Source organism: Diadema antillarum, unplaced genomic scaffold (assembly GCF_040938485.1).
Source record: "Diadema antillarum isolate AM-2024a unplaced genomic scaffold, OU_Dant_1.0 scf00000066, whole genome shotgun sequence".
NCBI lineage: Eukaryota > Metazoa > Echinodermata > Echinoidea > Diadematoida > Diadematidae > Diadema > Diadema antillarum.
Window position 1 is genome coordinate 2047594 of NW_027270955.1, and position 72089 is coordinate 2119682.

General features: G+C 38.2%; 1 protein-coding gene across 1 annotated transcript; it reads left to right on the plus strand.

The window, feature by feature from the left end:
- Nucleotides 1-13478: 13478 nt before the first annotated feature.
- LOC139716507 (alpha-N-acetylneuraminide alpha-2,8-sialyltransferase-like) lies at nucleotides 13479-45972 on the plus strand. Its single transcript, XM_071628048.1, has 8 exons — nucleotides 13479-13545; nucleotides 13590-13965; nucleotides 16882-17001; nucleotides 24909-25086; nucleotides 35031-35143; nucleotides 36754-36843; nucleotides 43483-43727; nucleotides 45588-45972. The coding sequence occupies exons 1-8, from the start codon at nucleotides 13479-13481 to the stop codon at nucleotides 45815-45817; spliced, it is 1419 nt and encodes a 472-aa protein (XP_071484149.1). The 3' UTR covers nucleotides 45818-45972.
- Nucleotides 45973-72089: the final 26117 nt, after the last annotated feature.

The window sequence follows — 72089 nt, forward strand, 5'->3', positions numbered from 1 at the left end:
AGGAAGATAAACGGTTTCATAAACTCCAAGAAGGGGAAAAGACTGAGCATATATTGACCTCACAGGGTGTCTAGGAAAACGACAGCAGTGTTCTGTTTTCTTTTACTCTCTATCCTATTCTATTCTATTCTATTCCATTCTATATTACAAACATGTGCTAGCAGCCATCTGGGCTAAAATTGTGTTTGTTTTGTACATCCTCTAAAGGTCACCAGAGGTCAAAGGTAGAGCCCTATCTGTGCTCTTTGGAATATGAAGACAATTTCTTGTTTAACAGGTAGGGCCTATGCTTGTTTTGTACATCTTAACCATGTTTATCATTAACTAATGACACCACAGATCAATATTATATTTTGAGGTCATTGACCTCTAAAAGGTCACCAGAGGTCAGAGTTAGAAACCTGTCTTTGCTCTTTGGAATATGAAGACAGTTTCATTGCAAAACAGATATGCTTGTTTTGCACATCTTAACCATGTTTATCATTAACTAATAACATCACAGATCAATATTATGGTATTTTGAGGTCATTGACCTCTAAAGGTCATCAGAGGTCAAATGTAGAAAACTGTCAATGCCCTTTGGAATCAGAAGATTTGTAGTACAAATGCATATTTAGTGAAGCGTAACCAAGATCTAAGCCCATCATTCACAAATGCCGCCAAACATCAATATTCTGATATTTAAAGTTCATTGACCTCTAGAGGTCATCAGAGGTCAAATCAGACTTACCTCCCGATCTTAAAATGAATCTTATGGTATGTACTAACACTGGCGAAAGTTTCTTACTTTAGTCAAATTTTGCACAATTCTCATGATTTTGAGGGCTTAACCGCTCTACTATACTCGTAAAGGCCGTGTCACACCATAACGTGGGCTTGTGGCGAGGAGGTAGTTTCCAGCACGTAGAAGATTTTCAGCGGGCGAACAAGAATGTTTGCAATTTTCATTCATGCCTTGTCATACCGTACGGGGGAACTTCTGCGGCTTGACTTGCGGGGAAACAAATTTACTCCAAGGAGCTCTCCGCAGTTGGTCCGCACCTGACAGTATCTAGCGCGTAGTTGCTCGGAGGTGCTCACGCAAGTCCGATTTAACCGCAGCCAAGTTTTGAGCATGACCAAAACTTTTTCCGGGTGAGTCGCGGAAATGCCCATAGAGGTTCACGCAGAACACCAGTAGGAGACCCTTAGCGGCAGTACTTCCCAGGCAATTCCCACGTAGCTACTTCGCAGTCCCGTATGCAGCCAAGATAATGAAGTTCTGTGAGATTTCAGCCATTCCATTAGAGGAATTCCTTCACTAAGTTGTCAGCCCCCACGCGACTGGTACAAAGGTCACACAGTATACTCGCAAGTATAACGCGTCCAGCAAGTAAGACACATGCGTTGACTCGCACAAATCCTTTTCCGTCCTCAGGAATGTCCGGTATGCTAGAAAATCCCTACACGTAACAAGCCCGAGTAGCTTGCCCGGAAAGGTGTGACAGGGCCTAAACACGGTTGCGGGTAAAAAAAAAAAATATGCGTGCGCATCTCCGGGCGACTACTTTTGAGATACATGCTAGGTACTGTCATGTGCGGATATCTACGGGGACCTCCGGGTAGTCAAAATTGTTCTTTGCAAGGCGCACGCAAGGCTGGTGTGACACGGCCTTTAGGTTCGGTCGTATAGTGTGCGGTGTCCGGTCGTACGACTGGTCTTAAGACCCAGCTTGGCTTAACACTTAAAGACCAGTCTGATCGTGTAGAGTGCGGTGGTCTTTATACATCATGATCGAGCGAGGTTGTGGTATCTGTTCTTTTTCGTTAGAGATCCACACAATGTACAACAGTGGTCAATATGGTAACACCGTGAGACATAATAACCTCCTAAAGTATTTTACGTAGGCCTATTTATACGTTGTTGTTTTTTATTATCATGCCCATAAACAGGAGGAAATGAAGTGAGCATCGCGGTTATGAATCACTGACAAAAACACAATGGTAGCTCCATTTGCAAATTTTTCCTCATTTCTGTTTATTCCCAAGTCGTTAATTGGAGCGTGCAAGAAATTTAGAACATCAAATTTCTTCGTTTCATTTTCGTCGCTGCTAATGCCACCAGGGGTGATTGTAATTTATAGCATGCAATTTGATTATTGACCACAAAGGAGTTTATTCTTGCAGTAATTTGAAGACGTGTTAAAAATGGGATGTTTATACCTGTGGATATCACCAAATAATTTTCATTTCTCCAATTTTGCAAGGCAGTCCTTTCTAGTTAACTGTAGGTCGCTAACCTTTTTATTATTTTTTTTTCGATTCAGAATATGCGTTTTACGCCTCCGGTGTCTATCAATCTACTAGGGATTATTGTATGCAAAATTATAAATATGAATGCCTTCTCGAGTTTTCGTAGGGTATTTTTTTTTAAACCATTGACAGATATAATATCTTGAAATTGTAGAAAGACGAAAATAGCCGACGATTGTTGACGATCTGTTCCCCATGTCGCGTGAGAATAGATTCGATTAAACTTGATTGCCAATATTAAAATGATCTGTAGACCGAATTTAAACGGAAATGCATCAGCTCCATATATTTCCAAGGTAAAAGGGTCAGTATCAGGGATATCATATTTATTTCCTGTTTTCAATGTGTGTTACACTCCATTACAATAGTTGATTCAAATCATTTCAATTCATTTCAATTCCATTAAATTTATATAATTGTATTTCCATATAAAGTAATACAGGGTGATAAATATAACGCTTACACGAGTAATGGATTTCAAATCGCACAAACGTCAACGATACATAATACAGTCACGGTATTTTCATCTTATTATTTCGATAGGTGAAGAAGTATGTAACTATTGTTTTTAACTGTATGGAAAAGGGGAATCCACAAGAAAAACATAGCTTGTAATTACTTTAGAAGATAAGGGCATCCCATGATCTGTTCAGGGACTCCATGTATGACATCGTGACGTCATGACGGCAGACGAAGTAACTTACAGAGAGAAAAGAGTATAACAAGGAAAAGAACAAAAACAGGGACGGAACAGGCAGGTAAAACAAAGTAGAGAGGCATCAGAAAGAGGAGTGGTATACTCTTTTAAAGTCGTCAAGGTATGGGTAAACACTTGAGATTCAGTGAAAATTTGCCAACATAAAACCCGGGCTGTCTGTATTTTCAGATTTAAAAAAAAAACAGCTTTTTGTTTGTTTTTCGTTTATTTTTTTTCAGGATGAGAAGAGTGATTTTTTTTTCAGTCTTGATTTGAAGGAAGGAAGAGTCAGAGCTTAGTATTTTTTTATAATTGCACTGAAACACTTTTTATTATTGTATTCAAACTTGACTTGTCCCAATTGGAATAAACAAACAATGATCTCTGAGAACACCTCGATGACAGAAAACTTTGCTCCAACATGCCCAAAATTCCAAATTCAAACAAGCAATCTATTAGAATATATACCAAAATGAAAATTTGGGGAGCGAACGTATAGGTAACGGTGGACTGACGGCGATGTAGGCCTACGAACATTATTATGAAGATCAAACAATAAATGTTCACTTAAATTCGCTGTTTTTCAAGTGAATGGCCTGATATTTATTAGAACAGATGATATACAATATTACACAATAAAATTTTATTCGACTTAGTCACAGTGAATTCAGTGGTTTTTCCGTGAAAGTGTTCTTGGAATTTCATCGACTTAGGCGAGTAATCGACTTATAAAATTCGACTTGTGAGTGAATTAATACACGTAAGTCAATGGGGAAAAATCGGGACTTTTTAAAATCATCGACTTGCGCGATTATTCGACATATGCGACGTCGACTTAGGCGAGTTTAACTGTATCCCTTATTGAACACTGCTTTATACCACTTCTAGACCTTAATAGCGATAACGTACGTTACGTGGACTACCAAGACTGTCACATATGTATGGAAAAGGTTATTTCAATGTTGCGACAAAAACATAAGGTCGTTTTCATACAGTGACGTAAAATAAGGTTCAAAGAGTTCGCAACGTCAGCACAGTTAAAGTAATGTAATCCTTTACACCGCAGTGCTTATTGTGCAAATTAAAAACTATAGGAGAGACTGTCGTGGTATATAAACTCGTACAGTAAACATATTTTTGACGACAACAAGGGCACCTACATACAATCACTATAATCCTTGTACAGGGAGAGCAATAAATGTCGTCAAAACGGTATGAATATAACATGTGAATGTGTCCCTTCCTTTGTCCTTCATACCATATGATTTATACGCAGACTCTGTGTGTAATTCTCTAGATACAACGTATGACTTTATTCAAGAATCCCTCAGTGATTTGTTTGATTGCGATTGCTTGTGTGGTTGATTTCCGGTTGCTTACGGTTTACTTTTGATAACATGTTAAACGTGGATGGCAAAATCGTTATAGACTGAAAAACAGGTCATAAAAAGGCAATGGGATAACCGCACATCCAACGGCGAATACAGTGAACGGAAGAATATACCACAGCAACATACCGCCTGAAAACACAAATGCAATCAATGATGGTTTAAAGGGATGTATCAACTTAATCACTTGCTCCCATAGCACTAATAGCCGGAAGTGTGATGAAACTCTCATTGGAAAAGGGGAAAAAAGTCTCCTGCAGAGTCCACAGCAGCTGCATGAAAAGATACAAATGTCAACAAATGATTAACCATATCTTTACGCGGTGAATTTTGTAGTGTAAAACAGTCTAAATCTTCGGGCAAATCATTCAAATTCGAAACTTTAATATGCTAAGATAACACATATTGTAAGGTGCACGTCACGATTCCTACACCCACGAGTCATGCAGCCCACGAGACATACAGCCCACGAGTTATACAATCCACAAATCATACAGTCCTTGAGATTGACACTAGGCAAAGAAGTCTCATGACTATTAAATGAGTAGTTCTGAGTCCGACACCCCAGGCAAACAAGGTCCAAGAGATTGATATTACAGTCATGTAGATCATGTAGTTTCATATAAACATAAACATTATGAAGTGTAAAAACAATAGCGAAAATACCTTTGTTTATACATTCAATAGATTCTGGGGATAGATGTAAGGCATTCAAAATATCTTATACAAATCATTCCATTTTCATGTAAATAGATATTATATTTGCTTTCAACATTCAGCACTGTAGTTATCATCTTCATGATTTAATTATAGATAGATCGAGGAGCCCTGTGGCATAGTGGATAACACTGCCGACTCCCGATCGGAGAAACCCGAGTTCGATTCCAGCTCAGTGCATACGTCCTTGGATAAGATGCTTTAACTCCAAATGTCCCTCTCGACCAAGGTGTATAAATGGGTATACCTGGCAATGCTGGCATGATAATAGTGGCAGTGCCCTCTGGAAGAGCAGTAGCAACATAGTAGAGGCTACCAACGAGGCCTTAGGCCTGAAATGATAATGATGATGATGATGATGATAATAACAACAATAATAATGATAATAATAATAATAAAAATAATAATAATGATAATAATAATAGTGATATTAATAGTAATAATAATAATAATGATAATAATAATAATTGTTATCATTATTGTTATTATTATTATTATTATTATTATCATCATCATAATAAGGAGGCCCTATTGTTATTATTATTATTGTTATCATTGTCATTATCATTATTGAATTATTATCATTCTCTAATTTTTTTTTATTATGTAATTTTTTTTTAACTTTCCCCGTACTCCGATGTCTGGAATGGTGTGTTCAAAGCTCATAAAAAAGTCGCAAAACCCATGACAAATCAAATATTTACTCCTTGATGAGCAAAGTGAACCCCTGGTCATTGACTTGCTTGACAACGTAGGTATCATCGTGCTTTTTTATTATCATTATCATTTTCATTTCTCTTCCATTCCAGTCAACATGATCCACCTACCAAAGCTACGGAGGGTAGTGGTACTGAAGTGCTTCGTGTTGCTAGGCGTGGCATCTCTCCTCATCACCTTAGCGACGTCGCGAACATCGTCCTCTCGCGGAGACGTCGGGGCGCTGGAGGATGCCTCAAGAGATATATTGGAGAGAAGAAAAGGGCGACGGGATGGACTCGAAATAAGGGCGGGAATACGAAGCGAGAGTACCAACTTGATTGGGTCAGTCTTAAGATCAGGGTAGGTGTACTGCTTAAGATTCGGCGGGAAGCGCATATAGAGATGAGAACACCGAGTTATTCATTGTCAGCAACATAATCATCATTATGGCTATCATTTCTATTTATCGTTATCGTTATTTTTATCACTTTTACCTGATTCATCTTCATCATTGCTACAATGAGAAACGTGTGTTAAGCTTTGAAAAGAAAACTTTGATAACGCGGATTCGATAGTTCAGTTTAACTATGTATTCAAATTTACGCAAACCTTCAAGCCAAGGGTCTCTCTTACAAAACCAGACTGCTTGACAGGGGCTAGCCCAAGGCTTGATCAACACAACAACAAGTAGCAAAAGAGACGTCCAAAAGGTTGTCACTTCAAGGAAAATACATTTCCAACCATTGCTCTGATTCATGCTGTTTATGACAATACCGGAACCAACCCTGAAAAGAGGCCTTGATGAGTTCGTCATGGTCGGTCAGGGGTGCGTAAAAATGCATGTGTATGCAGTGGCGTATCTAGGGGGGGGGGGGGGGCACTGGGGGCACATGCCCCGGGCGCCACTCCTTGGGGGCGAAAAAGGGGGGGAACGAAGGAGAAGAAGAAGAAAATAAAAAAAATGAAGAAAAATAAAAAAAGTAAAAGAACAAGAACAAGAAGAAGAAGAAGAAGAAGAAAAAAAAAACCTCGCCCGGAAGAGGGGGGTGGGGGGGAGGGCGGTTGGGAGGAAGAATGGTGGGGGGGGGGGCAGAAAACCAAATCAAACAAGATAAAAACAAAACATGATGATGACGCTGACAAAATGACAATGTTTATTGTGTTCACACAAGAATTCCATGTTCTGTAAGTTGAAATACAAAAATTTTCGGATCGGTTGCCAATATTTATATAAAAAAAAAGAAGGTAAGAACAAAACGTGATGATGACGCGGACAAAATGACAATGTCTATTGTGTTCACTTCAATTCAATTCAAACTATATGTCATATATATTTAGCTGGCAAAACGTTTCACGGAGCAGCGGCTGCAGTTTCTTTCGTTCAGAAGCGATCGCCAATTGGATCAAAAGAAGGCGCCAAAGGTTTTGAACATGGGGGGGGGGGGCGCAAAAAAAACCCAAATCAAACAAGATAAGAACAAAACGTCATGATGTCGTGAAAATATACAAAATTTGGCTCACTCTCTCGTTCTAATTTAGAGTATTTTTTCAAGTCCTCAGTTTGTTGGTATAAATCGTTATCTATAAGGCCGTCACTATATCTTGGTTAGAATTGTAAGATTTAATAAGCAAAAAATTACAAGAGCCCTGAGTTCCATGTTTTGTAAGCTGAAAAACAAACATTTTCGGCTCGCTCGCCAAAAGTTATCAAAAGTTCATTACATTTAAATCACCCTCAAAAGACCCCTGTTAAGTGCTTGAAAAAGCTTATCATGTGGACGTTTTTGTTAAGTCCCTACCGGGATGGGGTTGGGGTTGAACACTGTTTCAGAAATTGGCGGCGCAATTTTCGCGCTTGCCCCGGGCGCCGTTTTCCCTGTTATAGATACACCACTGTACAGTGTATGGGACTTGCGGTAGAGTTGTTGGTTATACAAATTGATTTTCTTTCAAAGTACAAGGCTTTTTGTCTCTTCGATATCAGTGCCACCTCAGCCCACTCAAACAATGGCTAAAACGACAATCCCATACATAAAAAATACATATACGAGTGTCGGTAATAATCAAAGTTTTGCATGAGGCGTTTTATTTGAAGAACATTTCCTTCTGACTTTTTAAACTATCTCCTTTTGAATATCTATAAATTGATTATACTGGGTACAGACTTTCAGAATTTATATTTGATTGGGATGAGGAATTTAGGTGTTTTCACACCAGCCCGATAAAAATCCAAGCTCGAGATATTTTCCAATTTCCCAAGTCAGAAAATAGCGCACTATTTCGAAACATCGGGCTGATGTGAAAACGCCTGATAGGCTTTTTCAAAATTTATCAAAAATCACGATAGGCGTTTTCACATCAGCCCGATAAAAATCCAAGCTCGAGATATTTTTCGCAGAAAATAGTCAGCAAAATAGCGCGCTATTTTGAAACATCGGGCTGATGTGAAAACGCCTAATGAACAAAGATGATGTCATATAGTCCATGGGCCAAGACCCGAAAATGGGTTGTTGGTACTACCTGAGGTGGCAAAACCTTTTTGGCCTCAGTTTGTTTGTCGGGCATAGATATGCTTATCAAGCTATGATAGCATTTCCAAATGAGTAGCTTAGTCATAATAAATGATTTTTTAACCAATTTGGTCCCGTTTTTATATCCCTATACTTCTGAATCGAAACTAACCGCTATACAAAGAAGAGCGCTGTCTTCCGTATGTCCACAGCTGTCACGCGGTGCACTTAGTCTTTATCTAGACCAATGTACCGTTATCATATCTAAAGTTCCTCATAAAAGGGATTATCTATACTGTTTCTATACTACCCTCTCAACTAATACATCAGTTTTAAACAAAAATCACTCTGTTCATTTACGATATTATTCATTATAATGTATTGTAGTGTACCGGTACATTGTTTTTGGATTATCTTTTATTGTTGGATGGAAATAAAGCGACATTGGCGTGGTGTTAGCGTTTTCACCGTAGCGTTTTCACCGGAAAATGATGAATAATTGAAAAATACGGTAAAATTCACAAGAAATTGCTTTGTTGTTGTTGTTGTTTTTAGATGAAAGGATAAACACTGTATCATAAGCTTTGGATATTCTCTTCGCCGTCTTGAATAAAGACTAAGTGCTGTGGACATCATAACCTTTGGATATTCCCTTCGCTGCCTTGAATAAAGACTAAGCGCACCGCGTTAACAACAGAACACCTGTGAACATACAGAAGACAGTGCTCTTCTTTGTATAGCGGTTAGTTTCGATTCAGAAGTAAAGGGATATAACAACGAGACCAAATTGGTTAAAAATTCATTTATTATGACTATGCTACTCATATGGAAATGCTATCACAGCTTGATAAGCATATCTATGCCCGACAAACAAAATGACACCAAAAAGGTTTTGCCACTTCAGGTGGTACCAATATCTGGCCTGGCCCATGGACTAATATAGCAGCCTCACATAAGCATATAATCTTGGGTGCATGGGAAGCAGAACAAAAGAAAGCATGCTTAAATTCTACACAGGTGTTAGCATGTGGTATTGTAATGGAATGGCATTCTACATTACTGGAATATGTGAGCCTTCTATGGCCATCATCCTTGTTCAGTGTATTATGATTTGGGTTTTCGAGAGTATTCAAACCTGCTTAAAGACCACAAAATTCCAGAAATCTATACTGGGCACGAAAGAATGGAGTATTGAAAGCTTCATGTCCTCTTGCTTTCAATAGGTGTTTTCACATCAGCCCGATGTTTCGAAATAGCGCGCTATTTTCTGACTTGGGAAATTAACCCGATCACGAAATAGCGCGCTATTTGATAATGTGAACACAAATTAGCGCGCTAATTGTATCGCTCTGTTCGAGAAAATTTCTCGAGTCCAACTTGGGAAATTTCTGAAATAGCGGAATAGTAGCGTGCTATTTGATAATAGGCGTTTTCACATCAGCCCGATGTTTCGAAATAGCGCGCTTTTTTCTGAAAGGGGGAATAAAAAAATATCTCGAGCTTGGATCTTTATCGGGCTGATGTGAAAACGCCTATGGATAGCAAATTACGCCTAATGTGAAAACGACTCGAGAAATTAGCGCGATGCATCCCACCATGCCTAGAGTGTGTGACCCGATCAATCGAGGCAAACTGCACACAAATCATGAGGAATTTTTGAGAGGGCGCACACATTACTGATGCTGTTTGCACATACTCAGCTGTAGAATTAGCTCGAAAAAATTCGGGCTAATTCTCTTCGGGCTGATGTGAATAAGAAATGAAATAGCGCGCTAATTCGCAATCGCGAAAAATTTCTCGAGCTTGGATTCTTATCGGGCTGATTTGAAAACGCCTATTAATTTGCCTTCTTCGCCTTGGACTACTTAACATAACAATAGCCGTTTTCACATCAGCCCGATAAAAATCCAAGCTCGAGATATTTTACGCAGAAAATAGTCAACAAAATAGCGCGCTATTTCGAAACATCGGGCTGATGTGAAAACTCCTAATGTCGGAATTTCGGAGCTTGTGTATGGCGTTCCAAGTGCATCGTAGCACTGCCGACAAGCAGGGATAGCCTGGTGGTCGTGTCGCTTTGTTAAATCATAGATCAGCAGCTGCGATCTTACAAATTTCATTTGTAGAGAGAGACATATTGAAGAAAATTCACACCTAAACATGAAAGCAATTGACTTGACTTGACTTCAGTGCAGAGGACGGGGTGTCCCTTCGCTCCCCCCTACCATGCAGTTACCCTCCTCCATTCATATATTCCCTTGGGCCTGGCATTCAACCTCCTCTAATGGTAATCTAAGGTCTACTTGGATTTATTCCTTAAAACGTGTAATAGGGTGGGGATGTTGGCCTTGGTTTTGTGAGGTCCTTTTTATGGGTGCACGTCACGAGACCGACACCTACGAAACATACAGCCCAAGAGTCATACAACCCATGAGTCAAACAGCCCACGAGTTATACGGCCCATGAGTCACACAGCCCATGAGTCACACGGCCCATGAGTTTTACACTAAGCAAACAAAGCTCCGAGACCAACAGATTAAGCCCCGTGTTGTAATGTCGAACTAATGGGCTGTTTTTAACTAGTATCGAACTTTCGTATAGCGTCGAACGCATGGGCTGTATGATTCCTAGGCTGAATGACTCGCTGACCTTTTTTTTCCAAATGTTGAACTCTTGGGCTGTATGACTCGTGGGTGTCGGTCTCGTGATATGACCAAGTTTCTATATGCTTGGAGTGGGAGACAATGGTTCGGCATCCGGACAACGTGACCAAACCATTCACGCGTTGTTTGGAAACTTAATCGTATATCGTGTTCGGAATGTTGAGCCTCTGCCTTTTCTCGTCTTCATTCACACGGTCAATCAAGTGTATTCCTACAATGGTTCGGAGGCATCTCCTCTTCGTATGTACTGTCCAACACCCCTTAGTAGGGGCCAACCGGACAGGGGGTGCGCTGGTGTTAAAGTTGCGCGGAGAGAGAAGTGTGGGGTTTAGTTGCTTTGCTCCTGGATGTATTGTAGGGTTGCTGCTTTAAAAGAGTCCTTGCTTGTGATGTTAGAAACTGTTGTTGGGAGTGAGTTCCAGTCTGTGATTGTTCTTGGAATAAACGAGTATTTATAACAGTTTTTGTTCGTGGCGATTGGGATGAAGCTTGTAGTGGATGATGACCGGACGCAGGGCTTTTCGAACTGGGATGGATAGGCGACCCGCAAGCGCTTCGCGGAATGTGGTAATGCGGCCTACTCTGCGTCGATGTTTCAGCAGCTCCCAGCCCAGCTCACGCTTCATTTTTGTAACACTACTGTGTCTAGAGTTCAAAATACATCGCGTTGACGTGCGTCGGCTTGTCGTAAGGTGCATCACTCTGCCTCATAGATAGCAAATTAAGGGAAAGATGAGGGCTCTGGATATTCTCACTTTGAGTGACCTTAAGATGCCACGATTGGTCCATACAGTATTCTTAAGCCTGTCAAATGCCCAAGCTGCAAGTTTTGTGTACCTTTTAATGTCAGCCTTAACAGATGGTGCATTGCCTCCTCGGTAGAAGAAGTCTAGTACTTTGAGAACTATTAATTGTGATGTTTCAACTGTGCTCAGTCATCGTTTTGTATATTATTGGGTTAATTGTCATTCTCCATTTGCTCCATGTCTTCTCCAGTTCATTGGTAGAGATCTGTAGCTTGTCAAAGAAAATTAATATCAATGAGGGTGGTGTCATCTGTGCAGCGCGTTTTGATGATGAGCAACTAACCCATTGACAGCAGGCATCCTTCTATAACTCCAGTTACTACTCGGAACCGGTTGGAGATTTTTTTCCATTTATCACCACAGCACACTATCTTTGTTTATACATAGCCCCAATCAGGTCAACTAATGCTTGATCCATTCCAGTGTAAAGGCCCCGTCACACTACAGCGAATGCCCAACGAATGCCAAGCGAAAGCCCAATGAATTCGAAAATGTGAAGACAGTTTGCATGTGTGACGTTCTTTGAATTCATTAGCTATTCATAGGGATTCGCAGAGATACGCTGGAGATTTTGGACGTGTTTAAAAAATAAAATCGGTTCCAGCGTATCTCTGCGAATCCCGACGAATAGCTAATGAATACAAAGAACGCCAAGCATGTTACGAACTATTCTAGTATTACCAATGGATGTTAACATATCTTCAAATTTTCAAATTTATTGGACATACGTTGGGCATTCGTTGGGCATTCGCTGTAGTGTGACGGGGCCTTACCCGAAAGGCCTTCCAGAGGGCTCATAGTCACATGGAGCCAAATGCAGCCAAGTATAAAAATGCGCCTTTTGTTAGCCTTCTGGACGATCTGGCGAACGAAAAAACTCAGCATCTCTGGGGCCTCTTAGGCCACAGAATCCACACGGCTTGGTCAGATAGTAGTCCATGGTTTCCATTACCTTATTTTCAAATGTTCTGCAGAAAACATTCCCAGGAAAAGAGAGAAGGGTGATGGCTGTGTAGATGACAAGATCCCGGTTGTCTCCCGCCTTGTACACTGGGGTGATAAAACCTTTTCTCCAGTCCTCATCAACAGTATTTCTTTCTGACCACACTATATTCATGAACTTCAGGAGTTGTTTTTCTCATTGGTTCTCCAGGAGTGTTTAGCGTTTTTGCAGACATTCTGCCTAAGCCGCAGGCCTTGTTGTTTTTAAGGGCTGCATTGCCTTTTCCAACTTTTGAATCAGTAGGGGGTGTATCTGTAATTGTTGCAAATACTGTCATCCCTTCCAAATCCCATGGAAAGTGTGTAAATCATTTTAAATGTGTATAAAGAGCCAACTTCAGTGATGACTATTCTTTCTCAGAGTCAAATTATTGCTAAACGGGAACATTAATGCCGCCAGAAATTACTGAAAAAGGAAGTTATACCTATGACAATCAGTTGTGGTGTCAATGATTATGTCTCTTGTTTTGGTTAGCCTCATTACCAATGTCGTTGTAACTTGTAACGGGACATTTTGCATTGTCTACCTCGCAGGTTCTTGAGACGTGATAGAGAAGTCGGAGGAACGTCTCAGGGCAAGCAGCACGAAGAAGCCCAAGAATTGTCTAGAGGATTGAAGCAGGACGACCCATACTCTCACACGCACGTGCTAGGCGGAGCTGGTGACGCAGCAGGATCACCTCTCGAGCCAGTGCTACGTTCCCATGACGGAGAACAGGAATCCAAGGCACGCGGGCAGCAAGACGTCGAAGGGAAGGATACGGTTGCGAGGCGGGAATCCGTTGCAGACGGGAGGGAAGATCCTAATGTCATAGCCGACGAAGAACCTCGAGCGAAAGTAAGTTTGGAGCGCGGCGATGACACTAACCTTTTAGTCCCACAACGAAAAGTTGCAGCAGTTGAGCCGCCGAAAGTGGCTGCGAAAGCCAAGCCTCGGAAGGTGGATCCTGCCCGAAAGGCACACTCGTCGACGGTGCTGAAGAAAAAACAGGTACGGCTGATTCGGAAAACCATCCGGAACGGGAAGGTGATCAAACAAGAGCAGATCGGTGTGAAAACCTTGATCGTCGACGAAAAAGGAAATCCCGTCGAAAATCAGCGCGCTGCCTACGATGAAATATGGTACAGCGACATACTCAAGGGGAGCTATCGAGCCATGACGGTACAAATAGCCAACGTCACAAGCAACGAGTGAGTTCTGACCGCAGTATAACCCTCAAATTTTCGCAAAGAAACACTACAGGAAAGGTTTCATGGGGAGTTTAAACAATCTGCTTACCTGTTCCACTCCTTTCTTATGTTGTTTGTGTAGTGAAACGCCAATGTAATGGTGCGTCCGTTGCCCCACGTTTAAAAATCAAGAGGGTAGAGTTTTGGAAAACAGTGAAAAAAAGTTCATATTTGAACTGGTTTTATTTGTTGCCATACAGAAATATCTGGATATTAGGATTTAACAAGTGAAGGTAATGCATTTTAAGTGCAAGTGTGCCTGAAACTTTGTTTAGCAAACGGAAAAAATGGGGAGATCACATTCGCACTTCACTGCACCTATATTTATTATCAGAGACCCTGGGGTCTAGTGCTCACATGAGTATCACACGTTTACCTTCTACGCATTCTTGCAAACTATTACCATAAAAACATAGCGAACTTGTAGCAATGTTGGAGTGTGGGTGTCATGGTGTCAGCTTCATCCTGACAAGTTTATACAGTAGAAAATTTGAACCTGCATTTTCAAAAGGTGAAACCCCCCCCCCCCCTTATGGAACAAACACAGTTTTACCACACTGTGTTCACATAGTTAACTATGTGTAAAATGTGTGAAAATACTGTGTTCACAGTGTTTTCCACAATGTCAAATTACAAACTATGTGGTTCACCACATACAACTCACATAGTCATACACAGTTACCACAGGTTACCACATAATGGTCACAGTGTGTCACATGCTGTAGTATGTGGGCATGATGTGTTCATAGAGTCGTCATGAGTGGTTCATCTCCTACTTTTCACATAGTAGTATACATATATCACAGCTACCACATGATAGTCACAGTGTGCTACACATTTCAGTCTGTGGGGAAGATTGCGTTCACGTAAAGTGCACGTTCACCACATGCTAATCTCATAGAAATTACAGTTACCACAGCCTACCATAATGATCACAGTATGTCACAAACTTTAATGTGTGAAATTTCTGTTTCCACAGAGTTGCCACAGTGTGGAATTCTAGTCTATGTTGTTCCTCATCGAAAGTTGCATAGTTTTCACTGCTACCACAGCTTGCCACACACAAAAAAAAAACACATTTGTGTCACATATTGCAGTATGTGGGAATATTGTGTCCGCCGAATTGTAATAGTGTGAAATTCTAGATCACGTGGTTTCTCACAAAAAAGTGACTCGTCACCACAGCTTACCACAAAATAACCCAGAACTTTTCACATGTTGCAGCATGTTGAAATGTATAGTGTTGCTGATTTGTCACAGTAGACCGACTTAAAAGTGAATGGGGAGGGCCGGTACGTCATAAAAAAAGAAGAAATAATTATGATAACTGTATGGCTGGGGAAAAACATTCATTCACAATTTACATGGGACACAGGATACTCATGTGGTATTTTGGGACATATATCACAGGGACAATACCGCACAGCAGTACCACACAGGAGTACCGTATTTTCACATCAAAACCAGTATATCGCCCAGCAGTACCACATAGCAATACCAGGCAAAACCCCACAAGATACAATGAAAAGTAGGGACCACTACAGAAAAATACCACAGGATATTCTTGTGTGTGTGTGTGTGTGTGTGTGTGTGTTTTGACATGCTATGCCACGTGACTATCACAGGACAATACCACACAGCAATACCACACAGGAGTACCAACTGGAATTTAAAAACAACAACAACAACAACAACAAAACGCATATTCCAGAATCTGATTAATAGGTGAGTTATGCAGTAAATTATGACAATTGATTTAAGCAGTACTTAAACTGTCCAATGCCTTGGTGTACAGCATGTGATACTTCATGTGGAATTTCTGTGGAATTCCTGTGGCATTCCTGTAGTACAGATTCGAAGTTTTTATGATGGGATTTCTTTGAACTACTGTCTAAAAATGTTATGTTATACCCAATGTCATGAATTTTGTTATGGCAAGGTAATTTCATATCTTAATAACAGTGTTATCTATTCGGTAACCGTGCCTTCATACAATACAAATAAATGACCTATACGGTATATATATATATATATATATATATATATATATATTGATACACCCGATGACTTTATGGTGACTAACACAGTATGGTGGATTGTGTGGTGAATGCCATTTTGTTGGATTATAAATGGTGACTACCACAGTGTAATGGACTATGTGGTTGTAACACTGTGTACCGGTTTGATTCACAGTGTGGATGAAACTTTTAGAGAAACAAATTTCAAAGTTCCGGAATGCAATAGCGAGTTTTGTCGAGCCTCATATATTTTATAACATACAAAACGTCTGAGGGTAGTCCTGCTTGCATGGGCACCTTGATCAGGAACGCGTTCTACATCAACAGGGTGTAAAGAATATGCCATTTTGTAACTTCAGGTGATGGATCATTCGTGTCAATGCCAGTGCTTATAAATCCGCCGTAGCTTCGACAATTCCTCTTTGCTACCAAAACGCACTGCTTCCAAATTCTTTGCTGAGGAAAACCTCTTCGATGGCAAGGCTTATTTATGGCGCTTGTTTGCGTTACACAAGATACTCTACGAAAATCTCCATTATGCTGTGATATCGTTACCTGAAATCTACCTCTTTTTGCCATGTTTGAATGAACGTCCTTATATCGGATTTGATTCTACAAGTCATGACGATACGTATCATGATAAATGAAGGTCAAATATTAGAATAAGATTATTGATGTCGCGTAATGTCACTCTATTTTAAAGTTAGAGTCAGATTATAGATATGGAAAAGAGACGTAAAAAGGTGATAGCATTTTTTTCTATTTATTTGTGTGTGTGCGTGTGTGTGTGTGTGTGTGTGTGTGTATGTATGTCCGTGACTCTGTGTGTGTCCATGTAATCCCACATGTTATGATACAGACCGTACTTGACGGAGGAGCTTTGGAAGTTCGATGACCCGGACTCGGAGAGGCTCTTTCTGTACAGCAAACTGCTGCAGCATGACTGGCGCGTCAACAGGACAAGTCTAGAACTCATCAGGTTGGTTGATTGCAATCTACACTCAGCAAAAAAAAGAAAAAGAAAAAAGTGAACACTTTCAATTTCATCTTTCTCATAGATTGTTTGGTTGATAGTAATGTTTTATGTACCATGTTAAAGGTAATCTAATTGGCTATCAACCTAGTAGGTCTATAAAATGGGAAGCTTTACGGATGAGTGAACACTTTTGTTTTTCTTTTCCAAGGCACAAAAGTAAAAATTGCAAAAATGAACAAGTTGTTATTCAAGCGTATATGTGCTCTTCCATTGTAACAATGAGAACAAAAGACAAATTCAAAACAACGAGAAATGCAAATCAACTTGCAAAATCAACCTATGAACTCAACACTGTCTCTGTAACCCTCCAAAGACAAAAAAAAAGGGGGAAAAAAGGTAATGGAGGAAAATGATAAATCTTCTGTCGATTCCATAGCCAAAAGACATAAGACGCAATGGTAACAAAGATTAAATATTTTTCGAAATTAAGAAAATTTGAAATAATATTTGCTTCCTGACTTTGTCTCATGCATTCTTAACTTCCTTAATTAAAAAGGAAGTGAAAAAATTCTTTGCATTTTATCACACTTGCAGCTAATTACTCCCTATTCCATTTAGAGTTTGAGTTGACAAAAAAAAATCATTTGTTCCCCTTTAGTTTCCCACACTTTGTTTTTGTTTGAGAATATAAAGAGAAATAAGGAAACGGAAACTTATTTCTGCTATTTCACTCATGTCTGTCATTGCGTTAAATTGGTCTTTTGTAATCATTTCAGTATGTCAATTTGTTAACTTTTTGATTTTCTGCCTTGGAGGTCTGAGGACAGAAGCAAACGTGTTCACTTACGCGCAAAGATTCCTTTTGTATAACCTTCCAGACTGATACCTAATCAAATAACCTTTAAGGCCGTGTCACACCAGCCTTGCGTGCGACTTGTTTAGAACAATTTTGACTACCCGGAGGTCCCCGTAGATGATCCGCACATGACAGTACCTAGCATGTATCTCAAAAGTAGTCGCCCGGAGGTACGCACGCATATATATTTTTTTTTTTACCCGCAACCGTGTTTAAGCCCTGTCACACCTTTCCGGGCAAGCTACTCGGGCTTGTTACGTGTAGAGATTTTCTAGCATACCGGACATTCCTGAGGGCGGAAAAGGATTTGTGCGAGTCAGCGCATGTGTCTTACTTGCTGGACGCGTTATACTTGCGAGTATACTGTGTGACCTTTGTAGCAGTCGCGTGGGGGCTGACAACTCAGTGAAGGAATTCCTCTAATGGAATGGCTGAAATCTCACAGAATTTCATTATCTTGGCTGCATACGGGACTGCGAAGTACCTGCGTGGGAATTGCCTGGGAAGTACTGCCGCTAAGGGTCTCCTACTGGCGTTCTGCGTGGACCTCTACGGGCATTCCCGCGACTCACCCGGAAAAAGTTTTGGTCATGCTCAAAACTTGGCTGCGGTTAAATCGGACTTGCGTGAGCAACTCCGGGCAACTACGCGCTAGATAATGTCAGGTGCGGACCAACTGCGGAGAGCTCCGGGGAGTAAATTTGTTTCCCCGCAAGTCAAGCCGCAGAAGTTCCCCCGTACGGTATGACAAGGCATGAATGAAAATTGCAAACATTCTTGTTCTTCTACGTGCTGGAAACTACCTCCTCGCCACAAGCCCGCGTAGCTTGCCCGGAATGGTGTGACACGGCCTTTAGTATTGTGTATGACACAATGATTTTTATCAAACTTTTCTATTTAAAAAAATGAACTGGAATAAGTGTTTACTTTCGTCTTCTTCTTCTTCTTCTTCTTCTTCTTCTTTTTTTCTCCTTTTTTTTTTCTTTTTTTTTTTTTTTTTTTGCTGAAAGTACACATAAAACTGGTAACAACGGAACTTTCAAAGTGCCCTACCGGCTATGTTAGTCTTTCGTAAACCAAGGAGGTTCAAGAGAATGGAGTCACGGCTGTCCTATTTCCTTTGAATCCATGTTCGATGCCGCCAGTCGTATGTTCCAAACTAGGTCTGCAGAGACTCCAACTCTCCCATTTTCGACGGGAGATCTCCCGCCGAAAACCCATTTTTGCAAAATCTCCCGTTCTCCCGTTTGAGATTTAATTTCTCCCCCCCCCCCCCCCCCCCCCTGGCTCTTTATCTCCCGTTGGAAGGGATTTCTTACTTATTTCTATCGTATGTTGAAAAAATAAGCCTTAGATAGCACAAGAGAGCATCTAGAACCTATAGGAACTTCGCGCTTCGCACACATCAAGTTGGGGTCTCCCGTTCGCTAGGGGTTTCAGGCGGGAGAATCTCCAGATCAGAAGGTGTTTTGGGTTGGAGTCTCTGGGTCTGTCGCGCATTGACTCGTGTCTCATTGCATAATTACCAGCCACTTTCTAATTTGAGAGTTTATGTTTTATTTCCTTTTTTTTTCTTATCTACCTGCTGGAAAGAACACAGTGTCCCACAGTGTGAGAAACACAGTGTGAACACAGTGTGAAATCCCTTCACACTGTTAAATTCGAGCATTTTAACAGTGTGAACACAATCTGAGTCATCAATTCACTATGTGACACCAAGCATTACTATGTGAACACTGTGAAAACCGCACCACTGTGTGACATCATCTTCACACTGTTAAATTCGAGCGCTTTCACTCAGTCGACTATGTGATCACACTGTGAGCACTCTGTGGGACCAACTGAAGCTACCTCACAGATAGGAAGACAATTGATTCATGTGGTATTGTATCATGACTCGTCACTCTCAAATGGAAGATTATGTCTTTATGATCGTAATTACTTTTTGCTGTCCCTTTTTATGAAACATGAGCGGTACATAAAGGTATATAGACACAGGCAGGTGACAAGATGCGCAAATAAAAATTCCGCAAAAAATGATGAAATAAGAATCAAAATTACCCGACTTTACATATTTTTACACTAATCTTACATATAAATGAATAAAGAACTACCCTTGAAGATTATACCATATCAGTTTCACTTGTCGGAAGTGATCGGAAAGATGATAAAATTGACTTTCCAGTAAGGGTACAGTTCACAAATTTTCACAACGTACGGCTCAGATTTACACTTTTTGACAGAATCCTGGACAGGTTTTTCATATGCCTTATCATGAGCTGAAATTTAATTTCCTTTGATACAAAAAAAAAAAAAATATGTATATAGTCTACATTATGTTAGCGTTCCAAATGAATCATCTCTGTCCTCGGAAAGACGGCGGCATCGAACCCCGATCATCAAAGTCACAAATGCACCTGTGGAATTCTTTTGTACGTCAAAAGAAAACTGACAGCAGTTTGAATGTTTAGAGCCTGTTGGAACTCCATTTCTCAAACTTCATCGGTGGGACAGTGTGTTCTTTCCAGTATGGTATTGAAACCTATCTATTAAGACCGGCATTCCATGAGGGTACAGTTTTAAACACATTCACATAATACATCTCTGATTTACACTTTTGCACATATTTCTAGACCGGACTGAAATTTGTTTTATATGCTTTATCAACTGAGATTTCATTTCTTTTAGTAGATAAACAAGCAAAATATCACCAACAATAATTATGTTAAAGTTCAAAATGAACATGATTAATTTTTAGACTGTTCAGCAATACGGTGGCATCGAACGTCGATCATCAAAGGTACAAACGCACATGTGGAATTCTTTTTTACATCGATAGAAAACTGAAGACTGTTTGAGTAATTGCAGCCAGTGAGAAGTCCATCTCGAAAACCTCCTTGGTTAGACGTGGTGACGTGTGCGTACCGCACGCACAGTGTCACCTTTGTTGCAAACTGCCAAACTAGAAAACACCCACAGAAGAGTCTACATACATGTTTTTGTTCGCTTGTGTGTGTTTTTATGTTTCTTTGCTTTCTTTCGTTCAACTCAACACATTTTTTTCTTCATGCACGTATAAAAGGTATGTGCATATACAGTAACCAACTTTGCCAGAGTTGGCATAATAAGCCAGTTCGAAGGCAGATTACGGACACATTAGTACAAATGACCTTTCCTTTTTTCCTCAGTCGATTAGGGGCATTTTCACTCGTTTTCAGAGCGACATAATGTACAATCTCATGTTGAAGAAGAATAGCTCTTTCAGACATTTGACTTGGTTGACCCGTGTCACCTTTTTTTAGTCCTCATGTAAAATCAAGGGGTGCGACTTTTTGTTGGCTTTTTTTTTTGTCATATGATACAGATATAGTATATATGCAACATAGGCCTTTTGATTTATTATGTAACATAATGAACCATAATATTCCGAAAACATGGATATTCTCATGTAGTTTTATTTGTTTTGTTCCTTTTCATATGTGTTTATATCTTTTATTCTTTTCAGCTGAGATGATTAAGGTAACATGCTGATATTTTACCTTCCCTTTTGCAAACAAGAACAAAAAATGTGGAATCAATCATGAATGATTCTCAGTGGATTCTTTTTTTATCAGTTTTTGTTTTTGCCTTTGTTAACGTGATGTGAAATCCTTTTTCACATAATCACCTATATTGTATTTATACTGACACTATTCTGATTTCCGTGAAATGGCACATTTCCTTTTATTTCCATTCTTTATATACCCTCGACAATCCCTCTGTCTTACAGATTTGTTCGGTCCCATGTCCCTGTGATTGTTGCTATATAATAAGTCGAACTTGATGTCCCTGTCAATGTCAGTGTCCGTATTTCCTTGTCTTTGTTTCTGTTATTGTCTATATGCGTCTGTTTCTGTCTTTGTCCTTACCTCGTTTTTTTATTTCTATTTACTATGATACTTGTTGTTGTTGTTGTTGTGGTTGTTGTTCATTTTCCATCTGTGAAGATGGCTGGATAGCCCATATTCAGCTACTAAGCTGGTCTTCCAAGGGTCCAGTTGGTTGTGGGGTTGGACCACTTCACCGGGTGAGACACCCTGTTCTTTGCTATGAATGAATGAAGCGGGATCTTTTACTACATATTACTGAATGTAATATTCATTTATGTTAAAGGCACACAAGTTTTTGTACTTCTAGAGATGTGCCCTAGCATTTCAAATTGACCGCATGTTACTTATACAAACATATAATATTCATATTTGCTGGGAATAAACCTGAACTTCATTAACATTTTGCGTATCATGTGAGAGAATAAGCTTATTTCAGGCCGAAATGATACAGTAGGCCTACATATTATAGTGCCGTTATGTTCAATTCAAATTCAATTGGGAATGGTGACTGGGGTACATGTTTGTCGGCCTATACATTGCGCACCTGCTTCATTCTGATTCATGTTCATTCATAATCATGGCACTCTGCCAGATGTATTGATACCAAGTTTTAAGACACCATTCAACAAGATCTCTGTTCCACATCGCCGGTCTTTCTTCCAAAGGACAAGAAACGCGGCCGCACACACGACTCCTCGCGAAAGCTGTGTCTCGTTTTGAAACCTATATACCGGAGGTGGTTATGGTTTCGGTTCCGTATGTTTGGGTTTTTTTGTCTGTCTGTTTGTCTGTCTGTCTTTCTGTCTGTTTGTTTTCCACAAAAAAAAATTATAACGGATAAACGAATTTCACCAAAGTTTAAGGGTGTGTTTGTGAGGTAAGAAAGAAACAATCAAATATTGAGGTCATGAGGTCGAAGATCATTGGTCATGTATAGAGACACAAAAGACATGAAATAAGCTTTAATAATCTCCCAATAACTTATAGGGACGGGTGATCGGATTTTCATACGACTTGAAACGTGTTTTTATAATGAAGTAAGAATTTGAATAAATGATAGCTTGACGATCATGAAGTCAAAGGTCAAAGGTGATAGGGTCATAAAAGACATAGAATAATCTTAATCTCCCAGTAACCCAAGAACGGATGATAGGATTCTCACCAGTGGCCCGTTGCATAAAACTTACCGTTGAATTTCAATGGTAACTCCCGTCAAAATTAGGCGTCACAGCCAATCAGCATCAAGGATTATAAAATTTACCGCTAATTTGAAGACTTACCGCTAGAAAGGAGCGGTAAGTCCAGCGGTAAGGGTTTTATGCAACAGGGCACAGAACTTGCAGGGTGCAGTGTGTGTTCATAATGGAGTAAGAGAGAGATATTGACTTGTGGGGACATGAGGTCAATGGTCAAAGATACATAATATGTGCTTAATCTCCTAATAACTTAAGGACGGACCGTCGGATTTTTACCCAATGCATTGTGTTGATGTCCCTTTACCTCAATGCTTGGGTTGAAGATACTGCCTACAAAATGGCAATATCTTAATCACGGCCGCTGCGTAGCGGAGGTCTGCTCTCTCATCGTCATCATCTTCATAATCATTTTAAAGGCCAAACATGGCTTCAACATACGCCAGAGTATTGTCACATTTTTATATACGATCACCAGGAGGAACTGGGAGTAGAGGAATTCTTGTGCTGTTTAGGAATCTCAATAATCAAGCAGTGGTGTAGAGTGGAACCCAATACCCTTTAAGTGCACAACGCCAACTATCGAGGTTTTTATGGAAAGACATACCCCTAGGTTAACACCAAAAAGTGCCAGTCAATTCGAAACGACTTCCGTTATCTCAAGTCGCAGGGAAAAACATATCTTTAGGTTTGTTCCTTTTCCAGACCGGATGTTGCTGACGAGATCAGCCTGGAACTCTTCCGATGTCTCCATGATCAAGGAATCTTCCATTTCCAATGTCCACATGATCGTAGATGATTATTTAACTTTCCATGTTGGGGCACTGGAAGCAGATGACAATGAAGCCCCATCCCATCCGTGCCAGATTTCACAATGCCTGCACTGGCATGCTGAGTTACCTCAGTATAGAACAGTTTGTGAATTTACTCGTAACCAACAACCCTCTCATTGTCCCACGTGTTGTGAAAGCTACTTGAGGGCTATCCGCCCATGATGCAGTCTTTTGTGAGATAGGCGTTTAACCACAAAAAACGGATGTGGCTTAAACATTTTTATAAGAATGTCAGTTGGGGTGGACTAAAGCGAGAGTGAATCGTATGTAGCTTGTAGGAAATACGATTGCTTGGGTGCTATCGACTTTAACGCACCGTTCTACCAATTTGCCCACTACTGAACTAGGAGGACTCTTCAGGAATACATGTCAAGTTGTGTACATGCGATTAAAATTGTTGCTCTTTTGAGCCCTCAGCCAGACAAGGTTCTTGGTACAACCTTTCGATGTGTTGGACGCAAAGTCCACATGATGAAAGGTGATTTTTTTAGGACAATGCTTGTCCTTAATCATTGGTATGTTATCAATATTGAATTTATATATACGAAGAAAAATAACATGTATTTTGATAATAAATTCGATTAAGCAACTGCAATGTATGTTGCCAATTAATAGAACCAGTAATTTTCTTCTATTTATTGATTTATAACTCTGTTTATTTGTATTCTCCGTTTGTAAGAATGTGCTCTAGTGTGGGGGTGAGGGTGTTTCATATTTAAAGTAAATTAGGTAAAATAGGTATTGTTTGGAGTTTTATGAATTTTAATAAACTTTGTGAGGTGGTGCTGTATCTATCCTGTTGGGAGACACAGTGTTGGTGAATGTACCTTCGTGCCGCTACAATCACTCACAATCAGTATTGATAAAGCTTGCCCCTTTATACTCGCAAGTATCTTACATACTGAGTTCTGAAATATTTTTTCCCATTTTCCAATGTATCATGATATCACCACATGATATTATATTTAACTCTCATTGTCTTGCTGTACCTAAATATGATAAGGAACTGAGTATTTTTCATGATTTTTTGGACGTTAAAGGACTTTCTAAAGTTTATGTATGCCACGCCAATTCAGTCTTGACACTGCGAGTGCAGATCCGTTCAAATCAGTGTATGCCTTTGCTCTCTATGTATCATTGTATATCGATCACCTGATAGGAGAGAGTTGGCAGAAGACGGCTTGGACTCCAGAAACACCTTGATACTGACCCGCGAAAACTCGCCCCTCGGTTCTCAGTACCCGTTCTACGCTAGCACCAGGGTGGGCGTTGGCAAAGACAATCGGCGGCTGTACTACTACAACGTAACCAAAGAGCTACGCAGATACATTCCAGAGGTAAGAACGGTCCACGAGTATGTTTCTATTGGGATGATTATAGGCATACCTTATAGCTCACAGGACAAGCACATGACACTTGTATGATGGGATGTAGAGTCTCTAATGTTGTGACAAACGACAAACAATTTTCATGGAATGTTTCCGCTTTCCTAGTGTAAAATACCACCCGACCCCTCCGGGCTAATAGTAATTGATATTCCGGGGAGATGGTGACACGGGGTATATAGTCCATGGGCCAAGAGCCGAAAAATGGGTTGTTGGTACCACCCGAGGTGGCAAAACCTTTTTGGTGTCATTTTGTTTGTCGGACATAGATGCGCTTATCAAGCTATGATAGCATTTCCAAATGAGTAGCTTAGTCATAATAATGAATTTTTAACCAATTTGGTTTCGTTTTTATATCCCTATACTTCTGAATCGAAACTAACCGCTATACAAATACGAGCACTACCTTCTGTATGTCCACAGGTGTTCTGTTGTAAACGTGGTGCGCTTAGTCTTTATTCAAGGCAGCAAAGGGAATATCCAAAGGGTTATGATGTCCACAGCTGTCATGCGGTGCGCTTAGTCTTTATCTAGAACAATGTACCGTTATCATATCTAAAGTTCCTAATAAAAGGGATTATCTATACTGTTTTTATACCACCCTCTCAACAAATACATCAGTTTTAAATGAAACAAATATCACTCTGTTCATTTACAACATTATAAATTATAATGTATTGTAGTGTACCGGTACATTGTTTTTGCATAGTCTTTCATTGTTGGATGGAAATAAAGCGACATTGGCTTGGTATTAGCGTTTTCAACGTAGCGTTTTCACCGGAAAATGATAAATAATTGAAAAATACGTTAAAATTCACGAGAAATTGCTTTGTTGTTGTTGTTGTTTTTAGATAAAGGGATATACACTGTATCATAAGCTTTGGATATTCCCTTCGCCGTCTTGAATATTAGACTAAGAGCTGTGGACATCATAACCCTTGGATATTCCCTTCGCTGCCTTGAATAAAGACTAAGCGCACAGCGTTTACAACAGAACACCTGTGAACATACAGAAGACAGTGCTCTTCTTTGTATAGCGGTTGGTCTCGATTCAGAAGTACAGGGATATAACAACGAAACCGAATTGGTTTAAAATTCATTTACTATGACTAAGCTACTCATTTGGAAATGCTATCATAGCTTGATAAGCATATCTATGCCCGACAAACAAAATGACACCAAAAAGGTATTGCCACCTCAGATGGTACCAATATCTGGCCTGGCCCATGGACTAATACTGCTCTAACAACATCGAACTTAGACCTTTTAGGAGTAAAATCCGACAATCTGGTGCAATAATCAAAAAGTAATACAATTCATGTTACTGGGCGAAGGTGAATGTCTAAATCGCGGTACCTCATATCAACTCTTGATCCGCACGTGCGCCTTTTCATTATGTGCTAGATAAGTCTATTAATGAGGTGAACCGAAAGGGGAACCGGGTGTGGGAGCTTTTGCACATTTAGAATTGAAATTAAGCGATCTTATGCACACTTTTGGTGGAATATTTGAACCACATTTAATGAAAAATAGAAAGAAATATGAACATTCGGGGTAATGTAAGCATGGTAAGTGGCTAAATCGTGGTGTGCGACTTCACCACTGCCTCTGGCCTACCAATCCCATGGAAATGTACTCAATGGGGAAGGTTGTGAAAGGGGGAGGGGGGGTATCCCCCTTCCCCTCTCACCCGAAAGAGCTCTTTAATTTTTGGAACCAGAATTAAGCAATCAGGTGCATACTTTTTGCGAAATATTAGGAAAACATTTCCGCTCAAAGAAGAAACAAACAAACAAACAAACAAAGCGAACAACAGTCACACTTTGAACTGGTTCCTATAAAAAAAAAAAATCTTTCAGAAAGACAACAAAATATAGTAAGTAACAATATTAAGCTTTGAAAATTTAGAGGGACCCCCTCGAAATCGAGGGAAAGGGGGACTTTCCTCTTCCCCCCCCCCCTTCCCTATGGGATCTCACCACCTCTGCCCTCAAGACTAGGATAGGGAAGGCACATTATCCTCGTTGTCTCTTAGATTTAAAGCTGACTATCACAATACAGCATGCTCACTATTGTGACATTTGTGTAAGCTTTGTTGCGACGTAGAATAGACGCAGACACGAAAACGTACACTTTTATTCACTCTAGAACCCTTGTGGGTTTCTTGTACAAGAGAAAACGTTTTTGTAAGCTGTTTATTTCCCACAGCGCTTTAGTCAATCAAGAATCATGTCACTACACAGAGTGATCGTTGGTTGCTTCTCCAGCTATTTTAGGTTGTTGTTTTTTATCTTGTATCTCATTTGTTTTTGTTAAAAGGAAATTTTAAGAATAAATCCACTTTCGATAACGTTGTCTGTATAAAAAAGGGGGTAGTGTAATTAAACACACTGAATAAATGAATGTTTAAGTAAATGAGATGATATAAACATAATATAAAAGATGTGGAACTTGAGTCATATTTTTACCCGGAGTGCAACAACGGTCTCAATGTCTACACCACGTGGATCTTCATTAACTTCACTTTGTAAAATCAAAAAGAAGAACTCGCATCCTTCCCATCAACTATTCTGTATACAGCCATAGCTATTGAACCAAAGGGGAACTTTAAAAAGCTCAAAGTATATAAAGTGACGAATTGAGAGATTATACAATGTTGTTATTCATTTCTTTCATATCATTTATTAGGTTTCCACACAAATCATACAGTGTTGTGTTTACAACATCCATCAATGACAATGTAAAGTGACACAGAAATTATACGTTATAAGTTTACTATTTACAAGTACAAGACAGGGAAAAAGCCTCGAAGTGACAGAAGCATAGCGCGTTTGATGAATTTCCATACATTATGTTGTTGTTGCTTTGCTGCAAAGTATTAAGCATAAACGTACTTATTTTTTTTCTAGAAACCAAACTTCCATTGTTGTTTCTTTGATTTTAGTAGTCTATGAAAGTCAAAGAGAGTTTTCCTTCAACACGTATTTAGGTAGCCACGTTCATTTTTATGCCTCCGCCACGAATGCATGGTGCCGGAGGCATTATGTTTTCGGGTTGTCCGTCCGTCCGTCCGTCCGTAAGGAATTTTGTGGACAGCGTAACTAAAAGACCTTTTGAGTTATCGTAATGAAGCTTGGCATGTATGTGTATTTAATAGGGGGTGAAATTGTGCCTATCAACTTTTGGGTGCACATGCTCAAGGTCAAAGGTCAAAAGGTCAAGGTCAAATACATACATTTCACTATTTCCACCATATCTATGCAATGCCTGAAGATATTTTCTTGAAACTTAGTGTATACATGATATACCCAATTAAGATTCTCTGGTGAAAGTTTGGGGTCATGAGGTCAAAGGTCAAAGGTCAAAAGGTCAAGTAAAGATATTAAAACTTCGCTTTTTTTCTCCGTACCTTGGAATTGTTCAAGGTATCTTCATGGAACGTAGTATATATACATGTACTGACTGGCAGTGATTATCTAGAGAATTTAGGGTTCAGGGTCAAAGGTCAGGGGTCAAAGATCAAGGGCAACACTTCAAAATTTTACTATTTCCCTCATATTTATGCAATGCCAGCAGGATTATTTTTTCACTTGGTGTATGCATGTATAACTTAATAGAGATTCTCTAGAAACTTTCTTTTTCTTTTTCTTTTGCCTCAAAGGTCAAAAGGTCAAAGATCAAGGTAAAGTGCTGAACTAACTTTTCCCTCCATATCTCGGAAGTGGCTCAAGTTATCTTGAAACTTACTACATATCTATGCATGTTCTGCCTGACAGTGATTATCCTATGAATTTTAGGGTCAAAGGCCAGATGAAAATGGTGACAATGTACTTTTCAATACAGAAATTGCACTTTTTCTCCATGCCTTGAAAATTACTCAATACATGAACTTATGAATGGGTCAAAGTCAAGTTAAAGTCCTTAAATCCCCAAATACATGCTCTCCTATTCGTCCAATTAAACCTAAGTCAAGGAAGGAGAACATTCATCACATTTGTGTAATTTTAATATTTTGCCAATTTTGTGAAAATGTAATCACACATTGTCCACATGTACTACAGACCTATTAAGAGAATCATGCATTATGGCGGAGGCATACCAGTCGCCTTAGCGACATTTCTAGTTTCATTCTTTTTTTCGTCGCTTCATCAAGCCTTTAAGTTTATTTTCTCAGCCGCTCACAATTTTTCTGCAACCTTTCTCTAACTGCAAAATATTGCGGTATATTTCCCAGATCTTCTAGCTCTATCTACTCTTCTTCTAGCTTCTAGGTTGTGAGAAAATTCAACAAACTCAAGGACAAAGGCGGCGTATTCATCTAGAAGGAACAATTATTAGTCTACTTCCGTGATAACGTGGAACCCTTTACATATTCGACAAAGGATTCTTTTACATTCGAGAAGAATGGTGTACGAATGATGCGAACCGTGAAGATGACACTCCTGTTTATTCTCCTTCCCCTTTTTACTCTGGTGACATTCATGTTCTCTGCAATAGGACAAGTTCCTCGTTGGTGAAATTCATTACTCCGAGGCGAAAAGGTGTTATGGCAAACGCGATGCACGAAAGAAACAGATTCCTTTAATAGTGACTAGCAGATCAGATTTTTTTTCAGCTCACTTTGTTTTGCTTGCTGCTGATCGCTGGGTTATCAAGTACATATAAAATCATTTCTTCACCTAACAATGTCATTATTATTTTTAACATTATAGATTGCTAGGATAGTATCTGTTCAAAATAATAAGTGTTACATCAGCATTATTTTCATTGTCATGATCAGTATCCACTATTCTTGTTATTATACTGTTTTTGTTCTTGTTTGTGATGATTATCTGCCCAATGGTTAAATCAGTACGCAGGAAGTTTGGCATAACACAATGCAAAGACAGGTTAATCAGGGATCGACATTGGCTTCTATAGCTCAAATGAGTCAAGAGGATCAAACACACACACACACACACACACACACACACACACACAAATATATATATATATGTATACACAAAGTGCTGGCTATTATGGTGTAGCTGCCTCCAAACAAATATGTATATGTCACCAAAGACAGTAGATTTATTACATTTCAATTCCTAGAAATTTCCTTGACAGCAATTTTGCATTGATGAGTTTGATATCGGTATTGAGTTTATGTAGGGCCTACTTATATGGAATCAAATATTCATTTGCGATTGGTTTCCTTTGTTGGGGTATTCAATAAATGAAAGAAAATAAAAGTTTAGTAAGTGTCGACAGTAGGATACTTGTGAATCTTCTATCTGATTATGCATGTTTTGAATCATATACTACAACATTTAAGACATTAAAAGAGCAGGGACAGAACAACAGAAGTCGTATCATTGCTAGGAGGAAAGACTTGGGGTTTATTTAATTACAACACAAAATAAACATTGCAGTATCAAGGAGAGAAGGGATATCAAGCGAAGACGAACAAGCATTTCAAAAATCACTTTCACCTTGATATTATCGATGCATCGAAGCAATATTTCATAAATCTCTGTATGATGTTACCAAGCGCATTAAGACAACAAAATCAGAAATCGAAAAACTAAAAGATGCGAAGAACCGGATCAACTCCTTTGGCTTTTATTCTAACACTAATTATACTTTTCTTTTATAATGAATACCATATGATTATAGTTATTATGATTATTGATTATATGAGTATATTATGATTATTAAGTTATTCACATTATTGTTTTAATCAACTATCGGCCAGTGATTTACCCATATTTTCTAAGAAAAACACACATGATATGCAAACCATTTTTACCCTGCGAGACGAAATGTTGCATTTCAACTTCCACATACTCGCACATTTCTTAGCCTAGAAAATAATATTGCTAACATTGTCATTAATTTTGGTTCGGTCTGTCCTAAGATAATAGCTAGTAAATATTCTTCTCTTGTTATTTTTTCAACAAAAACTCACTTCAATGATACTAATGATTGTAAATTCCCTGACTAATGTGCATTGTTCTGTTAGTTATTGTCCTTTTTCATAATGCATGACATATTTACTTCTATAGTGCACGCTTGGTTTGCCTCTGGTCTCAGCGATTTGCTTCCATTGTCTCAACGTCAATTCTCATGACTTCAAGTTTTTACGAACATGGCGGTAGATATGCCTGTATACTTGCACTAGCTTTTCTTCTTCACCCACATCTGCCTCTCTCTTTTTCTTTACTTCTTTTGCCCTTTGTACCCTGCTATTTTGGATTCTATAGGTACTCAGGGTGTGTCTCCTCTCAATTATTCACATATTTTCACATATTCATATATATACGTTGGTATTTGTCAATGGAACCCACAATCACAAACTCTGCCATAAGGGTTCCTTCATATTTTGCATGTTGTTAGAATTAGTCTTTAGTGCAAGGCGTGTGCATATGCAGATACATTTAATACTTATAATCCACTGTACTTCTTCTCTCTTTTTTTGCCTTCTGTATATAGTTAGAGATGTATATTCATTACCTCGAAGTTTTGTTTTGTTTTGTTTCGTTTCCATCTAAGAAAGTGGTTGGATAGCCCATGTTCAGCTGCAATAGCTGGTCTTCCATGGGGTCCAGTTGGATGTTAGGCGGGACCACTTCAACGGGTCAAACACCCTACTCTATGAGATGAATAAATTAAGCGGGATCTTTAACGTGCATGAGTTTTGACTCTCTCACACATGCAGACATGGGATCTCATTATTTATTTCCTATCCGAGGGACAGAATGTTTTACCTCTACTAGAGGGGACAGTGTGATTACAGACAACATTGCTCAGTAGAACTCGAGAATCGAACCCGGATCTTTTGGATCGAGAGGCAGAAGCGCTACCGACTAAGCTAACTTCCTCCACTTCCTCCACTTCCTCCACTCTCCAACTATCACATGGTCCCCGCACCTGCACCCGCTATGGTGATAGGGCTTTTTCTGTTATTTCCCCGTCTCTCTGGAATAAACTTCCTCTCCATATTCGTAATGCTGATAACGTTGATAAGTTCAAGTCATCGTTGAAAACTTATCTGTTTACTCAACTTTAATTATGCTGTTTTGCTGTTGCATGTTATATCATAATACGTATATTTACATAATGCTGTATTTTATTTTAATGTCATACTTTTCTTTTTCCGGATCAATGCGCTTAGAAACATCAGTATTAAGCGCTATATAAATGTTATTCATTATCATTATCATTAACTCACCGCTCTGTATGTAAAGTGAAATATGAAAATTAACCCGCTGGAACAGTCTGCTGCGTCTATAGACCAGTGCAGTTTAAGTAGTCAAAGCAAAATAAAACAGTACTCCCATTTACGCTTCTTGATTGAGTCAAGACGCATGCCAATATTAGCCTCATCCTCGTTGCATACAGACCATATGGCTTGGTGTTTGGGGAGTTTTTTAGCGTTTCGTATTGAGCACGTTGATGAAACAGTTTGAGTGGTGTACTCAAATATCATGCGTTTTGTACTTCCTGCTATAAAGGACATTGGTTTAATACCCATTACAATCTCGAAAGTTAATTTGTTTAACGTCTGACTTGGGTTTGCTTGGCGAGACAAAAATATTGATCGATGCATAAAGAAGTCATTCAGTCGCACACATGCAAGCACTCCGTCAGACAGATACACACACACACACACACACACACACACATTTGTGTGTGTTTCATGATATTCTTTATTTGAGTTTCATTCAATATCAGGTACATGTTGACGATAAATCTAATACGAACACAAAAGCAGCACACACACACACACACACACACACACACACACAAAACGGACAGGCACTCGCACACACAAGGATTGAAAACGAGTCAATCATTACAGACCGACTGAAGAAACGTAATAGAAGCAAACTAATTACCGAAATGTGGTGTATGAATTTGAGAGCAATGTATGGATTCCATTCATTTCAAGTCATGCCCACAATCAAATCGTCTTATTTGATAAGTTTATCCCCTTCACTCTGGTGACGCCGTTAAAATTGGAATGTATATCCATTCAATCCAATGTAATTCAAATTTTACTTACCGGTAATGACATTAAATAGAATACGTCAGGTCCACTAACGTAATTTTTATTTTTCTTTTAATTGTTATGCGTACAATTCTAAAAGTTTGAGGATACAAAAAAAAAAATGGTTACCGCAAGCACCTAACATTTTTTACTGCAACAAAAACATATCAAACTCATATCAAACTCATATCTTCAATAGCATTTTCTTTAGAAAGAGAGAATCCTCATGGTTCACAAATCCGTCAAACTATATAAATTTGATGTATGGAATGCTATCCATAATCATCCGATGCGATGACATCCTTAGTCAAATCCTTCCAAAGGAAATTATAGTTTTAATGATGATAAATATTGTGTTTTCTTGAGATTATTATAATAATAATTAATTATAATAATTATTATGATAATCATTCATATTCCTCTGAAAAAAAATTATAATAACTGTAGGAATGACATCCCTTTTCAAATCCTTTTTAATTGTAAATTGATGTTAATTATGATAGATATTGTTTCGTCTTTAAAATAGTCATACATTTTCTTCAGAATAAACACAATTTTCATATGTGCATCAATCACATCCTTTTCCGTTCGTATAATATCCTTGTAAAATTAAAGTTAATGATATTTTTGAAGTAAAAGCATTGGCAAATACAAGAGAAACGTAAAAATTGTTCAATTTATGTTCGCTTTCAGTACATTCATTTTTAAAACAAAATAACACAAGGCCATTGATGATTCGGTCCTCCTCCCCAGCCCCTCATGCACTTACACCTAATCTTTGAGAATAGTTTCCAAGTCGTTTTGTCACGAGGAAGGGCTGTATCTCTCAGCAAACATCTCCGCAACATGGGACATGTTATAGAAGAAAAACGCAACAACTCAATGTATTTTTATCACAATGCTTCATTAAACTTATTTATAAACTGTAAAAATTTATGTCCTCAGAACATCCAAATCTTATTGTAATTACTAGTGTAATATCGGCATTTTCATCATCATCTGCTCAATGTTTAAATTGATACACAAGGAGTTTGTAATAATGCATAGGCAAACTGGAAAAAATGCATAAACATGAGGAATATACAGAGGAAACGAGTGAAAGATAAACGCTGTAACCATCGAGGTATTAAAATAAGTCTGATTCCCACTGCGCTGCAGTCTGCCGGTTCATAATTTTTTCATAAAACTTTCTGTTTTGTAATATCATCGTGCTCTCTTTCATGTACATTGTCGCGTCTTTTGTATAAAATGCACGCGTTTTAAGTGCTTGTGTACTTCTGCGTGAATGTATGATTTCATTATTGTGGGGGGGGGGGGTTCACCATATTCTTTAGCTGTTCTTGGATAGATGTTGGATGATATTTGATAACATAATATTATTGTGTTTTGAGTGATCCATGTTTTACAAGCCCTTCTTTTCAATCGATCACTTTTTTACACCATTATACGTTCTTTTCTTTTTTTCAACATTGCAGAATATGGATTGCTGTTCTTGGTTGATCTACCTAATTGCTCATAAATTTTATTACATAACTAGTGATCCTCAGTGCATAATGTATCTTTTACAAATTGATAGAAGAATTAGAATAATTTGTGTAATGCATGCTTTATATTTTGCCTCACTCTTTTGTTACATGAAAATAAACAATACTTCCCATGAGCACGTCAAATGAAAAACAGGCTGGTATGGGCTAGATGAGGTTTGTTTTTTGCCCTCAGGCAACGCGTCATGAACCTCGTCTATACACAAACAAACAGAAAATGAAATGATAATGTAACAGGACAAAACGCTTTTCAAACGTCGATTGAAAGGAATCATAATCAACTTTTGTCTGTCGCACTTTGAATTTTTTTGTCTCGATTACAGGTGAGTCCGTTCCAAGAGAAACACTACAAGAAGTGCGCAGTGGTGGGGAACAGCGGAAGCCTTCTAAACAGCGGATGTGGAAGCGAAATCGATTCCAGCGATATGGTTTTCCGGTACCGATGCACATTAAGATCTTTTAATTTTCCAATTACTCAATTTCGTTTTTTCATTAGGTAGAGCAACTCTCCCTTTGTATTTAACCTTTTTGTGCATAGAAAAGACAAGATGTCAACCAGTCAAATAGTCATACAGATTCATAGTAGTGTTCAATTACTTCAAGTGCATCCTCATAACAATACGTCAGAGGTGATTTTACTAGTGAATAAATCATACGAATCTATAGCTATTGTGACTGTTATAATTTTACAGGTGACTATCAATGATATGAAGAATCGGTTTAAATCTTTTTCTTTAGCAAAATCAAACAAACAAACAAATGAGCTTTGATACTCTAATTCGCCTCTTTTCCTCTAGACATCAGACACCAAAATAGCATCGTTTCCTGAAAACGTGTCAAACTTTATCATCCCATATATTGCTCTTCTGTTTGGGAACAAAATTGCTGTCTCAGAGAACATGAAAGCTCTGAGGCTTATGGATGAGAATTAAGCAATGGCCGACAATATTGTCTGATAATAGGAGGAACAAATCACATCCAATCACATCAATTTGCGAGTTGGACCAAATTATCTCTTCTTTCATAGAAATTATGTGAAAATGATGAGCTCGATCAAAATCATGTTATTTGTTGTGATTATTTTTTTATGCAGCTCTAACTTTCGGATTCAAAAAGAATTATATGAAATCGCACTTCATGTGTCGTGCTTTGTTCCAAAAGGACTCAAGTAAGGTCAACCTAAAATGCCCATACAGCAGGACTTATAACATCGGTTTCAAACGTCATCAACCAAGACCTTTTTTAAAGTGAATCGAATTTTGCTCATCCGTGCTTCGCTCTTGTCACATGTGTTGATTTTTTGCCTTCTATGCCATTCTGCGATCATATCTTTTGAAATAAGTATATCTGATGTATATATACATGTGTACATAATCTTATACTTCCTTTTTGAAAAGGTACTAAATCCATTTTTTCGTCAAATTTGACTTATTTTGCTAAAATGTATTCATCTAAGTAGTTCCATTCACCTAAGCTGTTCCACACATTAAATTCTCAAAGTATTGAAGCTCTCGTAAGACCTGATACTGAAAATACAAGAGAGAAATCAGGCAAGGAAATATCGGTTATGTTCTAAAATATGCTAAATCCATTTCTATTTTTTTTTTCCAAAAGAGTCTAAATCTTGTTGGATCCAATCGGAAACCAAATCAGGAAACAGGAAGAGAATGTGTGGTAATAAGTCATCCCACACAAACTACACAAGGTCACAGAATCTAGTCACCTATTACCATTGATTACAAGCTTTGCTTGTATGCTTGTTGTACATCACTTTGCTGAAGTTTTGTTACAAAACATACCATGCTAAATCCATAAAACTCCCCACAGTATGAAATCATTCAATACTTAAATCAGTGTAGAGCTCCACATCACCCCGCGTTCAGAACATAAAGTCATTGCACGAAAACATATACAGGCATTATGAAATAAAAATCCAGGTTTTCCTTATTATTAAAAGTGGAGTTAGCACCTTTTGGAAAGGAACTTCTGAATTTTTTGCTATGACAACAGCGATCATTTCTTACCTTTCCCATCTATCTTTACTAGATGTAACGCTGCGCCCATAAAGAAATTCACAGACGACGCGGGAGAGAAGAGCAATTTGACTACTTTCAACCCAAGTATACTTTTCAGAAAGTAAGCACTGCTTTGAAAATGATGCTGGCATGAAAACCAAAAACTAATCAAGTGCAAATAATGGAAAGGTGGAAACGCCAAATCGAAGATAAAGAGAGGAAAAACCATCTTTCTGAATGTCGCATAGACTCATTCTATCGATTTGATTTGTATTATGCTCTTTAATACCGCCCACTTGTCTTCTTTGTGTGTGTGTGTGTGTGTGTGTGTGTGTGTGTGTGTGTGTGTGTATAAGACTGACAGAGCCTATATAAGAAGTATACCATCGTAAATCTGTTCAACTCTAGCATTGTTTTACGTATTAACTTAATACACACTGCTATTGCTCTCGTAATATTTAAAAAAAAAAAGTGATTGCGGAGCACAAGGTGATGGTTGGTGATCACGTTTCTCTCCGCATCTATAATGTGTTTTACGCCCGTTTGTGATTTGGTAAACAGCGATGGAATGTTTGTTCGATAAAGAGAGAGAGATTACTTTAACAGAAACAACCCAAAATTATCAAGGCAATTCTGCGTTCAATTGCTCCGCATGGCACACAAGCATTTGTGTGCGTCTCTCAAAGATGTCTCACAAGAGTGATAAGGGAATTGTCGATTAGCTGTTGTTAGCACCAATACCACTGAATCATCAAAGACAAGTCAAAGCACTATTGATGCAGTTTCCATCGCAAAGCACTGGATGCCCGCTCAATGTTGTCCCGCACAATGTTGTCCCGCACATGCACAAGCAATATTGTGAGAGTGTCGAAGCGAGTTACAACGTGACATTCGCCAAAAAGTGCCAAAGGAAGTGCATCACGATGCATAGTAACCGAGACCTTGATTTTTTGGTTGCTTGTCTCATTTTCCATATGAAAAGATAGATTGGTAGTCTATTTTCAGCTGCACATAGCTGGGCTTCCATGGGGTTCAGTTGGATGTGAGGCAAGCCCACTCCACCGGGTGATGCACCTTGCTCTTTACCATGTTTACCATCAATGAATGAAGCGCGATCTTTTACGTCAATGAGATGTAACTCTCGCACACACGGGACCTCCATTTTATGGCCTATGAAAGGGACAGAGTGTTTTGCCTCTATCATAATACCAGAGGGGACAGTATGATTACACGCAACATTGCTCAGTAAGACTCGGGAATCGAACCCGGTTCCCTGTACCTAATAAGCACAAATTTTAGTCGTCCGTTGTTTCTGTATATATTGATTTTGAGATGCAGACGAGAGATACTCGTATAGCTTCTCTCGAGAAACACATTGAGTCTCTACTCGACCAGCAGGACGAGTCGGACCAGTATTCTCGAAGAAACTGCCTAATATTTCACGGGATTAAGGAGAATGTGAATGAAAACACAGACGAAACTGTGATAAAGTTGTGTGCTGACAAGCTCGATATTGTCGTCGATTCAACAGACATTGACAGGAGTCACAGATTGGGGCCAAGTAAGGAAAACAAAACCAGAGGAGTGATTGCAAAATTCACAAACTACCGTATCCGAAACGAAATCTACAGAAATCGCAAAAAGCTGCGAAATCTTCAAGGGGGAGGTATCTACGTTCACGAAAGTCTCACAAAGACTAGGACAGAACTCTTTTGGAAAATCAAAACCAAGTACAGCAATCATATCGAAGCCCTGTGGACCCAAGATGGCCGAATTCTCGCCATTTTGAAAGACACAAAGAAACGAATTGCGTTCACGAAAGAAAGAGATCTGCACAAACTGCCTCCGCATAATCCCTCCGGCACAAAGGATGGAGTCAACTAACTTCCACTGAATAATTACATCTTCTATGGACAAGTTCGATAGCCGTGGCTTGCCTTTTGTTGAACCATGTCTATACGCGCCTCTTTCACTTCAAGATAAATCGCCTGGTATTCTGCTGTCAATTGAGCCAACTTGAGGGAATCTTCTTTCGGTAAAGTCTTTTGTGTTTAACTCTATACAGTTGTGTGAAGCACTCATATCGTCTGAATTGGAAACACCCCTGCCTGCAGGACCCCCACGTTCTAGCTCGTGGTTACCATGACTACCGGAAGCTGTTCACTGCAACGTCGCCCCACCCCTTTCACAAATTCCACCGAAAAATAGCGCTATCACCTGTCGGCAACAATACCCCACTCCCCTTTCGCTCTGCTTTTAATTGTGTTCTAATTGTGTGTGCTAGCCTTGCTCTACTGGTTGCGGTGCAAATGGTTCCAGCTGACACCCTCTCGCAATATCTGAATAGGATACACCCTGATTACAGCACATTACGCCGTAGGCCACGGTATTCATGATTGCCAGACGCCGAGTAGTGTATTGTCCCCATATGTATGAGTGTAATCGAAGAATAGCGCCATCACCTGTAGACACATTACCCCACCCTGCTCCGAATCGTGCTCTTTTGGCTTGCCCTCTGATTTTCGGCCGCTATGTCTCCGCTTATGATAACTCAAATATTGTGTGATTTCAGCCATCGCATTATCTGTTCTAGGATTAACCCTTGACTGTAGCACTTTATGTTCTGGCCAAGGGTTTCCACTGCATTTCCGCCCCCACACCCCTACCCTCACGAATTTCATAGATGAAGAGCGCCATCACTCGTCGATGTATAGCAGCAGTTGCTGCTTTACCTCACCCTTCCCCGGACGCGTATTTTCCTACTAACTGAACAGTTGTTTTACAGATCAGATTTTTGTTCTCCATTATGCGGTCGGCTGGTTACTGTTGGTAACCATTTCAATCATATTTAAAGTTTAAACAATTTAAAAATTAAACTATTTTTGTGAGATCGTACAACGTATCTGATGAATGCAAAGTGATCACCAGAGATCACTTAGCATGCTTAGTACACGTGTTTTTAAAATTTATGTAAGATTTTGAATGATTTGTGTTTTAAATCCATAATTTTAGAACACTCATGCATATTGAAGTCTATACATTGACATCCAGTTGGAATATGACATGGTTATTTTGAGGAGTCTTTGAATACTCTGAATACTTTTATATTCTGTCTGCGGAAGATTGTGTTCCTATACTCGCGATATACATGCGATTATACTTGTTTGTGTACTTTTTTTTTCTCATGCTTTTGTGTTCTGCACAGTCAATGTTTCATTTTTGTTTCTTTTTCCCTGCTAAATGAAGTCTAGTATTTATACATTTCCATGTGTTTGTTGTAAGAAACCTGTGAAAAAAAATCAAAAAGGATTGAGATGTACTAACTGCCAGCAGTGGCTTCATATTGCTTGTTCTGGTATTTCTGAAGGAGTTTATGATGATTTGACAGAAACTTTTAACGACTGGCAGTGTAATATTTGTTTATTTAAGCAGATGCCTTTTTATATTGATTGTGAAACTGCTGCAGATGTTGATTTACATGAGGTCAATATGACACAAAGAAATTTGCCTACTTCAGGGGAACTGCATCAAGATGTACGAGGTAACGGTCTAAGGATTGCACATTTAAATGTCAATAGTCTCTTGAGACATATAGATGAAGTTAGAGCGTTTGTGACGTCAAACGACATACATTTACTCGCTCTAAATGAAACTAAAATTGATTTATCTATTTTCGATCATGAACTCAATATAGAAAATTACTCACTGGTGCGAAAAGATAGAACTCGTCAAGGTGGAGGAGTAGCGATATATGTTCATAAGTCGATTCATTTTGAGAACCTCATACATGAAAGTTTGAATGAGTTAGAAGTGCTTGCAGTAAAGGTTTATTTGAAGCGTTCAAAGGCAATGGTGTTCACTACTTGGTACCGACCCCCCTCTTGTAATATCGGTGTCTTTGATTTATATGAAAATTTCCTTGGTTATGTAGACAGTTTAGGTTGTGATACAGTCCTGGTAGGAGATATAAACTGTGATTTACTGTCCCAGCCTTTATCTGGTGTCACCAAAAGGTATATTGATCTTAATACTACGTACGCGTTGACACAGATAAATTGCACTGAACCGACCCGGATAACTAATCTTTCTGCTACTTTGGTTGATCACATTGTAACTAACAATCCCTTTAAAGTGAAGAGTTTTGTTGTAATTCACAATGGAATGAGTGATCATTCGATTAGTATTATGACTTGGAAGTCTGATATTTCATTTTCTTCAAGAATTATAAATTTCAGAAGTCGGAAAAATTTAAATATTGATGACTTCAGAATTGATATTCACAATCAACCGTGGGAAAAGATTAGAGAATCTGAGTCTATCGACGAAGCTGTTGAATTATGGCAGAATTTGTTTCTAAATGTTATTGAAAAACATATGCCTGAACGGTGTAAAAGAGTAAAAGATAATTTTTCACCTTGGATGACTTCTGATATCTATAGACTTATGAAGAAACGAGATAAAGCTAAAAAGAAAGTATATAAATGTAAAGATGAAAATATGATGAATGAGTATCGAAAGTTACGAAATAAAGTTACAGCGGAAGTTCGGAAAGTAAAGAAAAAATATTATGTTGATAAATTCTCCCAAAATAGTAAAAATTCCAGATCTACTTGGAGTTTGTTGAAATCTATCATACCAAATAAGAAATGTGATAGCTCAGTCCATGTGAATTCTGATAATTTTATTGAAACTGCTGATCATTTTAATGAATTTTTCGCCACAGTGGGAAGTACTTTAGCAGAGCAAATTCCTGATGCACCTTTTATTCACAGTAAAGCTAACTCTGTTAATGATATATTTGAATTTACTTTGGTGACGGAAAGTGAAGTTTGTAAAATCATTCGTAGTTTGAAAGAGGTTAAATCCATTGGTTTTGTTAAGATATCTGTTTATATGCTGAAATTATGCGCTTTTGATATATCACATAGCATTGCTGATTTGATTAATCTATCTCTGTTAAGTGGTAAGTTTCCCAAGCCATGGAAAAGGGCAAAAATCATTCCAATTCATAAAAACGGGCATAAAGATTATCCCTCAAATTATCGACCTATTTCAATATTGTCATGTGTTTCAAAAATTCTCGAACGAGTTGTTCAAAGACAGATACTAGCTTACCTACACAAAAACAATATTCTGACGTCTGCGCAATCTGGTTTTAGACCACAACACTCCACTATTACTACCCTTATGAAAGTCACGGATGACTGGCTTCATGCAATTGATAGAAATGAATATACAGGAGCTGTTTTTGTCGACCTCAGAAAAGCTTTCGACACAGTGAACTGTGATATACTAATGAAGAAGCTTAAGGAAATAGGCATTGATGGTACCCCCGGAGCTTGGCTGAGAAGTTATATGACGGACAGAGTCTGCCAAACATTGGTCAACTCCAAACTTTCCTCCGAATCTAATATAACGTGCGGGGTCCCTCAAGGGTCCCTTTTAGGACCACTGATTTTTATAATCTATATCAATGATTTGGTACAATATATTAAAGTATGTAAAGTGCAATTATATGCCGATGACACCGTTTTATATTTTTCTCATTCTTCAGTATACAACATTGAACTTGCTCTTAATCTGGATTTAGAAAATGTGTATAACTGGATGTGTCAAAATAAGTTAAGTGTAAATTGTCAGAAAACTGTATGCATGTTATTTGGAAGCAACCACATGATGTCCAAACAAAATGTTTTACGAGTCTCGCTACACAACACTCCTCTGAATCAAGTACGTGTTTTTAAATACTTAGGTCTGTGGTGTGATGAAAATTTAAATTGGAAATATCATATTGAAAAGATGTTGATGAGTATTGGAAAGATGGTAGGTTTTCTCGGTAGACTAAGACACTCTGTAAGTGAATCGATTCTGAAATTAATTTATAAGTCATTGATTCTTCCTCACTTTGATTATGGAGACATTATATATGGGTCATCGTTTAAGAAACACCTAGATAAGCTACAAAAATTACAGAATAGGGCCGGCCGAATTATATTAAGATTACAACCTGATTCTCATGTTTCTGTTCTTGAAATGCATAACGCTTTGAATTGGCAACTCCTTGACCAAAGAAGGCATCATCACTCCCTTACTCTTATGTATAAGATAATGAACAATTTAACTCCTTCTTATTTAAAAGATGAATTTGAAATTGTAATTCATTCCTACCCCTCCCGTTTTGGGCAAAAATTAAGACTTCCCAAACCTAGAACTGAATATTTGAAGAAATCATTTAAGTATAAATATGCTAAGGAATATAATGACCTTCCCATGGATATCAAAATTTCCCCCAGTGTTCATATATTTAAATCTAGAATAAGTATGTTTAAGGTCACTGCCCCGTTGATTTAATTTTTTTTTTTCTTTTTGCTGATGAAAAAGAGTTATTACAGAATTATTTGAATTAGTACAGATTATTGAAAGTTATGATTTATCATTTTTCCACTCCCTTTCATTTGTATCCTTCTCTTTTGCTATTCGCCATTCGATGTTGTTGTTGTTGTTGTTTTCTTTCTCTCAACCTATGTATACTGTATTTCAAATATGTACATTTTTACAAGAGTTATGTATTTCACAATGTCACATTGTATTTGTATAACTTCCATGTTCTGGACCCCATGGAAGACCAGCGATGCCATGTTGGCATCGCTGAATATGGGCCATCCAGCCGTTGTTGTTTTTATACGGAAAATAAAATCAATCAATCAATCAATCTGTTTTGTTTTATTTTGTTTTGTTTATATTTCTTTTCCCCAAAAAGATTCAATGCCCTTGCCAGACAAGAAGACTACCTTGCATTTCGAAAGAACATCTCGCAGTACCACGGCTACATCTGGATGCCTTGCATCGGGGCCGCTGCGCTCCACAACGTTTGTTTGTCCACGGTGCAGGACGAGGCGAACAACCACGAGGACGATCCCCACCTCGTAGTAGGGAACCCCAAAGAGTTCGTCAATTTCTGGGATTTCTGGAAGCGGAGAAACTTTACGAATCTGCCGTCAACCGGTACCATTTCCATTTTTGTGATTGTCCTTAAATTCATTTTGTTTGAAATTCCATTTCAGTACTTTTTTGGTTTCTGCAAATTCTTTATGACAAAATTCCTTAAAGGAAATACATATTCATTATCATCATGATGAAACTAAGTGTAGTTACAATTTGGCATCATGATATAACATAACACAGTCTGATCAAAATCAAGCGTTCTTGTATTTTCTAATGTTTTCTTATGTTCGATTGGATTTGACTTGTTTTGATTTAATCTGAATTTATTTCCACTTTGTCTTCACCTGAACCAAAAAGTCATTGAGTTACAATTATTATAAAATTGAATTTTGTTACAAATAATCTAAACGCATACTCCGATAACATAATATCACATTTGCAACAAATGATAAATATATGGTAGCCATATAAACCAAAGTGGGGGAGCCTAAGTCAAAAGGAAGGCCTTTATTACTTAGACTACCGAAAACTGAATAACATAACAAACCCGTCACTTAAACACATAACAACAACAAAGTATATACCAGAATGGTATAAAGAAAATTTCAACAAAGAACTGAAACTGAAACTCTACATGATGACAGAAAGATGGGATGAGAAGATACGAAACAGAAGGAATAGATTTAATAAACTGAGATGAGAGGAGAAAGAAGAGGTGGACATGCAGAGGAGATGATATCGAGCAGAAGGATGGATAATTTCAACCTTTGTAATAATTCATTTATAAATTGTCCCTTGAAATAAATCCAAGGAGATATTAATTCTACCCTAATTAATTATAGAGTTTAGGCCCTGTAAATGACAGAGGTGTGGAGATAAATTTGTACAATATTCCAGTTCCTTTCGATATGTAAGGAGAGGCGTTGTTTACATGCTGGTACCATGATGCCTGTGTGTGACAATAACGAGAAATTTGACATATCACTATAAAAGATCAGATTTTTTATGATGATATTTTGTGGTACATTTACGCTTCTCTGAGTGATTTGAAAATACAGAACTTAAATTTGACTCGTGTTTAAAGATTTCACTTACATTGCAATACATATTTGAATCCTAATGAATTCATTACATTGATCAGTATTCTTTGGCGTTCGTAGGCATGCTAGGGGAAAGTAAAAAGATTGGGCAAATTATTTGTATAGGGCCCCATTTTTTTTTCTCTCTCTCTTCTTTCGTTCTTTAAAACAACAACGAAAACATGGTGAATAAGATGAGCGAAAATGAGAGGAGAGTTTTTAGTATTATTATAGTGTTCATCAAAAAATAACTGTGGACCTAGCAGGAAACCTTTCTGGATCTCCGCAATCAATATAGGATGTTGGATTTTTTTTAATCATTAATAGAAACATAATGCTGCCTACTTGAGAGGTAACTTTTAATTAATGACCTAAGGATGCCCCGTATTCCACAATTTTGACATATAATTTGTGGAGTAAAGTTCTGTTACCAACGACATCAAACGATTTTTTTATACTACTATCAATAATCGAAGACTTTTCTGTGAAAGGAAAATAAATTTGTGATCTTCTCTAGTAGTTAAGTTATTAAAAAAAAAAAATCTGTAGAGATTTTTTTTTTTTACTTCAGCCACATTGAACTTTGGCAAATATTTAATCCGAAAAATAATCCAATCTGTTGTGCAATTTTTCTTTCGATTATTTTGATATGCATGGTAAAAGAATAAGAGAACGATGAGTTTTGGTTACTTCTGGTAAGATCATTTCTTCTTCTATTTTTAAAACAAATTACAATTACCTTTGCTTTTCATAAAAGATCAGGACAACATTCAATAGAGATTGGTTAATTAGAGGTATCTTCCCCTGCCAAAAGTATATTACGAACTATTCTTTCTGACAGGGTTCTACATAGTCCACGTAGCCCTGCAGTTGTGCGAAGAAACTCACGTCTACGGTTTCTGGCCCTTCCCTCTGCGGCTGGACACGGGGTTCGAGCGGGTACCTTACCATTATTTCGACGACATACTGCTGAATAAGAAACACGGAATGAGCACCGAATTCTCCAACCTCGTGCAGTACCACGAGCTGGGACTCTTACGACTACACACGGGGAAATGCCGGGGACGATAGCGACGAGTCGCTGGGGTAATTTATCCACCTGTCAGCTGCTGTAAAGCCAAGGTCTCGAGCGTGCAAGTACACAATTGGTAATTACTGAAGTGGACACTTATGGACACGCATGTAACCGTCCTGAATGGTGAGACATTCTTGTCGTGTACGTTAACTCCGTGGTTACTCTGAAACAAGGTATGAACATTTTTGAAAATTAGACTATAAATCAGGATTAATCTGCTAAATATTTGCTTTCTCGTAAGTACGTGTATTTCGTACATGAATTGATTGGGTGATGATTTCCCAGTGTAATGTACGCTACAACCGCAGATGCATTTTCCTTGATATAAGAAAGTGACTATCATTCTTTTGCGTATGTAGCTTTAAAATTTGTCACTGTTTTTATTCAAGTTGACAGTCGGCGGTGATGATGAGAGCAAAGCAAGAAAACACGTCTAAACTATTTTTGTGACTTTTTTTTACAGAAACAGGTGCATGAATCAAGAAGCGATGAATGTCTACTATGCAGTAGTATTATAGTTTAACCAAGAAATAGTATTGATTGAAGGACGAGATAGTGGATAGAAGTTGTTGGTGATCATTATTGCGAAAATAACGATATCGCCAAGTTTCGTGCAGACAGCCATTTGATTTAACGACACGATGGGATAAGTGGAGAATAGCCTTATGACTAAAAGAAATCATGAACAAAAAAGCAAGCTTAGTCCTAAGTATAATGTGACAGTCAAGGTGTTTAAGAATTTTTAATGGGATGAACGTAGTGAGAACTTCAAAACACACTCTCACTTACTGTGAAAAGTGCATTATACAGGATATGCTGAAAGTCGGTATCTTTCTCTCAACCAACTACTACGGCTTGACTATTTGCAATAGCGCATTAAGAGAAAGCACACTTCAATTTGGTTCTGTTTTTTGCACCAAATACCTGTCCTTAAACTCGTCAGCGGTCATTCTGATATCAGTACGACATGCATCGTGTGTATCTTGACTATATGTATATCTATTTCGAAACATTGCGACGTAACGGAACATTCGATCGTTTAACATGGTACAGAACAATGTCAACTTTTTACAAAGAAGTTTGTTGCGACCAAATCACAGTGACAATGATCGCACAAAAACAATGAATCAATATTCAGGTGGTTTATTAACAGCAATATTTCAGCTGCAAATCATGTCCTTACCACTTATGATCGATTACTTAAACTATTTATTATGTTACAGTTGAATGTTATAATCACTTATATGAAGCGTCAAAGGGGAATACACTACGTATGAAAACGAGATATCTTAAGGGGAATTCGTTTCAAAAGGGGAAATTTTTGATTCCCTTTAAGGGTTTTGCAATGTTTTTCAACGCCTTATCATTGATCTGGGGCCTCAGGAATACTCCCCAGTAGGGCACCGATGACGTAGTATATGTGTAGATTGAAGACTGTACCATCAATACAATTTTATGGGTGATTGGCAGCCATGCCAAAAAAAAAAAAAAAAAATAGGGTTTATACATCGGATGTGCACAGAAAACGGGTCATTGAGGGAATTCAGGTACAGTACTCTCCGCGTAATCGGGTATCGCTTAAACGGGTACTCCGTTTATTGGGTAGTAATGTCAGAATCAGTTCCAATGCACATTAAAATTACCTGATAATCGGGTTGCCTCTCCGCATAAATGGGTAAATAATTTTATTCTTATCTCATTTCTGCCCACATTTCATCGCCTATATAACACTTAAAGAAATCACGAATGTCAAATTTTCCACGGCTAATCGCATTCTCTGCTTAATTTTGCAAAGCAGACCGATCATTTAGGGAGTGATTAAACATGAAAGCACATGTACACGTAACCAACTTGTCACACGTAAACGAACATTACACATGTAGCTGGCACTCACAATTGCATAGACAGACAGGTGTTTAGTGCAGTGTACAATGCATGTACAGTCATGTACATACACATTGTGTGTGTCCATTGTGAATGAGCCGGGTTCTTCTGTTAATCGGGTACTCCGCTTAATCGGGTAAGAAACGCTCTGCCGAGCCTACCCGATTATGCGGAGAGTACTGTATATCTGCTTTTTTTTTTTTTTACTTTTTTTATTATCAAGATATAGAATTTAGTGGAATAAGATGTATTTGTGCTCTTGTCAGTTCAATGCTGAATTGAGCCCATATCAATGCATAATTTTTCAAAAAAGGGTGATATTTGCATTTTTTCTGAATATTTGCATGCCTTTTATCAAAAATTCCCCAAACTATTATTTATTCCGCATTTCCTCTTATGACTAGAAATAGCTTTACAAAGTAAGTATTATACATGTATATAGCAATATCACGATAGAGGAATGCATTAAATGAAAAATGCTTTGGTATTGTATAAAAAAAAAAAACATTTTTTTTTTTTTTTTGGGGGGGGGGGGCTCACCCTTCGTCAGGGATAAAAAGTGCTTATGAATTTTCGCAGTGGTATCAGCGGTATGCTAGTACTGGCAATAAGCACAAAAATATGAATATAGCGGCAGCAAGGGGCTTAAACCCATAATCATGGCCAGGCCCGTAACTAGGGGGGGTTGAGGGGTCTCGAACGAACCCCCCCCCCCCCCCCGCTAGCGAGCAGGGTCCACTTGAACAAAAAACAAAAACAAAAAAGTGAAAACTTCAACTCCAAGCTCCAAATACGACAGAAGAATGATTTCTAAAGATAAAACCAGAACAACAACCAAAATCAAACAAAAACAACAAGCCAAAAGCCAGCATGACCCAAACTCGACTAACGTCTCTTGTGCTTCTCCATATTCATGGGGGGGGGGGGGGGTGGGCAGGGGTGCCCCCCAATAAAATTTTTGGGGGGCAAAACGAGTTTCTGCCCCCCCCCCCCTGCTCCTCTGTAACAAATTATTAATCAATTATTGGAAGACCAATATGACCAATAAAGGCACTTTTCTTGTCTCTTAAAAAGGTGTCAATTTCATATCTCCGAAAATGCAATTTTTTTTTAAACCTAAGTTTAATTTCCTAGAAATTTACTTTTAAACTGATCTATAAACACGACTTTGAATACTCTGTTTTAACAAAAAGTCCCTATCGTGGGAGGGGGGTATCCCCACCTCACACCCCTTCCCCCTGCTCGGCTCGCTTCGCTCCCCTCGCCGAGGATCTTACACCGTCACATAAATGTACCCCGTATTTTATAATCATAGTCCTTCGCACTAAATTTTTCCATTATGCGTAATTTCCTAGAAATTTACTTTTAAATGAGCTGCGACTTTGTACTCTGTTTTTACAAAAAGTCCCTCCCGTTGTACCCCCGCTCGGTCACTTCGCTCCCTCGCCGAGGATTTCACACTGTTCTAATTTTGAACCCCCCCCCCCCCCCATAAAAATCCTAGTTACGGGCCTGATGGCGGTGTGATGTAAGGTGACTTTATGTAGTGACAAGAGAATTACACCGAAGACCATTATCATGTGTTGCAAACCCCTTTGAGCTTTCGGGCTTTCGCCCTTCATCAGATCAACCATGGTTGATGATAATATAAGATATATATTTATCATCACTGTCGTTGTATATTGTTAACGTTCATCTGACTAAGGCGAAGCCCGAAAGCTCAAATAAAGTGGTTTGCAACACAACTTCGTCCTCGTTGCAATTCAGTTGTCACTATTCAATTCTGTACATTATGTATCGTATTTATCGGTTTTTGCTTTCAAACTCTTCCTGTAATAAAATTTGATATTCTGCACTGTTATAGTGTTTCAGTAGATCAAATATTCTTTTAATTGTGAAGTATTTTCAGCAGTGTATCATTATTTAATGAATGTATTTTTTTTTTCAATTATAAAGTGCTCCTCGTGGTGGCAATTGTTAAGAATATACCGAAGATACAATATACGTACGTGTTCACTCAATCATCTTCGTGTGTGATGCTTTCAAGTCTTATGGTGACCAACAACATCAATATATCATGTGTATGTATACATGAAAGGATATCTATCTATGAAATTAGGAAATCTCTATCATATGTGACGGTGCACCTCAAAACGAACATAAAGTCGCACACACTTATTTTGCGTGAGGACTGAAAATAAGTGAAATAGGTCAACCTAGCCGGAGTTGACTTTTTCATATTTTCTGAAAGAGCGGGTCTTCTTTTACATTATGCTAAAATTTGGTATCATAAGACGGGCAGGAAAGTGTGTTTTTTTAGCAGTTTATCTCGAACATTTTTGGTAGAATAGTGTGATTAGGTGTGTCTTTAGAATCCCTTTTTCATTTCTGAAAAACCTTGTCCACATTCTTCACTTTCAACTCTAATAACTTTTGAAAGGATTATGCTACTGCCTTGAAAGTTGGCATTAATTATGGACAGAGTGTGTTAATGAGGCATGCTTAATTTCACTTTAATCTGATAATCTCTTCATTGTTGTTACTCTGGTGGTTTACTTCCTGTTTTTTGTCCCATTCATCGCACAGCCAGCACGGTGTGGTAAAGATTAAGCGCTTGAATAGACACTGTACTTCAGAGCCTCTTTTCTCAGTTCACACTTTTCCTGAGTTTGTGCCTTCTTTCCAATATTTAGATAGGTTAGGAGAGTCCATTTGATTTGAGTTATACATCATTTTAAAGCTTAAAGTCTGCTCTTTCAGAATATGGTCTTAACTAAAAATTCATGTCTGGCGACTTTTTGTTTGTTTTGAGGTGCAGGGTCACATATCTACTTCATATTCAATGAGCTCTGTGAATTTTATAATAGACTCGATACCAATTATTTTTTGTTGAAATGCCGGTGTTTTGGGAAAGTTGGATACCAACATCATGGAATCTATAACTATGAATTGAAAGTTCATGTTCATGATGTTCGAATTTTGTTTGCAATAGTCAAGGTGAATAAAGCAACTGGTCCGAATGAGATTACAAACACGATTATCAAAGTTTGCAGCCAACAACTTTCAGGCGTCTTTTCAACGTACATTTTCCAATCATGTAAACCCTGGCGATATTCCACCAAAATATGGGAATCATCAATACAAATTCCAATCCCAAAAGGTAACCATATATCCATAAGGTTGAATCATAATCGGCGGGTAATGAAAAGTTTGGAGAGAATTCTTATCAAACTTCTTAAAGACCAGACAGACCAGACTGGTCGTTCGATCCAACTCAGTTTGCCTTTCAAACAAGTAAGGGTGTTAAAGATGCTGTGTTTTCCTTCTCACGTCGTGTGTACAAGCATCTAGAACCCGCAAGGCTTTTGTAAGGTCAGTGTTTATTGATTTCTCAAGTGATTTCAACACCATAGTACTGCACACAAATTATAGTCAATAGTTTTCGTCTCATTTTGATGTCGCTCCCATTGGTTATAGAATAACATTTGATTTTTCTTGTCAACATACCACTGTGGTTTAGTGTAATGAAATATTCTCTGATGTGGGAAAGATTACCATAGTGTGCCACAGGGTTGTGTGCTCTCTTCTCTGTTCCATCTATAAGCCACTGACAGTACACGTATATCATATTTCTCCGAATGTTGTGTTACACATTGTACACTAATCAGTGGATTTCTGAATTGAGAATCTGGGGGAGTATTTTCAGGAAGTTCAGAGGTTTTATGACCGGAGTGATCAAGTCAGTTTGATCCTGAATGCCAAAAAAAAAAAACAAAAAAAAAAATAATCTTTGATTTCCGTCGTTCTTCTTCAAATTGCACACATGAGCCTTTAATATCAAACTCATGTTTAATCCATAGAAAAAGTGTCTGATTACGAATTTTAAGGAACAATGATTGGTAACAAATTAAACTGGAATCACAATTCACAAACAGTGGCAATTCACAGATATACTTCTCGAGTAAACTCAGGGAATTTCGAGCAGACAACACTGCCTATTCTTGTGCTGTTCTTCCAAAGTTGGATACAGTGCTATAAATCTCCTTCAATTTGCTTTGTTTGGGGAGAAATCATTAGTTTAACAAATGAACATCAGAAGATTGATCGAGTAAGGAAAGGTGCGCAACGAATTATTCAATCAGAAATACTCACATTTACCGGCCTGTATGAAAAACAAATTTTGATAAATATTCACAGAATTAAACAAGATCTGCCACATCCAGTACATGATATGTTTTATAATCACATGCTTAAAAATTTTGTGAAACGTTAGGTTAGGATGAGATGAATATAACATGTACACACACAGTACGTGCATGTATGTGCATGGTCTTTATATATATGCATTATTTCTGTACACAATATACACTTTTCGGCAATATGTTACAAGGATATAGTCTGTTCATGGTAGATGTTTTTGTTTGATTGGTATGACAATGATAATACAACGGTGTAATATATTGTATATGGAGGATTATTCATGAAGAAATTATACAACCAATGTTGCGGTACAACACTATCCTGTTGTTGAATGATACATTTAGCATAGTCTATTGCATTGCTGGGATGTTTTTCCCATTAGGACGGACTTTGTAAACCAGAGTTTTATTCATCATTCCGTCTGCCACAGTAAATGTGCGTAATTGACATAAATTTCATGTATCATACGTTTTAGATGAAAATTTGATGTGGAATCTGGATGATTGCTTTTAGAATTTTCTGTAGCTGGGATTTGACAGTCATTAAATTTTGTTTCAATTGGCAGTCACATGTGCAATGACTTTGTGAAAATGTGCGACGCGTCTGTATGCATGTCTGTGCGCAAAATATAAGCTGTCTGTATAGCTATTAGTCCAAGAGCATTAGATTTAACCTGGAAATTTTTGGTAACAAGCTGATTTTTTTTTTCAGGATAGGTCCAGAAGATGTCTAGAATAACATACTAAAAGTCCTCATAAATCCTCTTTGAGCATTTTCCGCAATCCAAGATGGCGTCCAAAAGGGTCGCCATTAATTTCCAGAAATTCTTATAACTTTTCGACCAGAGAATCCAAATACAAACTTAGATGTCTAAATATATGTTTTGAAGAATGAAGAACTCAATAAAGCGCATATCAAGAGATGTTGATGCACGCAAGTACGGAAATCCAAGATGGCGTCCAAAATGGCCGCCATTTTCTGAAATTCTTTTAACTTTTTAGCCAGGTAACCTAAATACAAAATTTGAAAATTAAAAATTTTGGACGCTATCTTGGATTTCGGTACTTGCGTGTATCAACATCTCTTGATATGTGTTTCATTACGTTCTTCATGCTTCAAAACATATATTTGGACATTCAAATTTTGTACTTTGGTTCTCTGGTTGAAAAGTTATAAGAATTTCTCGAAATGGCGGCCATTTTGGACGCCATCTTGGATTGCGGAAAACGCTCAAAGAGGATTTATGAGGACTTTTAGTATGTTATCCTAGACATTTTTTTGGACCTATCAAAAAAAAAAAAAAATCAGCTTGTTACCAAAAATTTCCTTGGACTATATTTGCTAAGGATAGGCAAAATATGTTTTATCCCGTCTGGTATAACGGATACTATACATGTTTTCATATGATATATATAACGCATTTATGTATCGGTATGAGAAAGAATGAAGCTTTAACATATTTAATTTGGCTGAACCTTTAATTTGGGGTAACACGTATTATTAGGTGTTACAAAAAAAAAATCCCACTTTTGATCCTTAATAGTGCGAAAACTATCAGATAATCCTGTCTTTGATATGAGTAATAGCTGAAGAGTGTACACTTTAGTTGGAGGTCATTTGAATAAGAAAACATAAATTATTTTCAGGAATCCATGATTAATTTCAAAGTAGGTTTCTAGATTTTTGCCAAAATATTATCCCTCTGTAAAAACGTGAACTTTACACCGGAACCAATGATGTGTATGTTAGTGTGTGCTTACAATGATCCTAAACAACGCAGACATGAATACCACCTGTTCAGCGCTCTGCTAACTAGGTTTCTGGTCTCTTGCTCCAAAGCACATGAATGCTTTACCAATAATTCATGATGGAATGTCCAGGGCACTGATAGTCTGAATTCATGGTAAAGGATGAAATGCATTCACATGAAAAAAAAAATCACATATTTCCATGTGCTTGCATACACTACATTCATGAAGAATAAAGACTAGCTGTGATAGTGGAATTTCTCATGAATAAAAAAAAAAAAACCCTGGTCATTATTGAGAACTATTGACTGGGTGTTAACCACACACTCCCATACACACCAATTGGCAGTCATTCAAAGTCAAAGTTTCTGAACTTTGACTTTGAAAAGAGCATGCATTATCAGCAACGAAACCAAATCGCGTCCATGGTATAAACCGTTCCATGGGGTAATTTGAATTGAAATTCTCTAAAATCTCCGATTAGGTTCTAGGCCTAACAAAAGTAGTTCTCACACCCTTTTTCCGAAATATCAATTTTCTGATGATCGTCTCTAATTTCTAAGCAATATAAAGTTTCTAAACACGACACGAAATGTACATAAGTCTTCCTTGAAAGCACCTCTTTTAAATAACAATTTAACAGTTCTTTGGAAATATGTTACTGTAATCATACATTTCTACTCCATACAAATTACACTCACACACACACACGCACACACACACATGCATGTACTCGTAAAGAGCATATTCTACGCTTGGTTTGTCGATCATCAAAATCGAATAACGAATTTACCGTTTGTGCATTTTTTTTTTTTTTGGTTGTTTATGCGTTTGTGGGCGTTATCCAAGTTTTACATTTGTGGTTTGGTTCAATTCAATTCAATATAGTTTTATTCCCGATAAAGAAGAACATGCAGGTCAAAAGCTAAAGTTATTCATTTTACGAAACACATATGAAATTAGTTTGAAATAGTATGACTACAGAGTGTATAAGACTTGCAGACAACATGTCGGATTCTCGCGTCATAGAAAAACTGAATTCAACTTTGCACACAAGTTATCCGCTTCCTTATCAGCACATTACATAAAGAAATTATCACATAATTTCAAAAAAAATTAAGCACAATTAGAAACATTTCATAATTAACCAATCCTAATATATACGTATCTACTAATAATTGAAATTATGTCAATAAAGGAAAAAAATTATTGAACATCCTGCTACAGTAAAAATCACAAAATAGATTTTCATACATTATATAACCACAAATCAACTAATAACAAATATTCTGTACAACCAAAAAAAATAATAATCATACTAATGCAAATACACATGATACACAAAAAACAAAATACATAACGAAATTAGCATTCAATAAAACGACGATATTACCTTACAATTGGGGTCGGGAACTATTGTACATTTTAAAAACAAATAATCACAAATCATTGCGTAACTGCTCTAAGCATGGACTGGTTGAATTCCTGAAACGTGGAATGATTGAATTTCAATAAATATTTAGCATGAAATGTTTTAGATAGGCCTATACACGACAAAAGGAATCATATTGATGCAAATAGACATGACATACTTCAGAAACAAAAATAGATATAATGAAGGTGATTAATACCCCTGCTCCAACAGTTCCAGTGTACATGGTGACTAAAGAATTGACAAAAGGTTCAGGGCCGGCGCACTGTTTTCAAAAGTGTGGGGGCCCACTTCCGGGTTTCATGAGCTAACAAGCAAAAAAAAAAAGAAAAAAAAAAAGGTCCTCAGCTCATCTCTCCCCGTCCACTTCCGGGTTTCTTCAGCTAACAAGCAAACAAAAAAAGTCCTCAGCTCATCCCCTCCCATTGTAGTGCCTCTTTCGTACTTCCGGGTTGAAAAAAGTGTGGGGGCCCAAAGTGATGACACCTTATGTATTCCCTTATATGGTGCACAAAAAGTTTGGGGGCCCGAGCCCCCACGGCCCCCACGGCAGCGCCGCCCCTGGTTTGTGTGTGTGCCTGTGTCTGTGTGTAGTGTCTTGTGAGTACCTTGTGAGTTTGACCACGTCTGCCGATCACTTTCTTGTGTATCCCAAGTTTATGTAGAAATCCCCAAATTTGTGGTTACCATGGCAACGCTTTGTCTGACAGATGTTTTGTTGATGTATTATTTTCAAGGTAAGTGGGCGTTTTACTACTTTTGAAAGCTGGGTTCAACATGGGTCAATCTAACGCTGCACAGTAAACCAATGGGACGCCCTCTCGCACTCAGCATCGGCTCTTCGCCGTTCGTGATATAGTTGGCGAATAAAATTAGTGTACCATAAGCCTTTGAAACTGTATGAAGGATAAACCTTTGTTGAATGGCCTGCCTACTAGCCTGCTCGCCAAGGCAACTGCTGTGTTTCTCTCACGCACACATCTCGATGTCGGATGTAAAGACGAACAAAATTACCTGTTTACGAGAGAAGAATCGATCTCTTCCGACGTCAATCTATCAGAGACTCTTTCTTCGTTGTCTTCAGGTCATAAAGCAGAAACAGAAATGGTCACACAGTATGGTATGTATACTAGCCCATTTCACATCACCGTCAATCACATGACCGGTAGCGCCATGTTTTTTTAAAGTGGGGGGGGGGGGACAGTTCATATTTCTGTTGCCACTTCCAGGTTTCCTCAGCTGACAAGCAATTAAGCGACACTTGAAAATTTTAATGATTAAGACTCAAATTGGTTCTATTGACAACCGAAGATTATATTCCTTGTTTAGTATGACTATAGTTGGATACACATTGCCCGCATGAAATTTCGTAATTTTGTAAGGAGGATTAATCTTTCACAGGACCATGTATCATTAACTTTTATTTGCAACATATGTAAAGTTGCTGCCCAAGGTACCGGTCAATAAAGTCTTGTGTAATTCAAATTAGACCCGGACGTACAAAAGCGGAAGAAATAAAGAAAAAAGACAAAGACGAAATAGAAATATTAGTGCATCAAACAAAGCAAAAATGTAGCTATCAATTTTGGTTTTACGTGCGATCAAATACGGAGCATGAGCAGCATTCTCCAGTGAAATGCAATCCTGCGAGTATATTGCCGTAGCGACATGGTACACTCGGGTCAATAGATGATGTAACTTAGGTCTCGTCTGGAATTCGTGGTACAGTATTTGACATGGGAATGGTGAGTGAAAGGATCGAGGTATCCTCGGTGATGCAGCCAACTTTAACATGATCGACAGATTTCAAAGCGCGATACATATAGGTACTTGTCTCATACTTCATGGTAAAGTAGCTTTCTAAATGCATGTTTAGATTTTGTGTTAGTACGGTTTGGTACAAAGGAGTCTACATAGTCTCGTATTTTGTCAGGGATCTTGAAATGCACTATGGTATATCAGAGTTTGTTCGTTATAACCCATCGATGAAAGATCAAACTAACAATTTTTGGTCCAAAGATTAGTCGGTGAGAATGGTACCTTTCAAATATTTCGAATGATTTCACTTTGGATAATGTACAATCCCAGCGTTGAGAGATTTTCAATCGTTTGTCTTCACTATGTGCTATACAGAATCCGTCGTTTAACTTCAGCAGTATCGCAAATTTAAGCATTTACTCAATTGTGCGTCATCATTCTTCGTCAATCATTTTTACTTGATGTTATCATCATGTTGTGTTTTCTTTTTCGTAATTACATAATTTTCCTGTTTTAGTTCTTACAAATGTGGCAATTTCACAGTTGTTAAAATGGCATACACGATTGTGCAGTTTCAGACTTTTTGTTCATATTTCATCAACGTATGGTTTTACTGAGTTAAATTGTATTGCAGTGTTGTCCATGACATTTGCATCTTGCATTTCCATTTGAGAATTGATAGTACTCACTATCATAATTATCTTTAGTCGTGTATCATAATGTTGTTCATTATACAGGACAACTTTATGCCATACTCTTTTTACAGGGGTCTCAACTATTTTTCAAGTTGAATAAGAAATAGATACAGGCTGATATAATTATGCTCATATGTTATCCCTGATTTTCATTCGTTGATGACCAACACCCTCGGGCAATATTAGCCGGACTTCAACCTGTCGATAACGAGTCAGCTTATTACAGTGAGTAAGCTTTATATCCATATTATGTTGACAAAATGGGATAACCAAAGGCGCTGTCATCCGTCAATAGTGGTCGTGAATAATTTTATAGTCTCAGTTTATGAACTGGAATTGGCAAACCTCAATTATTCATTGAATTGTCATTTTCAAGGTGAGAAAATAAAGTCACCATCATGTCTATATGTGTTGCAACACAACAACAAAGGGGGGTCACTATGGCATATAGAACCCAGTGGCATTACTGTACATCCATGGGAACCAAACTAAAGATTTCAGTAATGCGTTGCATAAACACTTTTAGAATGTATCTATTTTGGAAATATTCAGAGTTGAAAGTGAATTTAAACCCTGGGAAAATGCTGGATTTTTGTCATGTAATACTGGTTTCTGTGGATAAATGGACCAGGAATTAATTTTATGCGATATTGTAACTCGCTAGCACAAGAATCACTTTTTTAAAAACATGTTCTGGTTGTGTCTTTACTGCGACACATGTACTTGTTCCATGAAATTATGTGAAGAAAATGCTGCTTTTTTATTGAAAAAAAAAACCCTGAAGATGAATCTGTTTTGTTTTGTCTTGTTTTGTTTGTTTTGTTTTGTTTTTTTGATGGAGAGTTGAAAAAGCCACAGACCAACGCACGGAGTTGCGTATGCATAACTTGCCGTTTCCCAAAGGAAACTGTGTATAGTTTTGATTATACGGAAAATATAATGTGTGTTTTGAGAAGAAACAGAGATGAGCATTGCCTTTTCCGTCTTTCCTGGGAGTCGAATATAGCAATGATATAACGCACGATGTAATGTACGGTGATGTCTGAAATGTATAGCAACATAAAACAAATACACACACAGGCACACAACCATGATTCTTTTTTTTTTAAATTCCAGAGTCGTTAGGCAATGTGCTTGTAATCAAGAATCCTTTTCCAGTTTGTTTGGATCAAGACTAGTTATCTACGGGGTAAAAAAAATAAAAATAAGAATATGTTTATAACAAATATTACATGAACGTGACTCCAAATAAAAAAAGAGAGAATAAATTGATTAAGATTGAAATAACTGATTGACTGAAATGTCGGAAGTGAAGGATTTGAAGTGTAGCATTTTGTCTGATGAGGCCAAATGAGTTGACTAAGAATCATTTTTGTCATGGGTCATCGAGATTTTGCCAACACAAGAATCAACCTTTACAAAGCAGATAATGGTTGCGTATTTATATTGTAAGATTTTTGTTTTATGATCGAAACTGCTGTTCAAACAGGAGACTACTGTACATGGCACATGTTACACGAAGCCTTGAAAGTATGGATGAATGTGATGCTGTTATAAGGGGAAAAAAGCGATAGATTTTTCATGTTTTAGGAGAGTCGAATAAACCAGCTAACAGGATAATGTTTGGTTTAACGTGACTGTGAGTTGTTTTGATTATAGATGAAAGAATATAAAAGAAACAGATAGATGAAACTGTTTTGATTCTCTCTCTCTATCTCTCTCTCTCTCTCTCACCCTTTGGGAGTAGAATATTAAAACAACAGGATAACACGCGATGCAACGTTTGACATGCCAAAAATAGATGTGTAGTAACATACAACAGTTGAACCGGATTTTACATTGCAGAGACGCAAGGAAATGCAGCTGTAATATTTGCTTTTGTCTTGTGCCCATGAATTCAAAGCTACTAGGTCAAGCATGGGTCATAATGTATCCATCTCAAAAAGGTTCATCTTGGAGTTTATTATGAACCTGACTTTCAATTCTAAGAATGTTGGATTTTGTTCTGCAAGACTTTTTTGTAATGGTCACATTGAACAGAAATCCTTTTGCAGTGGGTCATTAGAAACTTGCTGATACGAGAATCAACCATTACGAAATATGAACCTATTGTGAGTTCATTGGGGTTGAAGTATATAGTTTGTATATACCCTTTTCATTTCTCAGCGCCTGGTTTACCTCATTTCCTCTAGATGAAAGAAAAAGATATTCACTTTTTTGTCAACAAAAAGTAAATTGCATTGAATGAATATGTCGTAAAACGGGATCTATCTTCCTGTGTTTTGGTATTATGTTATGAAAATGTTCAGATTGTCGCTATCGTGCACAAAATGAAATTAACTCATGCCGGGGAAAAGGAGGCATATCTAGAAGGCCAATGCTTGTATTTGTGAAGACGAAGAACACAATTAAGCTAACTATATACGCAAAAGTGAGAAATTTACGTAGTCTTAATGGCCATGGCAACGTAGTTCACTCTTTTAGTCAATTCACTTTTTGTCACCATTGCACATTATGCATTGTATGCATTTGTATGGTACTATACTGACTTGTACTCCTAAAATCGTTTAAAAAAAGAATTGACAAATGTATACTTTGTATAATGCTGGATAAAAATAAAGTAATTGAAATTTGTTTGAAAGTAAATAAGAGGAGCACAATAAGGGGTGATCTATGTGTACCAATAGTGTCGTCAGGTGTGCTTGTTCACGTGGGAGACAAGGCAGAAGAAGGTATATAAAAATGTAACAATTAATTAAGATAACACGAGTGGACCTTGGCTAATGATAAGCAATAATACAACATTGATATTCTGACTCGCTTGTGTACTGGCCTTGAGGCTTTCATGTGCAGTGCGATGATACAGAGACTCTAACTTTCCCGTTCTCGACGGGAGATCTCCCGCCGAAAACCCATTTTTGCAAAATCTCCCGTTCTCCCGTCTGAGATTTAATTTCTCCCACCCTGGCTCTTTGTCTCCCGTTGGAAAGGATTCCTTACATATTTCTATCGTATGTTGAAAAATAAGCCTTAGATAGCACCAGAGAGCATCTAGAACCCTGGGAATTTCGCGCTTCGCACACATCAACTTTGTTCAATCCTACGTATTTATTCGTTTTCTAATGACCACATTAGCAAGAGAAAAGGAAATGAGCATTGTGGTCATGGTTGACTGAGAAAAAAATACATCTACATTCAATTGCAATTTGTTCCTCATTTCTGTTTGTTCCCGACTCATTAGTGTGTGCAGAAAATTTAGAACATCTAAATTTCTTCGTTTCGTTTTCGTCGCTGCCAATGCCACGGGGGTATTTGTGATTTATAACAAATTATTAAGCAATTTGATTATTGACTACAACTGAGTTTATGGTCGCAGAAATTTGAAAACGTGTTGACAATGGAATTTTGATACCTATGGGTGTCACCAAATCCTTTTCATTTCTCCAGTTTTGAAACGCAGGCATTTCCAATCGGTTGCTAACCTTTTATCTATTTTTTATTTTTCATTTATATTGTTCTCGTTTCCCCGGTTTTCACATACATTGTAAACGGAATCACATTGAGCTCCAGGTATTTCCAAGGTAAAGGGGTCAATGTCAGGTATGTAAGGTTATTTCCTGTTTCCTATATGCGTTATACTCCCTAATACAATATGATATTTGAGAACACTTTAATGAGAGATAACTTTGCCCGAAAATTGCTTCAAACAAGCAATCTATCAGAATTCTGGGTCAAACGTAGGTAACCCTGGACTGACATCAATGTATTAAACATAAGATCAAATGATAAATATTCATTTGGAATTTGTAGTTTTCAACTGCATGGCCTGATATTGATTAGAAAGGGTGATGTCATCCCTTAAATTCTATCGAATACCGTGTTTTATACCATTTCTAGACTTAACCGGTGAACGTTTGTACGTGGACCAGCAAAACTGTCACATTTGTATTATATTTCATTTCATTTTCATTTCATTTTCATTTCATTTTCATTTTGTTGTTTCTGTATGGTACAATATAATCAACTATGATCACTTTCAGAAATATACACATGGTTCATAATAATTTATGGCTGATTTTGCAGATAAAAGGTAAGCAAACCATTGTGACAAAGAACGGAGGCATAATGATAAAAAAAGTCAAGGTACAATACAGGAGGATACCCAGTAAGCCGAGCTTAATATTGGGATCTCATGCACAAAGAAATAAATGAACAGTTTCAACCAACGACTTACTTGACTAAAACAAAAACAGACTATTTCACACAACAAAACGTACACGGTCATGTACACAGGTAATGCTAAGAAAGAAAAACAGAGAAGAAGGGTATAGCGATAATGAAAGTGCAGAGAAAGACCAGGATAGAAAGAAATAGAAAGACTCCTTGTTTACTGTACAATAATACACTGTACAAATACAACACTATTGCAGGTGCATTCACCCTGCTGCCATGTATTAAAACGGTTGGGTGAAGCAACGTACGGACCAATTACATCTGTACATGAAAATAGAGAAAACATTTCATGGCATGCCTACGACAGAAGGCAGGGTATAACAAAGAATTAATCTGCTTCAAGTAACGAAAGAATCATGCTCGTGATATGTGAATTAGGTCACTGATATTTGGCAACTAGCATATGTTTAACAAATCTGTCAAAGGAGCCAATCGAGCGAATTGCACGGGACTGAGATGGTAAAGAATTCCATTCATCTGGGCCGGTGTACCGAATTGATTTTTTGGCTAAACAAGTTCTGGGATTTATCAGATGAATATTGGAGGCATTTTTGTAGGGTAGGAGTGGAGTTGTTCATTGAACTTGAAAATATTCATAAAGTAAGAAGGTAAACACTGAGTATTGTAACAAACCATGAAGGCAGCAGACTGCAAAAAAATTGATGTCATCAATTTTCCAAATTGTATGCTTCTGAAATATTGGGTCCGTGTGAGCTCTACAATCAGTCCCAGCACAGATACGCATGGCTTTCTTTTGGAGCAAAAATATTGAATTTGTACTACTGTTTGAAGTTACCCAGACAATATTGCAATAATCTATATATGGCAAAACTAGTGAGTTATACAATATAAAAAGAATTTCCACCGGAAGATAGTACCGGAATTTACGCAGAAAATATTGCGTGCAATGGGATTAGATATATTGTGTCTGACATGATCAGACCAATTTAAATATTCATTTATAACAACACCCGAAAATGTTATACATGGTTTTTGTTCAATTGCAATATCATCTATAAATAATGTTTTGCTACAGAAAAGGCTATGTAAATGTTGCGACAATTGTTGTCACATAGTCAGGGACGTCAAGGAATTCCAAAGAGTTCGCAGAGTCAGCACAGTCAAAGTAATGTAATCCTTTACACAGCAGTGCTTATTGTGCTCATTACAAACTATAGAGGTGATTGGCAAGATAACTCGTGTAAGTGTACATGATTGTACAAAAGAATAATAAAACACCTACGAGCACTATTTTCAATAAAGGGAAAACAATTAATGTCATAAAAACCAACAAATTAAGCATGGTAAGAACGTAGTCTTTCATACCAACTGTTTTGTACACGCAGACTTTGTACATAACTCTCTACACAACGTGCGACTCAATACAAGAATCCCTAGTGATTTCTTTGCTCACAATATTGTTTGTTTGATTGATTTCCGGATGCTTACGTTTTACTTTTTCTAACACGTTAAACATGTCTGGCGAAATGATAATAACTGAAAAACATGATATAAAACGTTATACGGGATATCCAGATATTCATCGGCGCACAGTGAAAATGGTAAAAGAAGGAAAGTTTACCATGTGCAGCAACATATCGTTTCAAAACACAACGGTATTAATAGTCAATGATGATTTAAAGGGATGTATCAGCTTTATAATTATGCTCCCATAGCACTAATAGCCGAAGTGTGTTGTAACTCTCAATAAAAATGATAATAATAAAGTCAATGAAAAATAATAATAATAATAATAATAATAATAATAATAATAATAACAAAGTCTTAGTATGCAGAGGCCAGAGCAGATTCGGGAGCGCACAAAATGTCACTAAACAACTAACAATGTCTTTAAGCTGTAAATAATGTATTGTGTAGTTGAAAAAAAAAACCCATATCATTCTACCCTTATGCCATGGGATATTGTAGGGTGCACGTCACAATACCGACACCCACGAGTCATACATCCCACGAGTCGTCATACAGCTCACAAGTTATACAGTCTGCGAACTCGACACTTGGTAAATAAGGCCCATGAGTCCGACACTGTATAGGCAAAAAAGGGCCCATGAGACCGACGCCTGGCAAAAAAAAGGCCCAAGAGACCGATATCACGGCACGTGGCTTAATGTATTATACACACAATGAACAGAACATACCCGAAATCCATTTGTTTCTATGATATTAAGCAGATTCTGGAAAAGCATAGATGTAAAAGAGTTTAAAATAATCTTCTATTATCATTCTCAATTCAAATGCAAGCTGAGAAGATATTGGACAAATAATACTATAGTTACCATGTTAATTGTGTTTAAACAAAACAAAATAAAAAACAATCTCAGATTTATATCTTCACCTGTCCTGATGTCTGGAATGGCGTGACTCAGAGACCTCTTTCAAATCTTCCCTGTTCTTTTTCCCTTCCTCTTTAAAGTTTTTTTCTTTCTTCTGTGTGTTACAATGTCATTGTGTTCTTTGCTCTTCTACAATATTGAATACTTTTATTTATGTGGCATTTTTTCTTCTTTTTTTTTTGCATGTCGGGACCTATTGTGTGTGTTTGTATGTATTATTTCGTCACTTTATTTCCGGGTTCACACGGGCTAATTAATTGTGTATGTGCCACTGCGTTGGTATCTCATTTTTCATGTTCATTTTCTTCTCAAGTACTGAAGGCAATATGCTTTTATTGTTACAGCTGACAAAAGTTCTAACTGTGCACACCCTTCAATTTGATCTACGTTCTGCAACATTTGCTTTTTAGTTGATCAATTTATTGACTTCTTCAACTGTCATTCTTGCAAAGCAGGGGCGCAGACAGAGCGAGAGAGGGGGAGGAGGGGGCAAGCGTCCCCCAGATTACAAGGTGGGGGATAACATGAACAAACTCACCCCTCCCCCAGGTTTGCATCGTTATCAACATTATCATTATTATCACTATTGCTATCATTGTTATCATTGTTATCATATTCATCATTTTTACTACTATTATCATTATCACAATTGCTATAATTGTTATCAGCATCATCATCATCATCATCATCTTCATAATTATCGTCATCTTCGTTGTCTTCTCCAAGTCTTTATTTCGATATATCTGGTCTCTAAAAAACAAACAAACAAACAAACAAAAAATCTTATGTCTCTATTGGGACGGGGTTTTTAAATGTTTAACAAGATACCCGTATATACACTGTAAAAAAATGAAAGGAAAATCAACATTTTAGATGTTAATCTTCCAGCGTTCACATTTAGCACTCAGACGTGTCAGAGATGTTAGATTTACACTCAAAATGTTGAACTACTAGCTGTTAGATAAAACACTTCCCACTTTTGATCCTTATAGTTCCAAGACTATGTTTTAGTTAACACTGTCATTGGTATGATTAATAGCTGATAATGGTACAATTTAGTTGAAAGTGATTTGAATATGAAAACATGAATCGGTTTCATGACATTCATGATTAAAGTAAAAGTTGGATTCCAGATTTGGTCAAATTTTAACCCTCTGTACAGAATTTGAACACTACACAGAAATCAATGATATTGTGTATGTGAGTTTGTGCTTACAATGACCTTGAACTGAACAGTGGGCATGAATATCACCTGCATGTTCAGAACAATGGACATGGATATCATCTGTTCACAGCTCTGTTGATTAGGCTCTGGTGTATTGCTCCAAGGCACTTAAGAATAATCTATAATTAATGATTGATTGCCCTGGGCACTGCCAGTCTGAATTCATGGTAAAGAGTGAAATGCGTGCTCATAAAATAAGTAAGCACATGTTTTCATGTACTTGCATACATTACGTTTCAGGATGAATGAAGACTATAGCTGCTGTGATAGCAGAATCTCTCATGAACGAATGTACAATGATAAAGCATTCAAACCCCGCCCATTGTCCAGGACCATTGTCTGGGTGTTAACCACACACTCCCATACGCACCAGTTGACTCCTGTGCAAAGTGAAGGTTTGTACAGAGGGTTGAAAATAGAGAAAAATGAGAACTCTTGCCTTGAAATTAATCTTAAATCATAAAGAAACTGAGTTATGTTTTCATCTTTAGATTACCTCTAACAAAACTGTACACTAATCAACTGTTGTTCATATCAATGTCAGTGTTCTACTAAGGATCAAAGATGGGAAACTTTTTCTGTAACACGTACCAATTCAGAAATGATAAATACAATATTTTGAGTGTTAAATCTAACACTTATTTTCGGAAAGGTTGGAGGAGAGACGACGTCTAAACTGTTGATTAACCATTTTATTTTTTAGAATATACAACGGGGATAGTGTAAGTACATAAATCTATCCTGTTATTGTCATCATCACTATCATCACCTTGATCACATGATCCAGTAAATGACACACAGTAATAAGCGAACGCCTATATGATTGTAATTGACGTGCGCGTCACCGTCGCTCTTCCTAAAAACATCTCCCAACTGAACCGTTACTGCTAGCACATCCGTTAATATTTACTTTTCTAACCTTTTTTTTTGGAAAAATTTCTTTAAATTCCATCGAAATGTGCACCAGATCATTGAATTTCAATTCTACAAACACAAAGGCTCCTCTTTCATGTGTTTCCTTAATTTGTAGACACTCCGCATACATTCTCCCTGCCAGTTCCACCTCCATAAAGGTAGCACACCCAACAAAAAAGGCTAACACGCGGAAATACCACTTTAGCTTTCCACATTGTCCTGCATGACTATTTCTCACTTTCTGATTGAAAAAAAAAAAGAAACCTGAAAGGAAAAATATTTCGAATTTCGCTCCAAAATGTACACACAAATGTCTAATTAACGATTTACCTCTGCCAAATAATCCCACCTGAACATATCTCGGGATAAAGCTAGACCGGCAGCTGACATTCAAACATCACCTTGAGTCACTGAAAGCCAAAGTGTCATCCAGAAACAACCTCCTTCGTCGCCAGCAGGGTCATCCTGGGGAGCCAACACATCCACACTTCGTACTGAAGCCCTTGCCCTGGTATGCTACAGAGTATGCTGCCCCGGCATGGTGCAGGAGCGTGCATACACACAAGCTTGACACCAGGCTCAATGAGACACTGGGAATCATCACCGGCTGTGTATAAGGCCCACTCCATCTGAGCTCCTCCCTGTGCTAGCTGACAATGTAGCATCCGCAGCCCTACGCAGAGAGCAGTTAACCCACAGCCTGGTGAAAAAAGCCTCACTGGGATCCAGGACACCCCCTTCACAACTTTGCCCAGATTCCCAACCACACGACCACCGACTACAATTGTACCTTCCCGTCGCCCTTTCTCTCGCCGTACCACAACCCTTTGCAGCAGTCCAACTTCAACGCGCTCGAAGCATGGCGAGCCCGCTGGCAGGAAATCAAACTTCCCACCCAATTTACAGTCCACCCAAATACACTATTGCCACCCGGAACAGAACTAGCCCGCAAAGAATGAGTTACCCTGAACCGATTACGAACTGGTATTGGGCGTTTCAATCAGAACATGAATCGCTGGGGCCTGCACCCTTCGGCAGCTAGTATCTGTGGACACCCCTACCAGACTGCACACCATGTAATCCACAACTGCTCTACCCTCAGCCAACCAGAAAGCACCACCACCAATCTGACCAACCCGACCCCGATACAGTGAGCTGGCTGCAACGCCTGATCCAACTTGCATAGCTGACTCATACCTAAGAAGAAAAAGAAGAATGTAATGTGTGGAATAATGCTATATTAACAAGACATTCGTTGGGTAACGATGAAAATGCAAAACATTAACCAAAAAAGATTTGCCGGAGCCGCAATCTCAGAACGGGGTCAGACTATAAACTCGGACTCAGGGACAACTCGGCCTCGCTTTAAGTTGACGGCGCGGCCGAGTTGTCCCTCTGGATTGTACAATGTTGTACTTTCGGAGCGCTTCGCTTTCTGGCTGGTCGAAGTTATGGGCCGAGTTGATACAACGCGCGCATCAAATAGCCCCTTTTATTTGGCGCGCTTACGAACTGAACATGCGCCTACGTATAAAATATGGCGATCACGAACCATAGGGCTGAGTTCTCCCTTGGACAGAGTTAGTCTGAATCCATCTGGAATAAAAGTCGGTTTGATCTCAAAATACTCCAAAAGAACTCATCATCTCGGAAAATCGCGTCAGCCAGGTAAGTTTCTTGATATTGTCAGCAATATGAAATGGTGCAAGAAGGGTTTTCACTTTGAAATTCCGCTAAAGTATGCTTCAGATCGTTAAATTTCAGGTCAAAAAATGCAAAAGCTCCCTCATGTGTAGGAGGGTGAATACGCTTGTTGCTCCTCTTATAGCAAAAAAAAAAAAATGTCCCTGCCACTTTTCCTGCCTGCGGCAATGTATATTGATTGTGTGTGTGTGCGTGTGTGTGTGTGTGTTTGTGAGAGAGAGAGAGAGAGAGAGGGGTGTGTGTATGTGTGTAAATGTGGTTGTTTGAACATACATTGTGATTGCAAATCGTACTCCCTATAGGTAAGGGTGGGATTTCACGGAGCACGCGAACGATTTGCGAAGGACGCGAATGGCAAAATCCAGCATTCGCATTTTGGTCTGCAAAAGATCGCCAAACGAACGTGAGGGTTCGGAAGCGTCGTCAATTGTTCGCGAATGTCGTTTTTACTTCGGCGAGAATTTCAATAAAGTTTGAAATTTTCTGCGAACCTTTTCCGCACACTTGGTCGTGATTTGCTCGTGAATTGTTCTCGAAAGTGTCTTTAAAGCCTCGTAATATGCGCAAGACCTTCGCAAGACACGCGCGATGTTCGCAAAATGTTCGTGAAACTCCAAACAGACTCCGAAACTTTGGAGAATGTCTCGCGTATGTTACGCGAAATCTGCGAAGTTTTTCCGATCATTTTACGACGTAATCGCAGACTGTTCGCGTACCTTTTGAGACATTCTCGCGAACGTTTAGCGTACGTTTTGGGGATATATGACCTGTACGTTTTCTACAAATAAAAATCGTAGCATACACCTAAACATCAAACAATTATTAACAGCTATAGTAACAAAAGAAATTAAAGACTAGCAAAGAGAAAGAAATGTTTGATATACAAAAAAAAATCGCAGAATACACTTAAAATTAATCTAAAGTATGTACAATTTTATTTGAAGTATAGAGATTATGTGTTGGAGGAACTGCAAAAAAAAAAGATCATATGATTTACTAGGGAGATACGTCCTAGGAAAAAAAAATGTAGGCAAGCACACAATAGAAAAATGAGAGAAAAAGAAAGGAGAAATAGAGGAAAGAAAAAAATTCAACTCAAGACAGCTTCCACCTCTCCTTGGGTAAATTTTCTCTCATAATTATTGAAAATTTTTCGTTGTTCGCATTTCCGTCGCGTGTTCTTCGTGTACGTAACATGCTGTACTTTAGCAATGATACACACGACATTCGCACATACGTCATGGAAACTTCGCACAAATTGCGCAAGAATAGTTTTCGGCTTCATTGTCGGAAAACATTCGGAGAAAAACTTTTCCGAATGTTGGATTTTGTCATTCGCGTCCTTCGCAAATCGTTCGCGTGCTCCGTGAAATCCCACCCTAAGAAGACCTGTCTACGCCATTGTTGCAAAGCATAATTATATTATGTCTCTTCTATTTTCTCGCGCACGTATTTTTTTTAATGTAATTCCTATCTAGCCTAGTTCTTCTTTGCATCGTATATTTTATAGATATGTACTTTTTGTTTCGGGGCATGGTTGATATTGTTATCCCGAAGTATCTCAACCTCCACGCTATGACCCGAGGAGATTGCTCCGCCTAGATAATTACGATTGAGAACGTGATTTTTAGATAATGACGTCATACTTACGTCATGGATGACTGATCACATTGATACATTATAGATTCATCGTCCGCAGGACATGATACACATTAGATGGAGTAAGTTTGATGGTGACAGTCGAAGGACTTTTTGAGTTATCCTATGCACAAGATTTGAAGAAAAATAAAGAAAGATTTCGGATCACTTAATGAAAGGAAAGCGCACTGAACATGTTCTGTTGGGAGAAAGTTAACCTTCGGTCATGCACTGACTCGCTGACCAACGTAAGGATCAACGTTATCAGGCTTCGACGTAACCATACAGAATTCATCACTTTCCTTTTCTTTCGTTTCCATTCTAGTCAACACGATGCGCTTATTCAAGCTACGGAGGCCAGTGGTGGTACTGAAGTGGTTCGCGTTGCTAGACGTGGCATCCCTCCTCATCATCACCCTAGCGACGTCGCGAATATCGTCCTCTCACGGAGACCTCGGGGCGCTGGAGGCAAGAGACATGTAGGAGAGGACAAAAGTGCGACGGGATAGACTCGAAATGAGGGCGGGAATACGCAGCGAGAGAGTCAATTCGATAGGGTCAGTTTTAAAACCAGGATAAGTGGACTGCTTGAGTTTTGGCGGAAATAGATTACGAACCGAGAATACTGAGTCATTGATTATCATCATAATTATTATTATCATCGTTACAATCGCTTTTACCAATATTTTTATAACTGTTAATTTCATCATTATCTATATTATTGTTACAATGCCCCAACGTGTGTCAAGTTTGTTTAATTGACCACGTTGACAATGCATTCGATAGATCAGTTTATCGATAAGTATACTTCGCATACCGTTATTACAAAATACTTTCTTAAAAATCAGACGCCTTGAGTGAGGCTAGCCTGAGGGGCTTGGTCAACATAGCAACAGTTTACATATCAAAGAGCATTTCTTGTATGGAAATGAAAGGTGTAAGTACAGTTGGGTGGACTTGCTAGTTTTTGTCGAGCCCACCGGAGGTGTGGGGAGACTAAAAGCCGTGGTCACAACTCGCCGTACTTGCAAAAACGTGGACAAAATTTGGGGATCCGTACGTAATAAGTACCGCCTCAGTACGGATTTTGGAGCACGCAGACATGCCGTAGCACTTTAATGTCACGAGGAACTTTCGCTACGTTCGGGCTACGGATTCACCCCAAGTACGGGCAACGTACGTGCCCTCTACAGTAAACGTGCGTACAACGCACTGACTCCGTGCGTCTTTCTATCGTCACTTGCTCGACGGACGACGCACGTAGCTCTTGCGTGTTGAGCACGTGATAAGTGATTAGCACGTGATAGTCCGTGCTTATTCGGCACTTCCGTGCATTGCGGTGAGTTCAACTCTTCAGGTGTAGAGCATGCAGATCGTACCAGCTAGCACCTGCTCCGCACTTACAACGCAAGTTGTGCGCACTGATTTCTGTAATGTACACAAGCCGAGTGGCATCATCAATTTTCGTCTCCAAGATGTTGGCAATAATTAGGTATTTGTACTGGGATAAAAAAAAAAAACTGCATACACAGACAAATGATTGCTATAATACATGAAAGAATTTAAAACTCTATTGAATTGTGTCACAAACCAAAATGTCATTCTATAGGACCGTCCTGCACGGCAGGCGATGAGTAATGATCTTGGTTCTTGAAAAAAAAAATAATGATATAGTTATTACATATATATATATATATATATATATATATATATATATATATATATATATTGCAGAACGATAAGAGACGGTCAAAAGCTGCTGGAAGAAGCAAAGCATTTAGAAATCTTGAGCTCTGAGTGGTCAGTGCATGAAGTGACCAGGTTTTTGGAGTTCTGAAAAATTTTTATGATGACAGTATTAACTTATATAAATTGCAAACTTGACACCTTTAGACTCAGAGAAAAATGCAGAACCATAGGCCTACATTCATCGTTCAAGGAATATGCTGTTAATCTAGCACAAAATATGCCTGGATGGCTGAAATGAACCACTGACCACCTCTGAAAATGTGTGTAAAGATGGCAGACTTCATAACAGCAAATCATATGCATCTGAAATAACAAACGTCTATTCTCAGCTCATCTCCATGCTGTGCTAATGTGTTAAGCTATCTAAACCAAAATAATGTTTTACAATATGTATACACTATAAGTTGTACCTGATGTACTAACCCTTTCTCTGTCAGTGAGTCAAATATTCACACATTTCACATATAAACCTGCCATGTACACGTATGGAGAAGACGTATGATTATACATCTGAAGAACCTCAGAAAGTGGTCCTCTAGGCCTATCCCAAATATCTGACGGGGAAAAAAATCATCGCACTTGCACGCACTTACAACATGCGAGAGAGTAGGGATGACGTACGTGACCAGCACGTGTCATATCACAGGCTCCGCAAGATAACTTGGCAATCGCACGGAGAGTGTAGTTTGTTGTAAGCACGTACAACTCTCTTACCACGTGCACAACGTACGAT

Bases quoted from the DNA above. Each gene is read 5' to 3' on its own strand.
- LOC139716507 (XM_071628048.1), top strand. From the start codon at position 13,479: ATGACGGAGAACAGGAATCCAAGGCACGCGGGCAGCAAGACGTCGAAG. The intron at 13,966-16,881 runs GTGAGTTCTGAC...GTTATGATACAG, and splicing joins GCCAACGTCACAAGCAACGA to ACCGTACTTGACGGAGGAGC. The intron at 36,844-43,482 runs GTAAGCACTGCT...TTCCCCAAAAAG, and splicing joins CCAAGTATACTTTTCAGAAA to ATTCAATGCCCTTGCCAGAC.